This window comes from Cherax quadricarinatus, chromosome 49, assembly GCF_038502225.1.
Source record: "Cherax quadricarinatus isolate ZL_2023a chromosome 49, ASM3850222v1, whole genome shotgun sequence".
NCBI classification, from domain to species: domain Eukaryota; kingdom Metazoa; phylum Arthropoda; class Malacostraca; order Decapoda; family Parastacidae; genus Cherax; species Cherax quadricarinatus.
Window position 1 is genome coordinate 24,485,797 of NC_091340.1, and position 60,948 is coordinate 24,546,744.

The window sequence follows — 60,948 nt, forward strand, 5'->3', positions numbered from 1 at the left end:
ACAACTGTTGTAACTGAGTCACTAAGACACAGTTGTAGTCTGGTGGCCCTACAACTGTTGTAACTGAGTCACCAAGACACAGTTGTAGTCTGGTGACCCCACAACTGTTGTAACTGAGTCACCAAGACACAGTTGTAGTCTGGTGACCCTACAACTGTTGTAACTGAGTCACCAAGACACAGTTGTAGTCTGGTGGCCCTACAACTGTTGTAACTGAGTCACCAAGACACAGTTGTAGTCTGGTGGCCCTACAACTGTTGTAACTGAGTCACCAAGACACAGTTGTAGTCTGGTGGCCCTACAACTGTTGTAACTGAGTCACCAAGACACAGTTGTAGTCTGGTGGCCCTACAACTGTTGTAACTGAGTCACCAAGACACAGTTGTAGTCTGGTGACCCCACAACTGTTGTAACAGTCACCAAGACACAGTTGTAGTCTGGTGACCCTACAACTGTTGTAACTGAGTCACCAAGACACAGTTGTAGTCTGGTGACCCTACAACTGTTGTAACTGAGTCACCAAGACACAGTTGTAGTCTGGTGGCCCTACACAACTGTTGTAACTGAGTCACCAAGACACAGTTGTAGTCTGGTGGCCCTACAACTGTTGTAACTGAGTCACCAAGACACAGTTGTAGTCTGGTGGCCCTACAACTGTTGTAACTGAGTCACCAAGACACAGTTGTAGTCTGGTGACCCTACAACTGTTGTAACTGAGTCACCAAGACACAGTTGTAGTCTGGTGACCCTACAACTGTTGTAACTGAGTCACCAAGACACAGTTGTAGTCTGGTGACCCTACAACTGTTGTAACTGAGTCACCAAGACACAGTTGTAGTCTGGTGACCCTACAACTGTTGTAACTGAGTCACCAAGACACAGTTGTAGTCTGGTGGCCCTACCCTGACAACTGTTGTAACTGAGTCACCAAGACACAGTTGTAGTCTGGTGAGTCCCTACAACTGTTGTAACTGAGTCACCAAGACACAGTTGTAGTCTGGTGGCCCTACAACTGTTGTAACTGAGTCACCAAGACACAGTTGTAGTCTGGTGACCCTACAACTGTTGTAACTGAGTCACCAAGACACAGTTGTAGTCTGGTGGCCCTACAACTGTTGTAACTGAGTCACCAAGACACAGTTGTAGTCTGGTGGCCCTACAACTGTTGTAACTGAGTCACCAAGACACAGTTGTAGTCTGGTGGCCCTACAACTGTTGTAACTGAGTCACCAAGACACAGTTGTAGTCTGGTGGCCCTACAACTGTTGTAACTGAGTCACCAAGACACAGTTGTAGTCTGGTGACCCTACAACTGTTGTAACTGAGTCACCAAGACACAGTTGTAGTCTGGTGACCCTACAACTGTTGTAACTGAGTCACCAAGACACAGTTGTAGTCTGGTGACCCTACAACTGTTGTAACTGAGTCACCAAGACACAGTTGTAGTCTGGTGACCCTACAACTGTTGTAACTGAGTCACCAAGACACAGTTGTAGTCTGGTGAGTCACCAAGACACCTACAACTGTTGTAACTGAGTCACCAAGACACAGTTGTAGTCTGGTGACCCTACAACTGTTGTAACTGAGTCACCAAGACACAGTTGTAGTCTGGTGACCCTACAACTGTTGTAACTGAGTCACCAAGACACAACTGTTGTAACTGAGTCACCAAGACACAGTTGTAGTCTGGTGACCCTACAACTGTTGTAACTGAGTCACCAAGACACAGTTGTAGTCTGGTGACCCTACAACTGTTGTAACTGAGTCACCAAGACACAGTTGTAGTCTGGTGACCCTACAACTGTTGTAACTGAGTCACCAAGACACAGTTGTAGTCTGGTGACCCTACAACTGTTGTAACTGAGTCACCAAGACACAGTTGTAGTCTGGTGACCCTACAACTGTTGTAACTGAGTCACCAAGACACAGTTGTAGTCTGGTGACCCTACAACTGTTGTAACTGAGTCACCAAGACACAGTTGTAGTCTGGTGACCCTACAACTGTTGTAACTGAGTCACCAAGACACAGTTGTAGTCTGGTGACCCTACAACTGTTGTAACTGAGTCACCAAGACACAGTTGTAGTCTGGTGACCCTACAACTGTTGTAACTGAGTCACCAAGACACAGTTGTAGTCTGGTGACCCTACAACTGTTGTAACTGAGTCACCAAGACACAGTTGTAGTCTGGTGACCCTACAACTGTTGTAACTGAGTCACCAAGACACAGTTGTAGTCTGGTGACCCTACAACTGTTGTAACTGAGTCACCAAGACACAGTTGTAGTCTGGTGACCCTACAACTGTTGTAACTGAGTCACCAAGACACAGTTGTAGTCTGGTGACCCTACAACTGTTGTAACTGAGTCACCAAGACACAGTTGTAGTCTGGTGACCCTACAACTGTTGTAACTGAGTCACCAAGACACAGTTGTAGTCTGGTGACCCTACAACTGTTGTAACTGAGTCACCAAGACACAGTTGTAGTCTGGTGACCCTACAACTGTTGTAACTGAGTCACCAAGACACAGTTGTAGTCTGGTGACCCTACAACTGTTGTAACTGAGTCACCAAGACACAGTTGTAGTCTGGTGACCCTACAACTGTTGTAACTGAGTCACCAAGACACAGTTGTAGTCTGGTGACCCTACAACTGTTGTAACTGAGTCACCAAGACACAGTTGTAGTCTGGTGACCCTACAACTGTTGTAACTGAGTCACCAAGACACAGTTGTAGTCTGGTGACCCTACAACTGTTGTAACTGAGTCACCAAGACACAGTTGTAGTCTGGTGACCCTACAACTGTTGTAACTGAGTCACCAAGACACAGTTGTAGTCTGGTGACCCTACAACTGTTGTAACTGAGTCACCAAGACACAGTTGTAGTCTGGTGACCCTACAACTGTTGTAACTGAGTCACCAAGACACAGTTGTAGTCTGGTGACCCTGACAACTGTTGTAACTGAGTCACCAAGACACAGTTGTAGTCTGGTGACCCTACAACTGTTGTAACTGAGTCACCAAGACACAGTTGTAGTCTGGTGACCCTACAACTGTTGTAACTGAGTCACCAAGACACAGTTGTAGTCTGGTGACCCTACAACTGTTGTAACTGAGTCACCAAGACACAGTTGTAGTCTGGTGACCCTACAACTGTTGTAACTGAGTCACCAAGACACAGTTGTAGTCTGGTGACCCCAAGACACAACTGTTGTAACTGAGTCACCAAGACACAGTTGTAGTCTGGTGACCCTACAACTGTTGTAACTGAGTCACCAAGACACAGTTGTAGTCTGGTGACCCTACAACTGTTGTAACTGAGTCACCAAGACACAGTTGTAGTCTGGTGACCCTACAACTGTTGTAACTGAGTCACCAAGACACAGTTGTAGTCTGGTGACCCTACAACTGTTGTAACTGAGTCACCAAGACACAGTTGTAGTCTGTGAACAACTGTTGTAACTGAGTCACCAAGACACAGTTGTAGTCTGGTGACCCTACAACTGTTGTAACTGAGTCACCAAGACACAGTTGTAGTCTGGTGACCCTACAACTGTTGTAACTGAGTCACCAAGACACAGTTGTAGTCTGGTGACCCTACAACTGTTGTAACTGAGTCACCAAGACACAGTTGTAGTCTGGTGACCCTACAACTGTTGTAACTGAGTCACCAAGACACAGTTGTAGTCTGGTGACCCTACAACTGTTGTAACTGAGTCACCAAGACACAGTTGTAGTCTGGTGACCCTACAACTGTTGTAACTGAGTCACCAAGACACAGTTGTAGTCTGGTGACCCTACAACTGTTGTAACTGAGTCACCAAGACACAGTTGTAGTCTGGTGACCCTACAACTGTTGTAACTGAGTCACCAAGACACAGTTGTAGTCTGGTGACCCTACAACTGTTGTAACTGAGTCACCAAGACACAGTTGTAGTCTGGTGACCCTACAACTGTTGTAACTGAGTCACCAAGACACAGTTGTAGTCTGGTGACCCTACAACTGTTGTAACTGAGTCACCAAGACACAGTTGTAGTCTGGTGACCCTACAACTGTTGTAACTGAGTCACCAAGACACAGTTGTAGTCTGGTGACCCTACAACTGTTGTAACTGAGTCACCAAGACACAGTTGTAGTCTGGTGACCCTACAACTGTTGTAACTGAGTCACCAAGACACAGTTGTAGTCTGGTGACCCTACAACTGTTGTAACTGAGTCACCAAGACACAGTTGTAGTCTGGTGACCCTACAACTGTTGTAACTGAGTCACCAAGACACAGTTGTAGTCTGGTGACCCTACAACTGTTGTAACTGAGTCACCAAGACACAGTTGTAGTCTGGTGACCCTACAACTGTTGTAACTGAGTCACCAAGACACAGTTGTAGTCTGGTGACCCTACAACTGTTGTAACTGAGTCACCAAGACACAGTTGTAGTCTGGTGACCCTACAACTGTTGTAACTGAGTCACCAAGACACAGTTGTAGTCTGGTGACCCTACAACTGTTGTAACTGAGTCACCAAGACACAGTTGTAGTCTGGTGACCCTACAACTGTTGTAACTGAGTCACCAAGACACAGTTGTAGTCTGGTGACCCCACAACTGTTGTAACTGAGTCACCAAGACACAGTTGTAGTCTGGTGACCCTGTTGTAACTGAGTCACCAAGACACAGTTGTAGTCTGTGAACAACTGTTGTAACTGAGTCACCAAGACACAGTTGTAGTCTGGTGACCCTACAACTGTTGTAACTGAGTCACCAAGACACAGTTGTAGTCTGGTGACCCTACAACTGTTGTAACTGAGTCACCAAGACACAGTTGTAGTCTGGTGACCCTACAACTGTTGTAACTGAGTCACCAAGACACAGTTGTAGTCTGGTGACCCTACAACTGTTGTAACTGAGTCACCAAGACACAGTTGTAGTCTGGTGACCCTACAACTGTTGTAACTGAGTCACCAAGACACAGTTGTAGTCTGGTGACCCTACAACTGTTGTAACTGAGTCACCAAGACACAGTTGTAGTCTGGTGACCCTACAACTGTTGTAACTGAGTCACCAAGACACAGTTGTAGTCTGGTGACCCTACAACTGTTGTAACTGAGTCACCAAGACACAGTTGTAGTCTGGTGACCCTACAACTGTTGTAACTGAGTCACCAAGACACAGTTGTAGTCTGGTGACCCTACAACTGTTGTAACTGAGTCACCAAGACACAGTTGTAGTCTGGTGACCCTACAACTGTTGTAACTGGGTCACCAAGACACAGTTGTAGTCTGTTGACAACTGTTGTAACTGAGTCACCACTGTAGTGTAACTGTTGTAACTGAGTCACCAAGACACAGTTGTAGTCTGGTGACCCTACAACTGTTGTAACTGAGTCACCAAGACACAGTTGTAGTCTGGTGACCCTACAACTGTTGTAACTGAGTCACCAAGACACAGTTGTAGTCTGGTGACCCTACAACTGTTGTAACTGAGTCACCAAGACACAGTTGTAGTCTGGTGACCCTACAACTGTTGTAACTGAGTCACCAAGACACAGTTGTAGTCTGGTGACCCTACAACTGTTGTAACTGAGTCACCAAGACACAGTTGTAGTCTGGTGACCCTACAACTGTTGTAACTGAGTCACCAAGACACAGTTGTAGTCTGGTGACCCTACAACTGTTGTAACTGAGTCACCAAGACACAGTTGTAGTCTGGTGACCCTACAACTGTTGTAACTGAGTCACCAAGACACAGTTGTAGTCTGGTGACCCTACAACTGTTGTAACTGAGTCACCAAGACACAGTTGTAGTCTGGTGACCCTACAACTGTTGTAACTGAGTCACCAAGACACAGTTGTAGTCTGGTGACCCTACAACTGTTGTAACTGAGTCACCAAGACACAGTTGTAGTCTGGTGACCCTACAACTGTTGTAACTGAGTCACCAAGACACAGTTGTAGTCTGGTGACCCTACAACTGTTGTAACTGAGTCACCAAGACACAGTTGTAGTCTGGTGACCCTACAACTGTTGTAACTGAGTCACCAAGACACAGTTGTAGTCTGGTGACCCTACAACTGTTGTAACTGAGTCACCAAGACACAGTTGTAGTCTGGTGACCCTACAACTGTTGTAACTGAGTCACCAAGACACAGTTGTAGTCTGGTGACCCTGTTGTACAACTGTTGTACCTGAGTCACCAAGACACAGTTGTAGTCTGGTGACCCTACAACTGTTGTAACTGAGTCACCAAGACACAGTTGTAGTCTGGTGACCCTACAACTGTTGTAACTGAGTCACCAAGACACAGTTGTAGTCTGGTGACCCTACAACTGTTGTAACTGAGTCACCAAGACACAGTTGTAGTCTGGTGACCCTACAACTGTTGTAACTGAGTCACCAAGACACAGTTGTAGTCTGGTGACCCTACAACTGTTGTAACTGAGTCACCAAGACACAGTTGTAGTCTGGTGACCCTACAACTGTTGTAACTGAGTCACCAAGACACAGTTGTAGTCTGGTGACCCTACAACTGTTGTAACTGAGTCACCAAGACACAGTTGTAGTCTGGTGACCCTACAACTGTTGTAACTGAGTCACCAAGACACAGTTGTAGTCTGGTGACCCTACAACTGTTGTAACTGAGTCACCAAGACACAGTTGGAGTCTGGTGACCCTACAACTGTTGTACAACTGTAGTGTAACTGAGTCACCAAGACACAGTTGTAGTCTGGTGACCCTACAACTGTTGTAACTGAGTCACCAAGACACAGTTGTAGTCTGGTGACCCTACAACTGTTGTAACTGAGTCACCAAGACACAGTTGTAGTCTGGTGACCCTACAACTGTTGTAACTGAGTCACCAAGACACAGTTGTAGTCTGGTGACCCTACAACTGTTGTAACTGAGTCACCAAGACACAGTTGTAGTCTGGTGACCCTACAACTGTTGTAACTGAGTCACCAAGACACAGTTGTAGTCTGGTGACCCTACAACTGTTGTAACTGAGTCACCAAGACACAGTTGTAGTCTGGTGACCCTACAACTGTTGTAACTGAGTCACCAAGACACAGTTGTAGTCTGGTGACCCTACAACTGTTGTAACTGAGTCACCAAGACACAGTTGTAGTCTGGTGACCCTACAACTGTTGTAACTGAGTCACCAAGACACAGTTGTAGTCTGGTGGCCCTACAACTGTTGTAACTGAGTCACCAAGACACAGTTGTAGTCTGGTGACCCTACAACTGTTGTAACTGAGTCACCAAGACACAGTTGTAGTCTGGTGACCCTACAACTGTTGTAACTGAGTCACCAAGACACAGTTGTAGTCTGGTGACCCTACAACTGTTGTAACTGAGTCACCAAGACACAGTTGTAGTCTGGTGACCCTACAACTGTTGTAACTGAGTCACCAAGACACAGTTGTAGTCTGGTGACCCTACAACTGTTGTAACTGAGTCACCAAGACACAGTTGTAGTCTGGTGACCCTACAACTGTTGTAACTGAGTCACCAAGACACAGTTGTAGTCTGGTGGCCCTACAACTGTTGTAACTGAGTCACCAAGACACAGTTGTAGTCTGGTGACCCTACAACTGTTGTAACTGAGTCACCAAGACACAGTTGTAGTCTGGTGACCCTACAACTGTTGTAACTGAGTCACCAAGACACAGTTGTAGTCTGGTGACCCTACAACTGTTGTAACTGAGTCACCAAGACACAGTTGTAGTCTGGTGACCCTACAACTGTTGTAACTGAGTCACCAAGACACAGTTGTAGTCTGGTGACCCTACAACTGTTGTAACTGAGTCACCAAGACACAGTTGTAGTCTGGTGACCCTACAACTGTTGTAACTGAGTCACCAAGACACAGTTGTAGTCTGGTGACCCTACAACTGTTGTAACTGAGTCACCAAGACACAGTTGTAGTCTGGTGACCCTACAACTGTTGTAACTGAGTCACCAAGACACAGTTGTAGTCTGGTGACCCTACAACTGTTGTAACTGAGTCACCAAGACACAGTTGTAGTCTGGTGACCCTACAACTGTTGTAACTGAGTCACCAAGACACAGTTGTAGTCTGGTGACCCTACAACTGTTGTAACTGAGTCACCAAGACACAGTTGTAGTCTGGTGACCCTACAACTGTTGTAACTGAGTCACCAAGACACAGTTGTAGTCTGGTGACCCTACAACTGTTGTAACTGAGTCACCAAGACACAGTTGTAGTCTGGTGACCCTACAACTGTTGTAACTGAGTCACCAAGACACAGTTGTAGTCTGGTGACCCTACAACTGTTGTAACTGAGTCACCAAGACACAGTTGTAGTCTGGTGACCCTACAACTGTTGTAACTGAGTCACCAAGACACAGTTGTAGTCTGGTGACCCTACAACTGTTGTAACTGAGTCACCAAGACACAGTTGTAGTCTGGTGACCCTACAACTGTTGTAACTGAGTCACCAAGACACAGTTGTAGTCTGGTGACCCTACAACTGTTGTAACTGAGTCACCAAGACACAGTTGTAGTCTGGTGACCCTACAACTGTTGTAACTGAGTCACCAAGACACAGTTGTAGTCTGGTGACCCTACAACTGTTGTAACTGAGTCACCAAGACACAGTTGTAGTCTGGTGACCCTACAACTGTTGTAACTGAGTCACCAAGACACAGTTGTAGTCTGGTGACCCTACAACTGTTGTAACTGAGTCACCAAGACACAGTTGTAGTCTGGTGGCCCTACAACTGTTGTAACTGAGTCACCAAGACACAGTTGTAGTCTGGTGACCCTACAACTGTTGTAACTGAGTCACCAAGACACAGTTGTAGTCTGGTGACCCTACAACTGTTGTAACTGAGTCACCAAGACACAGTTGTAGTCTGGTGACCCTACAACTGTTGTAACTGAGTCACCAAGACACAGTTGTAGTCTGGTGACCCTACAACTGTTGTAACTGAGTCACCAAGACACAGTTGTAGTCTGGTGACCCTACAACTGTTGTAACTGAGTCACCAAGACACAGTTGTAGTCTGGTGACCCTACAACTGTTGTAACTGAGTCACCAAGATAACCAATTTAGGAAGCAGCAAAAGGCAGCAAAGAGTAAATATTAAATGTAGTTTCTTTCACTAAAAATTAGTGGAGTTATAGTAACAAGATTCAGTCACATCAGCTTTGGACCTCTTACATTATGTGCAAAAATCAGCTCAAAAAGGACTGTACCCTGTTGATTCCTGCACAGTTTCTAGCATTGCTAGTAGCAGCAGAGGAAGTGATTCATCCCAGTCTGTAGGAAAATGTGTGTAGTACGTACTCATCATAGTTTTTAAGGTATGGTGAAACCTCTCTAGAGCATCTTGGGACTGAGGATGATAGGTTGTGAACAGTTTTTGTTTAATTCCTAATCGGACACCAGGGCACTAATTTCACAACCTCTATGTGAAATTAGTGTCCTGGTGTCCCTGAAGGTGGCTGCTTCAATGGAACTCTCCTGCTCCTTAAGGGAGCTTGGACTAAGACTATAAAAAGGTGTCATATAGGAATCTATATCCCTCTGATTTGCTTTATCTATATAAGCACAGTTGTTTTCCCCAAAGGTCGTGCTGTGATTTACTTAACACTAGCAGCACCTTTACTTAGCTTGAGGCAAGTGACCTTGACGCGGCCAGGCATACGAGAGTAGTAACAGGTTATGGGCTCGGGAATCTTGTCTTGTGTAACTTTCTGGTTTTGAGGCGGGAGTCGTGTCTCAACTCCAGCTTCCAGCTGTGCACGAAATCCAGAGGTCCGTCATCGACGATCTCTGTCCATAACAACCTGGTAGAAAGAAAAGATAGTAGACCGCTCGGACAAGGAGCAATTAGCCTCGAAGCTGTCTGCAAACCTAGCCTCCTCTAAATCAGTTTCAATGAATGGTCATCTAAAAAACAAAACCTTATCTCTGGCCCAACTGACTCGAGATTATCTATCATAGTCACCTGTACTAGACAACACAAGTGTCTTGTACCACTTGGCACAAGACAACTTGTATGGGGTATGGGTATGGGTATTGGGTGACTACCACCCACAGGATGGGTATGGGGTGACTACCACCCACAGGATGGGTATGGGGTGACTACCACCCACAGGATGGGTATGGGGTGACTACCACCCACAGGATGGGTATGGGGTGTATAATAAACATATTAAACCAAAAACTTATCAAATTCCCCGTTAGCGAAGGCACACTGCTCCCTGGTGTGCTCAAGACTGACTCTACCCGGAGACAGTTCCGGGGGTCAACGCTCCCGCTGCCCGGTCTGTGACCAGGCCTCATGGTGGACGAAGGTGACTGACAATGAGGCAAACTTGATTCACCACCTGTTTCCACCACTTGTGGAAACAGGTGGTAAATCGGACTTTGTACCTTCCCTTTTCCTCGTTACCAGTAAGACATTGAAGCGGGGATCGGCAAGTGAATAATAATTCTCGTATCAATAAGAGGTATTTTGGATTGCTATATAATAATCATATCTTTATATACTACAAGTACATGTACACGGTATACAGACCATAACTGACATCAATGACATTTTGCCCTGGTCACGAGCCGCCGTGGCTGAGTCAGACCGTACCTTGTTGCAGATACACTCGTGAAGCTGTGCAGCAATAAGAGTGCACTGATACTCTGTGCCAATAGAACGAGCAATACGCCAGCAGCGTTATAAAGCTAGTCTGGGCAAGTTTTGTCCCGTATACTCAGTCACCAAACGCTCTACACGCGTCTGTGACCTACCCCGCCACCACTAACAAAACACTAACCTTTGCAATACTCTCAACCCAGTACATATAAGTAGCACGTAACAGCTTGGCAGGCTTGCAAAGTAACAACGTAGGCAGGCTCGTAGAGGCTATACAGAAACAATGGCTTCAGGACAGTCGCCTTATATATAACCGAGTCAGCACGATAACCAATGTACATTCGAGCAAAAGTCACCAAAAATTATTATAATTATGTACAATATTCTCAAAGAATATGTACGCCAATGGAAATAAGTCAAGGATCCAAGTGGAAATAAATCACTTTGACTTTTTTGGTTATCCAGGTGGGTAATTTACACATGTTACTATGTTGGATAATTTGTGTAGCTGTATTTGTGTGTACCTGTACCTGAATAAACTTACACTGTAAGACAATTTGCAAGAAAAAAAAAACCACGGTGAGAACTATGAACGACCAGTTTTTAAAGTCTGGTCATACATGGTTCTTACGATAAAAAACAGTAAAATTGTTTCTTGACGGGGGTCTTTGTCAGATGATGACCCGCAGCTGGAGCTTTTGGTCATTTGACAGATGCCTTCCGCTGGCTTACCTCTCCACCCATTTTAAACTTATGGTTATGATTATAACAAATATATGTGTGTGTGTCTTAATATATTGTTACAATCCCCTTGCCACTTCAGCACCCTCACGCAGGAAGAAGTACAGGCCAAGGCAGACCTGGTGGTGGGCTGTGATGGCGCCTTCTCCACCATGAGGAAACAGATGCTGAAGAGACCTCGCTTCAACTACTCTCAGCAGTACATTCCTCACGGCTACATGGAACTTTGTATACCAGCTACGCCACAAGGGGAGGTGACACATCCACCGCTTTAATCATCCTTACTTCATTTTGGATATATGAATCTAGTTTTTCAAGAAATTTGACAAGTCTTTCATATATCTTGTATTTTAATTCTGCGCATTACACTTTTTTTTACATTAATTCAAATTTGGTATCAAATTTATAATCTTCAGGTTGTCTAGTATTTCACCTATCATTATTAATGATCTCTGAAGCTGCTGGCTGGAATATAGCTGCTGACCGGAGTCTTGCAACTGAGAGGAATCTGGCTGCTGGCTGGATTCTAACTGCTGCCTGAATAACTTAAATAGTCTCGGTTCCTTCGCTTAGTATTCATAGTATTATTACATCAGGTCCTGATTACTGTGTCAAGTTCTATTAGGATTACCCTTACGTCTTACTAATTGTTTAACTAGTTATTAGTTCTCTTGTTTTGTCCGCTCTTCTAAATTTGGTACTGACCTTTGTTTATCTCTAAAAGCTATATTCTTTTTGAGAGCTCACTGAATTCTTTCCTCTCATTTTCTTTAGGTTGTAACCCTTTTTAATGAATAAAGTTGGTAACATCAGGAGTGGGCTGGTACTTTATTCTGTATAATTGAAATGTACTGCTCGGAGATTAGGCCTGGCATATAGAGAAAAAACTGTTCCCTTCAAATGCTGAAGCTCTTTCACACTGCCCCTGTTGCTACCAGGGAGCGTATGACAGCTTCACTGCTACCAGGGAGCGTATGACAGCTTCACTGCTACCAGGGAGCGTATGACAGCTTCACTGCTACCAGGGAGCGTATGACAGCTTCACTGCTACCAGGGATCGTATGACAGCGTCACTGCTACCAGGGAGCGTATGACAGCGTCACTGCTACCAGGGAGCGTATGACAGCGTCACTGCTACCAGGGAGCGTATGACAGAGCTTCACTGCTACCAGGGAGCGTATGACAGCTTCACTGCTACCAGGGAGCGTATGACAGCGTCACTGCTACCAGGGAGCGTATGACAGCTTCACTGCTACCAGGGAGCGTATGACAGAGCTTCACTGCTACCAGGGAGCGTATGACAGCTTCACTGCTACCAGGGAGCGTATGACAGAGCTTCACTGCTACCAGGGAGCGTATGACAGCTTCACTGCTACCAGGGAGCGTATGACAGAGCTTCACTGCTACCAGGGAGCGTATGACAGAGCTTCACTGCTACAAGGGAGCGTATGACAGCTTCACTGCTACCAGGGAGCGTATGACAGAGCTTCACTGCTACCAGGGAGCGTATGACAGAGCTTCACTGCTACCAGGGAGCGTATGACAGAGCTTCACTGCTACCAGGGAGCGTATGACAGCTTCACTGCTACCAGGGAGCGTATGACAGAGCTTCACTGCTATCAGGGAGCGTATGACAGAGCTTCACTGCTACCAGGGAGCGTATGACAGCTTCACTGCTACCAGGGAGCGTATGACAGAGCTTCACTGCTACCAGGGAGCGTATGACAGAGCTTCACTGCTACCAGGGAGCGTATGACAGCTTCACTGCTACCAGGGAGCGTATGACAGCGTCACTGCTACCAGGGAACGTATGACAGAGCTTCACTGCTACCAGGGAGCGTATGACAGCTTCACTGCTACCAGGGAGCGTATGACAGAGCTTCACTGCTACCAGGGAGCGTATGACAGCTTCACTGCTACCAGGGAGCGTATGACAGCGTCACTGCTACCAGGGAACGTATGACAGAGCTTCACTGCTACCAGGGAGCGTATGACAGCTTCACTGCTACCAGGGAGCGTATGACAGAGCTTCACTGCTACCAGGGAGTGTATGACAGCTTCACTGCTACCAGGGAGCGTATGACAGCTTCACTGCTACCAGGGAGCGTATGACAGCTTCACTGCTACCAGGGAGCGTATGACAGAGCTTCACTGCTACCAGGGAGCGTATGACAGCTTCACTGCTACCAGGGAGCGTATGACAGAGCTTCACTGCTACAAGGGAGCGTATGACAGCTTCACTGCTACCAGGGAGCGTATGACAGCTTCACTGCTACCAGGGAGCGTATGACAGCTTCACTGCTACCAGGGAGCGTATGACAGAGCTTCACTGCTACAAGGGAGCGTATGACAGCTTCACTGCTACCAGGGAGCGTATGACAGCGTCACTGCTACCAGGGAACGTATGACAGAGCTTCACTGCTACCAGGGAGCGTATGACAGCTTCACTGCTACCAGGGAGCGTATGACAGAGCTTCACTGCTACCAGGGAGCGTATGACAGCTTCACTGCTACCAGGGAGCGTATGACAGAGCTTCACTGCTACCAGGGAGCGTATGACAGCTTCACTGCTACCAGGGAGCGTATGACAGAGCTTCACTGCTACCAGGGAGCGTATGACAGCTTCACTGCTACCAGAGAGCGTATGACAGAGCTTCACTGCTACCAGGGAGCGTATAACAGAGCTTCACTGCTACCAGGGAGCGTATGACAGCTTCACTGCTACCAGGGAGCGTATGGCAGAGCTTCACTGCTACCAGGGAGCGTATGACAGAGCTTCACTGCTACCAGGGAGCGTATGGCAGAGCTTCACTGCTACCAGGGAGCGTATGGCAGAGCTTCACTGCTACCAGGAAGCGTATGACAGAGCTTCACTGCTACCAGGAAGCGTATGACAGAGCTTCACTGCTACCAGGGAGCGTATGACAGAGCTTCACTGCTACCAGGAAGCGTATGACAGAGCTTCACTGCTACCAGGGAGCGTATGGCAGAGCTTCACTGCTACCAGGGAGCGTATGGCAGAGCTTCACTGCTACCAGGGAGCGTATGGCAGAGCTTCACTGCTACCAGGAAGCGTATGGCAGAGCTTCAATGCTACCAGGGAGCGTATGACAGAGCTTCACTGCTACCAGGGAGCGTATTACATAGCTTCACGGCTACCAGGAAGCGTATGACAGAGCTTCACTGATACCAGGGAGCGTATGACAGAGCTTCACTGCTACCAGGGAGCGTATGGCAGAGCTTCACGGCTACCAGGAAGCGTATGGCAGAGCTTCACGGCTACCAGGAAGCATATGGCAGAGCTTCACGGCTACTAGGAAGCATATGGCAGAGCTTCACGGCTACCAGGAATCGTATGGCAGAGCTTCACGGCTACCAGGAAGCGTATGGCAGAGCTTCACTGCTACCAGGAAGCGTATGGCAAAGCTTCACGGCTACCAGGAAGCGTATGGCAGAGCTTCACGGCTACCAGGAAGCGTATGGCAGAGCTTCACTGCTACCAGGAAGCGTATGGCAGAGCTTCACGGCTACCAGGAAGCGTATGGCAGAGCTTCACGGCTACCAGGAAGCGTATGGCAGAGCTTCACGGCTACCAGGAAGCGTATGGCAGAGCTTCACGGCTACCAGGAAGCATATGGCAGAGCTTCGTCAGACTGGGAAAAATTTGTTGTATCAATCGCATCTGCTAGAAAAATGACAGGATGGATAATGAGAACCTTCAAAACTATGGAGGCCAAGCCCATGATGACACTCTTCAGGTCACTTGTTCTATCTAGGCTGGAATATTGCTGCACACTAACAGCACCTTTCAAGGCAGGTGAAATTGCTGACCTAGAAAATGTACAGAGAACCTTCACGGCTCGCATAACGGAGATAAAACACCTCAATTACTGGGAGTGCTTGAGGTTCCTAAACCTGTATTCCCTGGAACGCAGGCGAGAGAGATACATGATTATATACACCTGGAAAATCCTAGAGGGACTAGTACCGAACTTGCACACGAAAATCACTCACTACGAAAGCAAAAGACTTGGCAGACGATGCAACATCCCCCCAATGAAAAGCAGGGGTGTCACTAGCACGTTAAGAGACCATACAATAAGTGTCAGGGGCCCGAGACTGTTCAACTGCCTCCCAGCACACATAAAGGGGATTACCAACAGACCCCTGGCAGTCTTCAAGCTGGCACTGGACAAGCACCTAAAGTCGGTTCCTGACCAGCCGGGCTGTGGCTCGTACGTTGGTTTGCGTGCAGCCAGCAGTAACAGCCTGGTTGATCAGGCTCTGATCCACCAGGAAGCCTGGTCACAGACCGGGCCGCGGGGGCGTTGACCCCCGGAACTCTCTCCAGGTAAACTCCAGGTCCAGGTAAACTTTAAGCTTGATGAAGCACTAACTTAGCAAGGAAGGTGACTAAGTTTAAGCTTGATGAAGCACTAACTTAGCAAGGAAGATGACTAAGTTTAAGCTTGATGAAGCACTAACTTAGCAAGGAAGGTGACTAAGTTTAAGCTTGATGAAGCACTAACTTAACAAGGAAGATGACTAAGTTTAAGCTTGATGAAGCACTAACTTAGCAAGGAAGGTGACTAAGTTTAAGCTTGATGAAGCACTAACTTAACAAGGAAGATGACTAAGTTTAAGCTTGATGAAGCACTAACTTAGCAAGGAAGATGACTAAGTTTAAGCTTGATGAAGCACTAACTTAGCAAGGAAGGTGACTAAGTTTAAGCTTGATGAAGCACTAACTTAACAAGGAAGGTGACTAAGTTTAAGCTTGATAAAGCACTAACTTAACAAGGAAGATGACTAAGTTTAAGCTTGATAAAGCACTAACTTAACAAGGAAGGTGACTAAGTTTAAGCTTGATAAAGCACTAACTTAACAAGGAAGATGACTAAGTTTAAGCTTGATAAAGCACTAACTTAACAAGGAAGGTGACTAAGTTTAAGCTTGATAAAGCACTAACTAAAGACAATCTCACAGTAAAAGGCTGGTATGACTTATATCATACTTAGATTGCTATGTCGAGGACCTTTGCTGGAATTATATATAAACTATATAACTGGGGAGCTACTCTATGTAGGGACTACTTCTGATAATCTGTATCTTCGTGCTTATATCGCCAATTAGCAAAAGTCAAAAACTTACCTGTTCACTGTACATATGTGAGCCCCTTGTAAGACTCAGCTTCCACAGACCATTTCTCCAGAGTCAGAATATTTGCTAGCACGAGTCTGCTCTAGCCTGTACTCTCTTCTACACCTCTTTCATCTTAATGTTCAACTTCTCCCAGTCTGTATCTGAATAATTAAATCACTTAGTAATAAATACCCTGGGACCTTCAGCAGTAATTTACCCTGCGTTATAAGTTTAGAAATTTCCTTGTGGCAGGTTATAAATGTTGACGATGATCCCGGGACCTTCCATAGTCTTGACTCAGCGTTATAATGTAAGAAATTACATAGAGTCAAGACTGGAAATTTTCTGTGTTTGCAGTTTGCCATGCCATGCAACTATCTGCACATTTGGCCGCGAGGGACGTACATGATGATTGCCCTTCCAAACCAAGACAGGTCATGGACGGTCACACTCTTCATGCCCTTTGAAATCTTCGACAAACTCACGTCCCCGGAAATCTTGCTGGAGTTTTTCAAGGTAAGTTCAAGGTAAATACAAGGTTAGTTCAAGGTTAGTTCAAGCAGCCGGAGTCGTCTTGCCTGATCATTCCCTTCAAGAGGGGTTCCTCATGTCTGGTTCTTGATTTAATGATTTGGAGCTACCTTTCTCTTGGATCAGACCTGGTTACCTCCCTGTCCATAACGTGTGTCTTGTGGTTTTAGTGCTCCCCCATGAAAATAATAATTATTGGCTGACCATTATAGATTGTCTTTTTAGCGTTTACCTATGATGATGATGATGATGATAATAATAATAATAATAATAATAATAATAATAATAATAATAATAATAATAATAATATAGTCTTTTTAGCGTTTACCTATGATGATGATAATAATAATAATAATAATAATAATAATAATAATAATAATAATAATAATAATAATATAGTCTTTTTAGCGTTTACCCCTGATAATAATAATAATAATAATAATAATAATAATAATAATAATAATAATAATAATAATAATAATAATATAGATTGTCTTGTGTATCAAAGTTTGTAATGAATTATCTTGTTATTAATCTGAGATGTTATGATATATAAACCCATTTCTGGGATGGACATGGGTTGATGATGTTCAGGATGTGTACTCAGTAAGCTGATGAGAGACTGACTCCAGACCAGGAGTATAAGTATAATGTCAATTTGGCTGGAGTAAACCTCTTACCCTAACTTGCTGAAGTTGGAGAGTGAAACGTTGCCACAGTAAACTGTCACATAAGTTGCTTCTGTGTCTATTTATCTAACAAAATATTGTTTTCAGGTAAATATCAGTATGAGTGTCACCCATAAATCACTATCTATCTGAAGTTGAATGAACAATTCCTAGACTTTTTAGCATATTAGTTATCCACATAGCGTTATCTTTCAACATTTTTTTTCCTCATTTCCGTTTGTAACTTGAGAATGCCTCATCCTATCAGCTTCAGATTTTCAATATCGAATCATTGTCTAGGGATAAGGACTGATGACGTGTGGAGGTGCCATGTGATCAGTGTTATGAAGGTCACTTCAAATTTCCTGCATTGGATTGGATAATCTAAAAGGTTAACCGTGTTCTAAGTAGCATCAGGTATTCTACCTGAGCGCAAGTGAAGTGTGTGAGCGAGGCGCTGAGTTACTCTTGTGAGCGAGGCGCTGAGTTACTCTTGTGAGCGAGGCGCTGAGTTACTCTTGTGAGCGAGGCGCTGAGTTACTCTTGTGAGCGAGGCGCTGAGTTACTCTTGTGAGCGAGGCGCTGAGTTACTCTTGTGAGCGAGGCGCTGAGTTACTCTTGTGAGCGAGGCGCTGAGTTACTCTTGTGAGCGAGGCGCTGAGTTACTCTTGTGAGCGAGGCGCTGAGTTACTCTTGTGAGCGAGGCGCTGAGTTACTCTTGTGAGCGAGGCGCTGAGTTACTCTTGTGAGCGAGGCGCTGAGTTACTCTTGTGAGCGAGGCGCTGAGTTACTCTTGTGAGCGAGGCGCTGAGTTACTCTTGTGAGCGAGGCGCTGAGTTACTCTTGTGAGCGAGGCGCTGAGTTACTCTTGTGAGCGAGGCGCTGAGTTACTCTTGTGAGCGAGGCGCTGAGTTACTCTTGTGAGCGAGGCGCTGAGTTACTCTTGTGAGCGAGGCGCTGAGTTACTCTTGTGAGCGAGGCGCTGAGTTACTCTTGTGAGCGAGGCGCTGAGTTACTCTTGTGAGCGAGGCGCTGAGTTACTCTTGTGAGCGAGGCGCTGAGTTACTCTTGTGAGCGAGGCGCTGAGTTACTCTTGTGAGCGAGGCGCTGAGTTACTCTTGTGAGCGAGGCGCTGAGTTACTCTTGTGAGCGAGGCGCTGAGTTACTCTTGTGAGCGAGGCGCTGAGTTACTCTTGTGAGCGAGGCGCTGAGTTACTCTTGTGAGCGAGGCGCTGAGTTACTCTTGTGAGCGAGGCGCTGAGTTACTCTTGTGAGCGAGGCGCTGAGTTACTCTTGTGAGCGAGGCGCTGAGTTACTCTTGTGAGCGAGGCGCTGAGTTACTCTAGTGAGCGAGGCGCTGAGTTACTCTTGTGAGCGAGGCGCTGAGTTACTCTTGTATCAGTATGTACTGTACTAAACACTTTTAAATATCTCTCTTCTGAGTATGAGCCAGTAGGCCTGCTGCAGTGTTCCTCCTTTCTTATGTTCTTATGAATGAAGAATAAAAAGGCATAATACCATGACTGAAACAGTGCATAAATAACCCGCACAAAGGACCCAAACGTCGTCAAAGTTCCTCTCTCCTATGTGCGGGTTATTTGTGGACTCTTCTGAATGGTTTTAATTTTTAATGGCTGATGTATCTTACAGATAACATAGTGGCTAATAAGCTGAGTTTACGAAAGTCGTAAATCTGCCACTATACTAACATATATACTAAAATATATTGATTTTGAGGCATTTAAGATGTGGCGTCCCGCTGTAGTATGCCTAAATGTATCTCCGTGATCTATTGACTTCCACCCACTGTACGTAATGGCACAGGCATCAGACTTTCTGACGTTAAAAGTGACGAAAAACTGCGTCCCTTTATTTAAGGGACAGCAGGATGTTCCGGTTTACAATGCAAGTGTCTCACTGAAAGTGTCCCACTGAAAGTGTCCCACTGAAAGTGTCCCACTAAAAGTGTCCCACTGAAAGTGTCTCACTGAAAGTGTCCCACTGAAAGTGTCTCACTGAAAGTGTCCCACTAAAAGTGTCCCACTGAAAGTGTCTCACTGAAAGTGTCCCACTGAAAGTGTCTCACTGAAAGTGTCCCACTGAAAGTGTCCCACTGAAAGTGTCCCACTGAAAGTGTCCCACTGAAAGTGTCTCATTGAAAGTGTCCCACTGAAATTGGCCGATCCCTGGTACGGGTGAAAATATTAGGACGTGTTTCCTTAAGACACCTGCTGTCCATGTTCACCTATAATTAAAGCAGGTACCTGGGTGTTAGTCGACTGGTGTGGGTCGCATCCTGGGGACAAAATTGACCTAATTTGCCAATTATTCTCTGCATAACAAGCGGCTTTCTATATAGTAGCATGTAAGTGATGTCAGCTATGGTCTGTACACCTTGTACATGTAGAAATAAAGATTATTATTATTATTATTATTATTATTATTATTATTATTATTATTATTATTATTATTATTATTATTGTTGTTGTTATTATTTCTATGATTTTTTTCTAATGTTTCTGGTTTTTTTTTTGCAGGAAAATTACCCTGATGCCATTGCATTGATTGGAAAAGAAAAACTTATTCGTGATTTCTTTGGTAACAAAGCTCTTCCCTTAATTTCCGTCAAGGTGAGTGTTGCATCAGTGAATTTCTTGTAAACATTGATATGATACATCAGTGTAAAAGTTTTTAAACTGCTACTGTGTAAACATAGAAAGTTGTGAAACAAAATAAACACAAAAGTAGCGTGATGTGATTCTTTATTGACCATGTTTTGTCCACACAGTGGGCTTTATCACCATGTTTTGTCCACACAGTGGGCTTTATCACTATGTTTTGTCCACACAGTGGGCTTTATCACCATGTTTTGTCCACACAGTGGGCTTTATCACCTTGTTTTGTCCACACAGTGGGCTTTATCACCTTGTTTTGTCCACACAGTGGGCTTTATCACCTTGTTTTGTCCACACAGTGGGCTTTATCACCATGTTTTGTCCACACAGTGGGCTTTATCACCTTGTTTTGTCCACACAGTGGGCTTTATCACCTTGTTTTGTCCACACAGTGGGCTTTATCACCTTGTTTTGTCCACACAGTGGGCTTTATCACCATGTTTTGTCCATACAGTGGGCTTTATCACCTTGTTTTGTCCACACAGTGGGCTTTATCACCATGTTTTGTCCACACAGTGGGCTTTATCACCTTGTTTTGTCCACACAGTGGGCTTTATCACCTGTTTTGTCCACACAGTGGGCTTTATCACCTTGTTTTGTCCACACAGTGGGCTTTATCACCTTGTTTTGTCCACACAGTGGGCTTTATCACCATGTTTTGTCCACACAGTGGGCTTTATCACCTTGTTTTGTCCACACAGTGGGCTTTATCACCATGTTTTGTCCACACAGTGGGCTTTATCACCTTGTTTTGTCCACACAGTGGGCTTTATCACCATGTTTTGTCCACACAGTGGGCTTTATCACCATGTTTTGTCCACACAGTGGACTTTATCACCATGTTTTGTCCACACAGTGGGCTTTATCACCATGTTTTGTCCACACAGTGGGCTTTATCACCATGTTTTGTCCACACAGTGGGCTTTATCACCTTGGTCCACACAGTGGGCTTTATCACCATGTTTTGTCCACACAGTGGGCTTTATCACCTTGTTTTGTCCACACAGTGGGCTTTATCACCATGTTTTGTCCACACAGTGGGCTTTATCACCATGTTTTGTCCACACAGTGACCATGTTTTGTCCACACAGTGGACTTTATCACCATGTTTTGTCCACACAGTGGGCTTTATCACCATGTTTTGCCCACACAGTGGGCTTTATCACCATGTTTTGCCCACACAGTGGGCTTTATCACCATGTTTTGTCCACACAGTGGGCTTTATCACCATGTTTTGTCCACACAGTGGGCTTTATCACCATGTTTTGCCCACACAGTGGGCTTTATCACGTCACAAATGGATCTACCTGGGTAAATGTCCATGTACGTTTACTACTAGGGTCCTGGCCCAGGTCTTCTCAGTGTGGTGACCCTGCAGTGGCTCCTGAAGGACAGTGTGGTGACCCTGCAGTGGCTCCTGAAGGAGTGTCAGAGTTGGTGATGTACTGTTTACAGCCCTATGGCGGGGGCAGCCCTATGACAAAGGCACGGTAAGCCTTTCAACTCCAATTGAGCCATTCCTGGCGCTTAGGTCATAGCCCGAGTGCCAGAACGACTCAAGTACATAGTCCTACTGTCTTCAAGTTATGTCCTGGAATTTGTATTGATAAAGCCACTGGATGGCGAAACGTCTACAATAAAGATACCCAGATGTTGCACATGTGTCTTAATTTCATCTTGTCGGTATTGTATACCATTCTTGTACGACTCACGAGTTTCTCTGGAGTTGTGTTGAACGCCTAACATCTGACAAAACCACTAGCCCTGGGTAAATTATTGTTGTTGGTTATAGTGTGCCAGTACATGGCCTAGCACGGACACCCGTGTCTTGCAGGTCCATCTAGAATACAACCTACCCAACATTCTCCACCTGACTCCCCACACTACATATTTATGTACTCTTAACCCAGGTAGATCTGTTTGTGACTGATAAAGTCCACTGTGTGGACGAAATATTGCCAATAAAGGACCACATTATACTGCATTTGTGTTATTTGTGTCGGTATTTTATACTTTTATCTCCCTGTGTCATGTAGGGGGGGTCTTGGAACATGTGGATACTTAGGAAGTGTGGGAGTAAAGGGAGTAATCGGGAAGGAGTAGGCAGGAGAGGTGAGTCGAGTGATTTCACTACTTGAAATGAATAAATGAATAAGAGAATAAATAATGGGGACAGTGAATATTACTATTCCACTCAAACACAGTTTATTATTAAGTCCTTGTATAATAATATATTTGGGAAGAGGAGAACGTTATTGTGGTTTAGATAAATGGGGACGGTACACATAAGCAGTGAGACAGGGAATACAACCAACTGACGAAACAGAATATAACTTACAATATAGTTCAGAGGACAGTTCACCACAGGAACTAAGTCACACACTAGCCACAGGTCCCAAGACCTACACAGCAGGAGTACTGCTCCAAGCCAGTACTCTGCCCAAGACTTACATAGCACGAGTACTGCTCCAAGCCAGTACTCTGCCCAAGACTTACATAGCACGAGTACTGCTCCAAGCCAGTACTCTGCCCAAGACTTACATAGCAGGAGTACTGCTCCAAGCCAGTACTCTGCCCAAGACTTACATAGCACGAGTACTGCTCCAAGCCAGTACTCTGCCCAAGACTTACATAGCACGAGTACTGCTCCAAGCCAGTACTCTGCCCAAGACTTACATAGCACGAGTACTGCTTCAAGCCAGTACTCTGCCCAGTGTCTCCAACAGAGTCTCCTCCCGAGGCTCTCCAGCTAGTATTGCTTGGTGTTCTTAGTGTTGACATATGTTCCTCTTAAAGGTTAGGTCAGGTTTGTCAGGAAACAGAAGTGTTTCGTGACGCGGGTCTTAGTCATATGATGACCGGCCAATGGAGGTTTTGGTCATCTGACCGAGGCCTTCCACTGGCTTACTCCTCCATCCTTTTAAAAATTCTGGTTACGATTATAACCATTTCCTTCATTGTTCCCTTATAACAAGGACGGCCAAGAGGTCGACTACTATACTAGATCACTCAACAAATTTTAGTACATCTCACATTGTTCAGTTTGTCTCAACAATGATTTTACGTTTAAAGTAATTGAAAATATCTTTTTGGCAATATATTTATAAAATAACTTTATTTCATTCTTGGATTCATTCATTCTCTCTCTCTCTCTCTCTCTCTCTTTACACATTGTTTTACAAGACTAGGTTAAGTTTCCTAACGTGATTACAAGCTAAGAACTGTTAACTATATCAGCTCTCTCCTCTGTCTCTGTCTGTCTGTCTGTCTCTCTCTCTCTCTCTCTCTCTCTCTCTCTCTCTCTCTCTCTCTCTCTCTCTCTCTCTCTCTCTCTCTCTCACGCACACACACACGCACACACACACGCAATGTCATGGAGAAGATCATCAGGAGGAGAGTGGTGGGGCACCTGGAAAGAAACAAGTGTATAATTGACAACCAGCACGGTTTCAGGGAAGGAAAATCCTGTGTCACAAACCTACTAGAGTTTTATGACAAGGTGACAGAAGTAAGACAAGAGAGAGAGGGGTGGATCGACTGCATTTTTCTGGACTGCAAGAAGGCCTTCGACACAGTTCCTCACAAGAGGTTACTGCAAAAGCTAGAGGATCAGGCACACATAACAGGAAAGGCACTACAATGGATCAGAGAATACCTGACAGGGAGGCAACAACGAGTCATGGTACGTGACGAGGTGTCAGAGTGGGCGCCTGTGACAAGCGGGGTTCCACAGGGTTCAGTCCTAGGACCTGTGCTGTTCTTGGTATACGTGGACTACATAACGGAAGGGATAGACTCAGAAGTGTCCTTGTCTGCAGATGATGTTAATGAGAAGAATCAAATCGGATGAGGATCAGGCAGGACTACAAAGAGACCTGGACAGGCTACAAGCCTGGTCCAGCAACTGGCTCCTTGAATTTAACCCTGCCAAATGCAAAGTCATGAAGATTGGGGAAGGGCAAAGAAGACCGCAGACACAATATAGTTTAGATGGCCAAAGACTGCAAACCTCACTCAAGGAAAAAGATCTGGGGGTGAGTATAACACCGAGCATATCTCCTGAGGCGCACATCAATCAGATAACTGCTGCAGCATACGGGCGCCTGGCAAACCTACGGATAGCGTTCCGATACCTCAGTAAGGATTCGTTCAAGAGTCTGTATACCATTTACGTCAGGCCCATACTAGAGTATGCAGCACCAGTTTGGAATCCACACCTAGTCAAGCACGTCAAGAAATTAGAGAAAGTGCAAAAGTTTGCAACAAGACTAGTCCCAGAGCTACGGGGATTGTCCTACGAAGAAAGGTTGAGGGAAATCGGCCTGACGACACTGGAGGACAGGAGGGTCAGGGGAGACATGATAACGACATATAAAATACTGCGCGGAATAGACAAGGTGGACAAAGACGGGATGTTCCAGAGATGGGACACAGACACAAGAGGTCACAATTGGAAGTTGAAGACTCAGATGAATCAAAGGGATGTTAGGAAGTATTTCTTCAGTCATAGAGTAGTCAGACCGTGGAATAGCCTAGAAAGTGACGTAGTGGAGGCGGGAACCATACACAGTTTTAAGGCGAGGTATGATAAAGCTCCTGGGGCAGGGAGAGAGAGGACCTAGTAGCAATCAGCGAAGAGGCGGGGCCAGGAGCTATGACTCGATCCCTGCAACCACATATAGGTGAGTACAAGAAGCAGTCCCACGTCACTAAGGTCTCCCCACCTCCACCTTCAACGTACAACCTACCATCTCGCTCCACACAAGACACATCTACAGTTCGGATACATAGTGTAACATGTATATTTTAACATTATATTGTAATACGTATACTGAGTATAGTTTTATCTTTCACCACAAAATATTTCAACAAAATTTGTCTTCAGTATTTACAAGAAAACTAAGAAAAAGAATTTCCACTGGACATGATTAAAAATTAGAAAAATAATATATTTTAAGGTCATGATAAAAGTCCCACTACACGATAGTATCTTCTCTACTACACGATAGTATCTTCTCTACTACACGATAGTATCTTCTCTACTACACGATAGTATCTTCTCTACTACACGATAGTATCTTCCTACTACATGATAGTATCTTCCTACTACACGATAGTATCTTCTCTACTACACGATAGTATCTTCTCTACTACACGATAGTATCTTCCCTACTACACGATAGTATCTTCTCTACTACACGATAGTATCTTCCTACTACACGATAGTATCTTCTCTACTACACGATAGTATCTTCCATACTACACGATAGTATCTTCTCTACTACACGATAGTATCTTCTCTACTACACGATAGTATCTTCCATACTACACGATAGTATCTTCTCTACTACACGATAGTATCTTCCATACTACACGATAGTATCTTCTCTACTACACGATAGTATCTTCTCTACTACACGATAGTATCTTCCATACTACACGATAGTATCTTCTCTACTACACGATAGTATCTTCCTACTACACGATAGTATCTTCCTACTACACGATAGTATCTTCTCTACTACACGATAGTATCTTCTCTACTACACGATAGTATCTTCTCTACTACACGATAGTATCTTCCTACTACATGATAGTATCTTCCTACTACACGATAGTATCTTCTCTACTACACGATAGTATCTTCTCTACTACACGATAGTATCTTCTCTACTACACGATAGTATCTTCTCTACTACACGATAGTATCTTCTCTACTACACGATAGTATCTTCTCTACTACACGATAGTATCTTCTCTACTACACGATAGTATCTTCCTACTACACGATAGTATCTTCTCTACTACACGATAGTATCTTCTCTACTACACGATAGTACCTTCCTACTACACGATAGTATCTTCTCTACTACACGATAGTATCTTCTCTACTACACGATAGTATCTTCTCTACTACATGATAGTATCTTCTCTACTACACGATAGTATCTTCTCTACTACACGATAGTATCTTCCTACTACACGATAGTATCTTCTCTACTACACGATAGTATCTTCTCTACTACACGATAGTATCTTCTCTACTACACGATAGTATCTTCTCTACTACACGATAGTATCTTCTCTACTACACGATAGTATCTTCCTACTACACGATAGTATCTTCTCTACTACACGATAGTATCTTCTCTACTACACGATAGTATGTTCTCTACTACACGATAGTATCTTCTCTACTACACGATAGTATCTTCCCTACTACACGATAGTATCTTCTCTACTACACGATAGTATCTTCCCTACTACACGATAGTATCTTCCATACTACACGATAGTATCTTCCTACTACACGATAGTATCTTCCTACTACACGATAGTACCTTCCTACTACACGATAGTATCTTCCATACTACACGATAGTATCTTCCTACTACACGATAGTATCTTCCTACTACACGATAGTATCTTCCCTACTACACGATATTATCTTCCTACTACACGATAGTATCTTCCTACTACACGAAAGTATCTTCTCTACTACACGATAGTATCTTCCCTACTACACGATAGTATCTTCCCTACTACACGATAGTATCTTCCTACTACACGATAGTATCTTCCTACTACACGATAGTATCTTCTCTACTACACGATAGTATCTTCCCTACTACACGATAGTATCTTCCCTACTACACGATAGTATCTTCCTACTACACGATAGTATCTTCCTACTACACGATAGTATCTTCCTACTACACGATAGTATCTTCTCTACTACACGATAGTATCTTCCCTACTACACGATAGTATCTTCCCTACTACACGATAGTATCTTCTCTACTACACGATAGTATCTTCCTACTACACGATAGTATCTTCCTATTACACGATAGTATCTTCTCTACTACACGATAGTATCTTCCCTACTACACGATAGTATCTTCTCTACTACACGATAGTATCTTCCCTACTACACGATAGTATCTTCCCTACTACACGATAGTATCTTCCTACTACACGATAGTATCTTCCTACTACACGATAGTATCTTCCTACTACACGATAGTATCTTCCCTACTACACGATAGTATCTTCCCTACTACACGATAGTATCTTCCTATTACACGATAGTATCTTCCTACTACACGATAGTATCTTCCTACTACACGATAGTATCTTCTCTACTACACGATAGTATCTTCCCTACTACACGATAGTATCTTAGCTACTACACGATAGTATCTTCTCTACTACACGATAGTATCTTCCTACTACACGATAGTATCTTCCTACTACACGATAGTATCTTCTCTACTACACGATAGTATCTTCCCTACTACACGATAGTATCTTCTCTACTACACGATAGTATCTTCCCTACTACACGATAGTATCTTCCCTACTACACGATAGTATCTTCCTACTACACGATAGTATCTTCCTACTACACGATAGTATCTTCCTACTACACGATAGTATCTTCCCTACTACACGATAGTATCTTCTCTACTACACGATAGTATCTTCCTACTACACGATAGTATCTTCTCTACTACACGATAGTATCTTCCATACTACACGATAGTATCTTCCTACTACACGATAGTATCTTCCTACTACACGATAGTATCTTCTCTACTACACGATAGTATCTTCCCTACTACACGATAGTATCTTCTCTACTACACGATAGTATCTTCCTACTACACGATAGTATCTTATCTACTACACGATAGTATCTTCCCTACTACACGATAGTATCTTCCTACTACGCGATAGTATCTTCCTACTACACGATAGTATCTTCTCTACTACACGATAGTATCTTCTCTACTACACGATAGTATCTTCTCTACTACATGATAGTATCTTCCTACTACACGATAGTATCTTCCTACTACATGATAGTATCTTCCTACTACACGATAGTATCTTCTCTACTACATGATAGTATCTTCTCTACTACATGATAGTATCTTCTCTACTACATGATAGTATCTTCTCTACTACACGATAGTATCTTCCTACTACACGATAGTATCTTCCTACTACACGATAGTATCTTCCTACTACACGATAGTATCTTCCTACTACACGATAGTATCTTCCATACTACACGATATTATCTTCCTACTACTACACGATAGTATCTTCCTACTACACGATAGTATCTTCCTACTACACGATAGTCCTACTACTACACGATAGTCCCACTACTACTACACGATAGTATCTTCCTACTACACGATAGTATCTTCCTACTACACGATAGTATCTTCCTACTACTACACTACTACACGATAGTATCTTCTCTACTACACGATAGTATCTTCCCTACTACTACACTACACGATAGTATCTTCTCTACTACACGATAGTATCTTCCTACTACACGATAGTATCTTCCTACTACACGATAGTATCTTCTCTACTACACGATAGTATCTTCTCTACTACACGATAGTATCTTCCCTACTACACGATAGTATCTTCCCTACTACTACACGATAGTATCTTCTCTACTACACGATAGTATCTTCCTACTACACGATAGTATCTTCTCTACTACACGATAGTATCTTCCTACTACACGATAGTATCTTCCTACTACACGATAGTATCTTCCTACTACACGATAGTATCTTCCTACTACACGATAGTATCTTCTCTACTACACGATAGTATCTTCCTACTACACGATAGTATCTTCCTACTACACGATAGTATCTTCCTACTACACGATAGTATCTTCCTACTACACGATAGTATCTTCCCTACTACACGATAGTATCTTCCTACTACACGATAGTATCTTCCCTACTACACGATAGTATCTTCCCTACTACACGATAGTATCTTCCTTCTACACGATAGTATCTTCCTACTACACGATAGTATCTTCCTACTACACGATAGTATCTTCCCTACTACACGATAGTATCTTCCCTACTACACGATAGTATCTTCCTACTACACGATAGTATCTTCCTACTACACGATAGTATCTTCCTACTACACGATAGTATCTTCCTACTACATGATAGTATCTTCCTACTACTACACTACACGATAGTATCTTCCCTACTACACGATAGTATCTTCTCTACTACACGATAGTATCTTCCTACTACACGATAGTATCTTCCTACTACACGATAGTATCTTCCTACTACACGATAGTATCTTCCTACTACACGATAGTATCTTCCTACTACACGATAGTATCTTCCTACTACACGATAGTATCTTCTCTACTACACGATAGTATCTTCCTACTACACGATAGTATCCTACTACTACACGATAGTATCTTCCTACTACACGATAGTATCTTCTCTACTACACGATAGTATCTTCTCTACTACACGATAGTATCTTCTCTACTACACAATAGTATCTTCCCTACTACACGATAGTATCTTCCTACTACACGATAGTATCTTCCTACTACACGATAGTATCTTCTCTACTACACGATAGTATCTTCTCTACTACACGATAGTATCTTCTCTACTACACGATAGTATCTTCCCTACTACACGATAGTATCTTCCTACTACACGATAGTATCTTCCTACTACACGATAGTATCTTCCTACTACACGATAGTATCTTCCTACTACACGATAGTCCTACTACTACACGATAGTATCTTCTCTACTACACGATAGTATCGTCCCTACTACACGATAGTATCTTCCTACTACACGATAGTATCTTCCTACTACACGATAGTATCTTCCCTACTACATGATAGTATCTTCTCTACTACACGATAGTATCTTCCTACTACACGATAGTATCTTCCTACTACACGATAGTATCTTCCTACTACACGATAGTATCTTCCTACTACACGATAGTATCTTCCTACTACACGATAGTATCTTCCTACTACACGATAGTATCTTCCCTACTACATGATAGTATCTTCTCTACTACACGATAGTATCTTCCTACTACACGATAGTATCTTCTCTACTACATGATAGTATCTTCTCTACTACATGATAGTATCTTCCTACTACACGATAGTATCTTCTCTACTACATGATAGTATCTTCCTACTACACGATAGTATCTTCCCTACTACATGATAGTATCTTCCCTACTACATGATAGTATCTTCTCTACTACACGATAGTATCTTCCTACTACACGATAGTATCTTCTCTACTACATGATAGTATCTTCTCTACTACACGATAGTATCTTCCTACTACACGATAGTATCTTCCTACTACATGATAGTATCTTCACTACTACACGATAGTATCTTCCTACTACATGATAGTATCTTCCTACTACACGATAGTATCTTCCTACTACACGATAGTATCTTCTCTACTACACGATAGTATCTTCCCTACTACACGATAGTATCTTCCCTACTACACGATAGTATCTTCCTACTACACGATAGTATCTTCTACTACTACACGATAGTATCTTCTCTACTACACGATAGTATCTTCTCTACTACACGATAGTATCTTCCCTACTACACGATAGTATCTTCCTACTACACGATAGTATCTTCCTACTACACGATAGTATCTTCTCTACTACACGATAGTATCTTCTCTACTACACGATAGTATCTTCTCTACTACACGATAGTATCTTCCCTACTACACGATAGTATCTTCCTACTACACGATAGTATCTTCCTACTACACGATAGTATCTTCTCTACTACACGATAGTATCTTCTCTACTACACGATAGTATCTTCTCTACTACACGATAGTATCTTCCCTACTACACGATAGTATCTTCCTACTACACGATAGTATCTTCCTACTACACGATAGTATCTTCCTACTACACGATAGTATCTTCTCTACTACACGATAGTATCTTCTCTACTACACGATAGTATCTTCCCTACTACACGATACTACATGATAGTATCTTCTCTACTACATGATAGTATCTTCTCTACTACACGATAGTATCTTCCTACTACACGATAGTATCTTCCTACTACATGATAGTATCTTCTCTACTACACGATAGTATCTTCCTACTACATGATAGTATCTTCCTACTACATGATAGTATCTTCCTACTACACGATAGTATCTTCTCTACTACATGATAGTATCTTCCCTACTACATGATAGTATCTTCTCTACTACACGATAGTATCTTCCTACTACATGATAGTATCTTCTCTACTACACGATAGTATCTTCCTACTACACGATAGTATCTTCTCTACTACACGATAGTATCTTCTCTACTACATGATAGTATCTTCTCTACTACATGATAGTATCTTCTCTACTACACGATAGTATCTTCTCTACTACACGATAGTATCTTCTCTACTACATGATAGTATCTTCCTACTACACGATAGTATCTTCCTACTACACGATAGTATCTTCTCTACTACACGATAGTATCTTCTCTACTACATGATAGTATCTTCTCTACTACACGATAGTATCTTCTCTACTACACGATAGTATCTTCCTACTACATGATAGTATCTTCTCTACTACACGATAGTATCTTCCTACTACACGATAGTATCTTCCCTACTACACGATAGTATCTTCCCTACTACACGATAGTATCTTCCTACTACACGATAGTATCTTCCCTACTACACGATAGTATCTTCCTACTACACGATAGTATCTTCCTACTACACGATAGTATCTTCCCTACTACATGATAGTATCTTCCTACTACACGATAGTATCTTCCTACTACACGATAGTATCTTCCCTACTACATGATAGTATCTTCTCTACTACACGATAGTATCTTCCTACTACACGATAGTATCTTCCTACTACACGATAGTATCTTCCTACTACACGATAGTATCTTCCTACTACACGATAGTATCTTCTCTACTACACGATAGTATCTTCCTACTACACGATAGTATCTTCTCTACTACACGATAGTATCTTCTCTACTACACGATAGTATCTTCCTACTACACGATAGTATCTTCTCTACTACACGATAGTATCTTCCCTACTACACGATAGTATCTTCCTACTACACGATAGTATCTTCCTACTACACGATAGTATCTTCTCTACTACACGATAGTATCTTCTCTACTACACGATAGTATCTTCTCTACTACACAATAGTATCTTCCCTACACGATAGTATCTTCCTACTACACGATAGTATCTTCCTACTACACGATAGTATCTTCTCTACTACACGATAGTATCTTCTCTACTACACGATAGTATCTTCTCTACTACACGATAGTATCTTCCCTACTACACGATAGTATCTTCCTACTACACGATAGTATCTTCCTACTACACGATAGTATCTTCCTACTACACGATAGTATCTTCTCTACTACACGATAGTATCTTCTCTACTACACGATAGTATCTTCCCTACTACACGATAGTATCTTCCTACTACACGATAGTATCTTCCTACTACACGATAGTATCTTCCTACTACATGATAGTATCTTCTCTACTACACGATAGTATCTTCCTACTACACGATAGTATCTTCCTACTACATGATAGTATCTTCCTACTACACGATAGTATCTTCCTACTACATGATAGTATCTTCTCTACTACACGATAGTATCTTCCTACTACACGATAGTATCTTCCTACTACACGATAGTATCTTCCTACTACACGATAGTATCTTCTCTACTACATGATAGTATCTTCTCTACTACACGATAGTATCTTCCTACTACACGATAGTATCTTCCCTACTACACGATAGTATCTTCCTACTACACGATAGTATCTTCCTACTACACGATAGTATCTTCCTACTACACGATAGTATCTTCTCTACTACACGATAGTATCTTCCCTACTACACGATAGTATCTTCCCTACTACACGATAGTATCTTCCTACTACACGATAGTATCTTCCTACTACACGATAGTATCTTCCTACTACACGATAGTATCTTCTCTACTACACGATAGTATCTTCTCTACTACACGATAGTATCTTCCCTACTACACGATAGTATCTTCCTACTACACGATAGTATCTTCCTACTACACGATAGTATCTTCTCTACTACACGATAGTATCTTCTCTACTACACGATAGTATCTTCCTACTACACGATAGTATCTTCTCTACTACACGATAGTATCTTCTCTACTACACGATAGTATCTTCCCTACTACACGATAGTATCTTCCTACTACACGATAGTATCTTCCACGATACTACACGATAGTATCTTCCTACTACACGATAGTATCTTCCTACTACACGATAGTATCTTCCTACTACACGATAGTATCTTCTCTACTACACGATAGTATCTTCTCTACTACACGATAGTATCTTCCTACTACACGATAGTATCTTCCTACTACTACTACTTCTCTACGATAGTATCTTCTCTACTACACGATAGTATCTTCCCTACTACACGATAGTATCTTCCTACTACACGATAGTATCTTCCTACTACACGATAGTATCTTCTCTACTACACGATAGTATCTTCCTACTACACGATAGTATCTTCCTACTACACGATAGTATCTTCTCTACTACACGATAGTATCTTCCTACTACACGATAGTATCTTCTCTACTACACGATAGTATCTTCCTACTACACGATAGTATCTTCTCTACTACATGATAGTATCTTCCTACTACATGATAGTATCTTCCTACTACATGATAGTATCTTCCCTACTACACGATAGTATCTTCCCTACTACATGATAGTATCTTCCTACTACACGATAGTATCTTCTCTACTACATGATAGTATCTTCCCTACTACACGATAGTATCTTCCTACTACATGATAGTATCTTCTCTACTACACGATAGTATCTTCTCTACTACATGATAGTATCTTCTCTACTACACGATAGTATCTTCCTACTACACGATAGTATCTTCCTACTACACGATAGTATCTTCCTACTACACGATAGTATCTTCCTACTACACGATAGTATCTTCCTACTACACGATAGTATCTTCCCTACTACACGGTAGTATCTTCCTACTACACGATAGTATCTTCCTACTACACGATAGTATCTTCCTACTACTAGTATCTTCCTACTACACGATAGTATCTTCCTACTACACGATAGTATCTTCCTACTACACGATAGTATCTTCCTACTACACGATAGTATCTTCTCTACTACACGATAGTATCTTCCTACTACACGATAGTATCTTCCTACTACACGATAGTATCTTCCTACTACACGATAGTATCTTCTCTACTACACGATAGTATCTTCCTACTACACGATAGTATCTTCCTACTACACGATAGTATCTTCCTACTACACGATAGTATCTTCTCTACTACACGATAGTATCTTCTCTACTACACGATAGTATCTTCCTACTACACGATATAGTATCTTCTCTACTACACGATAGTATCTTCTCTACTACACGATAGTATCTTCTCTACTACACAATAGTATCTTCCCTACTACACGATAGTATCTTCCTACTACACGATAGTATCTTCCTACTACACGATAGTATCTTCTCTACTACACGATAGTATCTTCTCTACTACACGATAGTATCTTCTCTACTACACGATAGTATCTTCCTACTACACGATAGTATCTTCCTACTACACGATAGTATCTTCCTACTACACGATAGTATCTTCTCTACTACACGATAGTATCTTCTCTACTACACGATAGTATCTTCCCTACTACACGATAGTATCTTCCTACTACACGATAGTATCTTCCTACTACACGATAGTATCTTCTCTACTACACGATAGTATCTTCTCTACTACACGATAGTATCTTCCTACTACACGATAGTATCTTCCTACTACATGATAGTATCTTCCTACTACACGATAGTATCTTCCTACTACATGATAGTATCTTCCTACTACACGATAGTATCTTCTCTACTACATGATAGTATCTTCCTACTACACGATAGTATCTTCTCTACTACATGATAGTATCTTCCCTACTACACGATAGTATCTTCTCTACTACACGATAGTATCTTCCTACTACACGATAGTATCTTCCTACTACACGATAGTATCTTCTCTACTACACGATAGTATCTTCTCTACTACACGATAGTATCTTCCTACTACACGATAGTATCTTCTCTACTACACGATAGTATCTTCCTACTACACGATAGTATCTTCTCTACTACACGATAGTATCTTCCCTACTACACGATAGTATCTTCCTACTACACGATAGTATCTTCTCTACTACACGATAGTATCTTCCTACTACACGATAGTATCTTCTCTACTACATGATAGTATCTTCTCTACTACACGATAGTATCTTCTCTACTACACGATAGTATCTTCTCTACTACACGATAGTATCTTCCCTACTACACGATAGTATCTTCCTACTACACGATAGTATCTTCCTACTACACGATAGTATCTTCTCTACTACACGATAGTATCTTCTCTACTACACGATAGTATCTTCCTACTACACGATATTATCTTCTCTACTACACGATAGTATCTTCTCTACTACACGATAGTATCTTCCCTACTACACGATAGTATCTTCCTACTACACGATAGTATCTTCCAACTACACGATAGTATCTTCTCTACTACACGATAGTATCTTCTCTACTACACGATAGTATCTTCCTACTACACGATAGTATCTTCTCTACTACACGATAGTATCTTCTCTACTACACGATAGTATCTTCCTACTACACGATAGTATCTTCTCTACTACACGATAGTATCTTCCATACTACACAATAGTATCTTCCCTACTACACGATAGTATCTTCTCTACTACACGATAGTATCTTCCCTACTACACGATAGTATCTTCCCTACTACACGATAGTATCTTCCTACTACACGATAGTATCTTCCTACTACACGATAGTATCTTCCTACTACACGATAGTATTTCCTACTACACGATAGTATCTTCCTACTACACGATAGTATCTTCCTACTACACGATAGTATCTTCCTACTACACGATAGTATCTTCTCTACTACACGATAGTATCTTCCCTACTACACGATAGTATCTTCCTACTACACGATAGTATCTTCTCTACTACACGATAGTATCTTCCCTACTACACGATAGTATCTTCTCTACTACACGATAGTATCTTCCTACTACACGATAGTATCTTCTCTACTACACGATAGTATCTTCTCTACTACACGATAGTATCTTCTCTACTACACAATAGTATCTTCCCTACTACACGATAGTATCTTCTCTACTACACGATAGTATCTTCCTACTACACAATAGTATCTTCCTACTACACGATAGTATCTTCCTACTACACGATAGTATCTTCTCTACTACACGATAGTATCTTCTCTACTACATGATAGTATCTTCCCTACTACACGATAGTATCTTCTCTACTACACGATAGTATCTTCCCTACTACACGATAGTATCTTCTCTACTACACGATAGTATCTTCTCTACTACACGATAGTATCTTCCCTACTACATGATAGTATCTTCTCTACTACACGATAGTATCTTCCCTACTACACGATAGTATCTTCCCTACTACATGATAGTATCTTCTCTACTACACGATAGTATCTTCTCTACTACATGATAGTATCTTCCTACTACACGATAGTATCTTCTCTACTACACGATAGTATCTTTCCCACTACACGATAGTATCTTCTCTACTACACGATAGTATCTTCTCTACTACACGATAGTATCTTCTCTACTGCACGATAGTATCTTCTCTACTACACGATAGTATCTTTCCCACTACACGATAGTATCTTCTCTACTACACGATAGTATCTTCTCTACTACACGATAGTATCTTCTCTACTACACGATAGTATCTTCCCTACTACACGATAGTATCTTCCCTACTACACGATAGTATCTTCCCTACTACACGATAGTATCTTTCCTACTACACGATAGTATCTTCTCTACTACACGATAGTATCTTCTCTACTACACGATAGTATCTTCCCTACTACACGATAGTATCTTTCCTACTACACGATAGTATCTTCTCTACTACACGATAGTATCTTCTCTACTACACGATAGTATCTTTCCTACTACACGATAGTATCTTCTCTACTACACGATAGTATCTTTCCTACTACTCGATAGTATCTTCCCTACTACACGATAGTATCTTCCTACTACACAATAGTATCTTCCTACTACACGATAGTATCTTCTCTACTACACGATAGTATCTTCTCTACTACACGATAGTATCTTTCCTACTACACGATAGCATCTTTCCTACTACACGATAGTATCTTCTCTACTACACGATAGTATCTTTCCTACTTCTCGATAGTATCTTCCCTACTACACGATAGTATCTTCCTACTACACGATAGTATCTTCCTACTACACGATAGTATCTTCTCTACTACACGATAGTATCTTCTCTACTACACGATAGTATCTTCCCTACTACACGATAGTATCTTCCTACTACACGATAGTATCTTCCTACTACACGATAGTATCTTCCTACTACACGATAGTATCTTCCTACTACACGATAGTATCTTCCTACTACACGATAGTATCTTCCTACTACACGATAGTATCTTCCTACTACACGATAGTATCTTCCTACTACACGATAGTATCTTCTCTACTACACGATAGTATCTTCCCTACTACACGATAGTATCTTCCTACTACACGATAGTATCTTCTCTACTACACGATAGTATCTTCCCTACTACACGATAGTATCTTCCTACTACACGATAGTATCTTCCTACTACACGATAGTATCTTCTCTACTACACGATAGTATCTTCCCTACTACACGATAGTATCTTCTCTACTACACGATAGTATCTTCCCTACTACACGATAGTATCTTCTCTACTACACGATAGTATCTTCCTACTACACGATAGTATCTTCTCTACTACACGATAGTATCTTCCCTACTACACGATAGTATCTTCTCTACTACACGATAGTATCTTCCCTACTACACGATAGTATCTTCTCTACTACACGATAGTATCTTCCCTACTACACGATAGTATCTTCCCTACTACACGATAGTATCTTCTCTACTACACGATAGTATCTTCTCTACTACACGATAGTATCTTCTCTACTACACGATAGTATCTTCTCTACTACACGATAGTATCTTTCCCACTACACGATAGTATCTTCTCTACTACACGATAGTATCTTCTCTACTACACGATAGTATCTTCTCTACTACACGATAGTATCTTCCCTACTATACGATAGTATCTTCCCTACTACACGATAGTATCTTCCCTACTACACGATAGTATCTTTCCTACTACACGATAGTATCTTCTCTACTACACGATAGTATCTTCTCTACTACACGATAGTATCTTCCCTACTACACGATAGTATCTTTCCTACTACACGATAGTATCTTCTCTACTACACGATAGTATCTTGTCTACTACACGATAGTATCTTTCCTACTACACGATAGTATCTTCTCTACTACACGATAGTATCTTTCCTACTACTCGATAGTATCTTCCCTACTACACGATAGTATCTTCCTACTACACGATAGTATCTTCCTACTACACGATAGTATCTTCTCTACTACACGATAGTATCTTCTCTACTACACGATAGTATCTTTCCTACTACACGATAGTATCTTTCCTACTACACGATAGTATCTTCTCTACTACACGATAGTATCTTTCCTACTACTCGATAGTATCTTCCCTACTACACGATAGTATCTTCCTACTACACGATAGTATCTTCCTACTACACGATAGTATCTTCTCTACTACACGATAGTATCTTCTCTACTACACGATAGTATCTTCCCTACTACACGATAGTATCTTCCTTCTACACGATAGTATCTTCCTACTACACGATAGTATCTTCCCTACTACACGATAGTATCTTTCCTACTACACGATAGTATCTTCTCTACTACACGATAGTATCTTCCTACTACACGATAGTATCTTCCTACTACACGATAGTATCTTCTCTACTGCACGATAGTATCTTCTCTACTACACGATAGTATCTTCCCTACTACACGATAGTATCTTCTCTACTACACGATAGTATCTTCCTACTACACGATAGTATCTTCCCTACTACACGATAGTATCTTCTCTACTACACGATAGTATCTTCCTACTACACGATAGTATCTTCTCTACTACACGATAGTATCTTCTCTACTACACGATAGTATCTTCCCTACTACACGATAGTATCTTCTCTACTACACGATAGTATCTTCTCTACTACACGATAGTATCTTCTCTACTACACGATAGTATCTTTCCTACTACACGATGGTATCTTCTCTACTACACGATAGTATCTTCTCTACTACACGATAGTATCTTTCCTACTACACGATAGTATCTTCTCTACTACACGATAGTATCTTCTCTACTACACGATAGTATCTTCCCTACTACACGATAGTATCTTCTCTACTACACGATAGTATCTTCTCTACTACACGATAGTATCTTCCCTACTACACGATAGTATCTTTAATACTACACGATAGTATCTTTCCCACTATACGATAGTATCTTCCCTACTACACGATAGTATCTTTCCTACTACACGATAGTATCTTCTCTACTACACGATAGTATCTTCTCTACTACACGATAGTATCTTTCCTACTACACGATAGTATCTTCCCTACTACACGATAGTATCTTCCCTACTACACGATAGTATCTTTCCCACTACACGATAGTATCTTTCCTACTACACGATAGTATCTTTCCCACTACACGATAGTATCTTCCCTACTACACGATAGTATCTTTCCTACTACACGATAGTATCTTTCCTACTACACGATAGTATCTTTCCTACTACACGATAGTATCTTTCCCACTACACGATAGTATCTTCCCTACTACACGATAGTATCTTTCCCACTACACGATAGTATCTTCCCTACTACACGATAGTATCTTTCCTACTACACGATATTATCTTTCCCACTACACGATAGTATCTTTCCTACTACACGATAGTATCTTTCCTACTACACGATAGTATCTTTCCCACTACACGATAGTATCTTCCTTACTACACGATAGTATCTTCCCTACTACACGATAGTATCTTTCCCACTACACGATAGTATCTTCCTTACTACACGATAGTATCTTCCCTACTACACGATAGTATCTTTCCTACTACACGATATTATCTTTCCCACTACACGATAGTATCTTTCCTACTACACGATAGTATCTTTCCTACTACACGATAGTATCTTTCCCACTACACGATAGTATCTTCCTTACTACACGATAGTATCTTCCCTACTACACGATAGTATCTTTCCTACTACACGATATTATCTTTCCCACTACACGATAGTATCTTTCCTACTACACGATAGTATCTTTCCTACTACACGATAGTATCTTTCCCACTACACGATAGTATCTTCCTTACTACACGATAGTATCTTTCCCACTACACGATAGCATCTTTTTAGGAAGGTCTTGTGATGCACTGATCTCAGTGTTCCATACATTGAATTTTGCCTCTTATCGCTGGTATGTATATATTTTTTTCAGTGTTCGCCTTACCATGTGGGATCTACTTCGCTGCTGCTGGGTGATGCTGCCCACGCTATGGTACCCTTCTATGGCCAGGGCATGAACTGCGTAAGTTGTAGTGGTGGTGGTTGTACTGGTGGTGGTGTTAGTGGTGGTGGTTGTAGTGGTTGTGATTGTAATAGTGGTGGTTGTAGTGGTGATGGTTGTAATAGTGGTGGTTGTAGTGGTGATGGTTGTAGTGGTGATCGTTGTAGTGGTGGTGGTTGTAGTGGTTGTGATTGTAATAGTGGTGGTTGTAGTGGTGATGGTTGTAATAGTGGTGGTTGTAGTGGTGATGGTTGTAATAGTGGTGGTTGTAGTGGTGATGGTTGTAGTGGTGGTGGTTGTAGTGGTGGTGGTTGTAATAGTGTTGGTTGTAGTGGTGATGGTAGTAGTGGTGGTGGTTGTAATAGTGGTGGTTGTAGTGGTGATGGTTGTAGTGGTTGTGGTTGTAATGGTGGTGGTTGTAGTGGTGATGGTTGTTGTGGTGATGGTTGTAGTGGTGGTGGTTGTAATAGTGGTGGTTGTAGTGGTGATGGTTGTAATAGTGGTGGTTGTAGTGGTGATGGTTGTAATAGTGGTGGTTGTAGTGGTGATGGTTGTAGTGGTGGTGGTTGTAGTGGTGGTGGTTGTAATAGTGTTGGTTGTAGTGGTGATGGTAGTAGTGGTGGTGGTTGTAATAGTGGTGGTTGTAGTGGTGATGGTTGTAATAGTGGTGGTTGTAGTGGTGATGGTTGTAGTGGTGGTGGTTATAATAGTGGTGGTTGTAGTGGTGATGGTTGTAATAGTGGTGGTTGTAGTGGTGATGGTTGTAGTGGTGATGGTTGTAGTGGTGGTGGTTGTAATAATGGTGGTTGTAGTGATGATGGTTGTAGTGGTGGTGGTTGTAATACTGATGGTTGTAGTGGTGATGGTTGTAGTGGTGATGGTTGTAGTGGTGATGGTTGTAATAGTGGTGGTTGTAGTGGTGATGGTTGTAGTGGTGGTGGTTGTAGTGGTGATGGTTGTAGTGGTGGTGGTTGTAACAGTGGTGGTTGTAGTGGTGATGGTTGTAGTGGTGATGGTTGTAATGGTGGTTGTAGTGGTGATGGTTGTAGTGGTGGCGGTTGTAGTGGTGGTGGTTGTAACAGTGGTATTTGTAGTGGTGATGGTTGTAGTGGTGATGGTTGTAATAGTGATGGTTGTAGTGATGATGGTTGTAGTGGTGGTGGTTGTAATAGTGGTGGTTGTAATAGTGGTGGTTGTAATAGTGGTGGTTGTAATGGTGGTGGTTGTAATAATGGTGGTTGTAGTGGTGATGGTTGTAGTGGTGATGGTTGTAGTGGTGATGGTTGTAGTGGTGGTGGTTGTAATAGTGGTGGTTGTAATAGTGGTGGTTGTAATAGTGGTGGTTGTAGTGGTGATGGTTGTAGTGGTGGTTGTATGGTGGTTGTAGTGGTTGTAGTGGTGGTGGTTGTAATAGTGATGGTTGTAGTGGTGATGGTTGTAGTGATGGTTGTAGTGGTGGTGGTTGTAATAGTGGTGGTTGTAATAGTGGTGGTTGTAATAGTGGTGGTTGTAGTGGTGATGGTTGTAGTGGTGATGGTTGTAGTGGTGGTGGTTGTAGTGGTGGTGGTTGTAATAGCGGTGGTTGTAATAGTGGTGGTTCTAATAGTGGTGTTTGTAATAGTGGTGGTTGTAGTGATGATGGTTGTAGTGGTGGTGGTTGTAATAGTGGTGGTTGTAGTGGTGGTGGTTGTAATAGTGATGGTTGTAGTGGTGATGGTTGTAGTGATGGTTTGTAGTGGTGATGGTTGTAGTGGTGATGGTTGTAGTGGTGGTGGTTGTAACAGTGGTGGTTGTAGTGGTGATGGTTGTAGTGGTGGTGGTTGTAACAGTGGTGGTTGTAGTGGTGATGGTTGTAGTGGTGGTGGTTGTAACAGTGGTGGTTGTAGTGGTGATGGTTGTAGTGGTGATGGTTGTAGTGGTGATGGTTGTAGTGGTGATGGTTGTAGTGGTGATGGTTGTAATAGTGGTGGTTGTAGTGGTGATGGTTGTAGTGGTGATGGTTGTAGTGGTGATGGTTGTAGTGGTGATGGTTGTAGTGGTGGTGGTTGTAATAGTGGTGGTTGTAGTGGTGATGGTTGTAGTGGTGATGGTTGTAGTGGTGGTGGTTGTAACAGTGGTGGTTGTAGTGGTGATGGTTGTAATAGTGGTGGTTGTAGTGGTGATGGTTGTAGTGGTGATGGTTGTAGTGGTGATGGTTGTAGTGGTGATGGTTGTAGTGGTGGTGGTTGTAACAGTGGTGGTTGTAGTGGTGATGGTTGTAGTGGTGATGGTTGTAATATTGATGGTTGTAGTGATGATGGTTGTAGTGGTGGTGGTTGTAATAGTGGTGGTTGTAATAGTGGTGGTTGTAATAGTGGTGGTTGAAATAGTGGTGGTTGTAATACTGATGGTTGTAGTGGTGATGGTTGTAGTGGTGATGGTTGTAGTGGTGATGGTTGTATTGGTGGTGGTTGTAATAGTGGTGGTTGTAATAGTGGTGGTTGTAATAGTGGTGGTTGTAGTGGTGATGGTTGTAGTGGTGATGGTTGTAGTGGTGGTGGTTGTAATAGTGATGGTTGTAGTGATGGTTGTAGTGGTTGTGGTTGTAATAGTGGTGGTTGTAATAGTGGTGGTTGTAATAGTGGTGGTTGTAGTGGTGATGGTTGTAGTGGTGATGGTTGTAGTGGTGGTGGTTGTAATAGTGATGGTTGTAGTGGTGATGGTTGTAGTGATGGTTGTAGTGGTGGTGGTTGTAATAGTGGTGGTTGTAATAGTGGTGGTTGTAATAGTGGTGGTTGTAGTGGTGATGGTTGTAGTGGTGATGGTTGTAGTGGTGGTGGTTGTAGTGGTGGTGGTTGTAATAGCGGTGGTTGTAATAGTGGTGGTTGTAATAGTGGTGGTTGTAATAGTGGTGGTTGTAATAGTGGTGGTTGTAGTGATGATGGTTGTAATAAAGTTGGTAGAATTACCGACAATATGTAAAGTAAAAGGACACAAGTGCAACTAATGTGACATTTATTGTGGCAACGTTTCGCTCTCCAGGAGCTTTATCAAGCCATTACAAACAATACATGGACACAGAGGGTATATAAAGGCACAGAGTGAGGTGAATACTAGTGAGGTACCATTTCGATGTTCACTACTGGTAGTAGTAGTAGTAGTGGTAGTGACAAAAGTAATACAATATGGTTGAGCAATTAATTCGTACATGAGTAAAAGGATATAAAAGCTATTACTTGGGTAACATAAAAATAGGTTGGACAAATATAAACTGGAATGAGGCAGCTTGTTTCAGTGTTCACTCTCTGTGCTTTGTGTAGTATAACAGGAGAGACTATGTGATGGCAGGGTTTACTGTTTTCAGGAGGATTCTTGCTAAGACTTCGGAGATGGTGAAGCTGCCGTTGTTTTGTTTAATTGTATTCGAAACAGCGATCAGTGCTGATTCGAGGCACTTGCGTCTGCGGAAATTAGTTTCTTTGATCACTAATTGGGCGTCTCTGAATTTCATGAGATGATTGGTGGAATTTCGGTGTTGTACACAGGCGTTGTTCAGGTTATCGTTCCTACATGCGTAAATGTGTTCATTGAGGCGGGTGTCGAGGTTTCTGGCTGTTTCACCTACGTAAATCTTGTCACAGCCTCCACAGGGTATAGTGTAAACTCCTGCATTGACTGGTTCGTGGTGCTTGGATTTTGTCCTGGTTATATCCTTTATTGAAGTGCTAGAAGCGATGGCGACTCTGGTGTTAGCTTGTGAAAGTGCTTTTGAGACGTTCAGTGCAACCTGACTGTTGGGAAGAATTATAACTTTGCTTGGAGTGGTGTTGATGCGTGGAGAATTTATGATCTGAAGAGCTCTTTTCTTGCAGTCTTTGATGAAAAAAGAAGGAAAATGTAACTCTGTGAATGTTTGGTGAATGTATGTACATTCCTCGTCAAGAAACTCAGGACTACAAATTCGGTATGCTCTTAGGAAAAACCCGATGATGATGCCTCTTTTGGTCTTGGTATCTTGACTGGATACCAAGATACCAAGACCAAAAGAGGCATCATCATCGGGTTTTTCCTAAGAGCATACCGAATTTGTAGTCCTGAGTTTCTTGACGAGGAATGTACATACATTCACCATACTGCCCTTGATACTGGCCATGTAGTCACAAACTGTAAGGCTGGAGGTGATGTCCTGGTAGTCAGTAAATGTAGGGCTGATAGTGCTGTCCTGGGAGACAGTAATGGTGAAGCTGGAGGTGCTGTCCTGGGAGACAGTAATGGTGAAGCTGGAGGTGCTGTCCTGGGAGACAGTAATGGTGAAGCTGGAGATACTGTCCTGGGAGACAGTAATGGGGAAGCTGGAGGTGCTGTCCTGGGAGACAGAAATGGTGAAGCTGGAGATACTGTCCTGGTAGACAGTAATGGTGAAGCTGGAGATTTTGTCCAGGTAGTCGGGAATTATACGCAGGAAGGAATACATATAAATGACCTCATAGAGGACAGGAGCCATAGTAGGGAAACAAGTGTAGTCAAAGATAAGATAAAACCAATATTGCAAACCAGAAATACCGCAGGAAATAGCAAACAAGAGGACTCCAATAGCAATAGTGAGGATAAATTACCAAAAACAACTGGTGGGAGCTCCATTGTTGGTGCTAGGGAGGATAGGAATAAGACAGGGAAACATGCACCAACAGGGAATACAGTCACAGAAACCCAAGGCAAACGGAAACCAAGCCTGTGCACATACTATGCACTTGGTATCTGCTGGCATGGGAAATCTGGAAAAACAGATGGGACATGCAACTATGACCACCCTAGAAAATGTCATGCCCATATGACAACAGGAAAATGCAAACTCCCTTCCTGTAAGCTTTTTCACCCTGAAATGTGTACCTCTTCAGTACAGGAAAGACTGTGCTATAACTTAAATTGCCAGGCATACCATCTAAAGGGGACAAAAAGATACAAAACATCCAGGCCATGGGAAAACCTGGGTAGCCACAGCCACTCAAGAGGGAGAGGTTTTTTAGTGCCAGGAAGGAAAAAAAACTGGCAGGAAATGGCAGAAATCGTACACCAAATCCAGTCATTCCTGGAGTGGAACCACAGTCGATGGCCTCCACTCCAAACCAACAGATACAGATACTAATGCCGGAAAAAAAATCCCCCCCAGTACCAACAATACCACCAGTCCGATAACATTCTTCTTTGCAAATATACAGGGTCTAAAGCCAGCAATAAACAACAAAATACCTTTCATCCGTGGACTGCTTGCAGAGGCAAAGGCAATGTTCGCGGCTTTCACTGAGACCCACATAAAGGATCACTTGGACAACGAAATATGGATCCCAGGTTACAACCTATACAGATGTGACAGAGTGAACAGGCAAAAGGGGGGGGTTGGCCTGTACATTGCAGAGTCACTTGTTTGCACAGAACTGCTTAATGCCTCAAATGACGTAGTGGAAGTTTTAGCAGTAAAGGTCGAGAACCAAAACCTAGTCATTGTGGTAGTCTACAAGCCTCCGGATGCAACATCCCAGCAATTCCAGGAACAGCTGTTAAAAATTGACCACTGTCTGGAAAATCTTCCAGCTCCTGCACCCAACATCTTGCTCCTGGGGGATTTCAACTTAAGGCACCTAAAATGGAGGAATATAGCAAATAATATTGTTGCAGTAATAACACCAGGAGGCAGCTCTGATGAAAACTCACACTCACACGAGCTTTTAAATCTCTGCACAAAATTCAATTTAAACCACCAAATAATAGAGCCTACTAGACTGGAGAATACACTAGACCTCATCTTCACTAACAATGATGATCTGATAAGAAATGTCACCATATCAAAAACAATATACTCAGATCACAACATAATTGAGGTTCAGACATGTATGCGTGGAGCCTCAGACCGACAAAATGAGACTAGTCACGAGGGAGCATTCACCAAATTCAACTTCAATAACAAAAACATAAAGTGGGACCAAGTAAACCAAGTCCTAACCGATATAAGCTGGGAAGATATACTAAGCAACACAGACCCAAACTTATGCCTAGAACAGATTAACTCGGTGGCACTCGATGTATGCACAAGGCTTATTCCTCTAAGAAAAAGGAGGAGTAGATGTAAAATAGAAAGAGACAGGCGCTCCCTTTACAGGCGACGGAAAAGAATAACAGAGCGGCTAAAAGAGGTCAATATATCAGAAATGCGCAGGGAGACACTGGTCAGAGAAATAGCAAGCATCGAACTTAAGCTAAAAGAATCCTTTAGGAGTCAGGAATCGCGGGAAGAACTAAAAGCCATAAATGAAATCGAAAGAAACCCAAAGTATTTCTTCTCCTATGCCAAATCAAAATCGAGAACAACGTCCAGTATTGGGCCCCTACTTAAACAAGATGGGTCCTACACAGATGACAGCAAGGAAATGAGTGAGCTACTCAAGTCCCAATATGACTCAGTTTTTAGCAAGCCGCTAACCAGACTGAGAGTCGAAGATCAAAATGAATTTTTTATGAGAGAGCCACAAAATTTGATTAACACAAGCCTATCCGATGTTATCCTGACGCCAAATGACTTCGAACAGGCGATAAATGACATGCCCATGCACTCTGCCCCAGGGCCAGACTCATGGAACTCTGTGTTCATCAAGAACTGCAAGAAGCCCCTATCACGAGCCTTTTCCATCCTATGGAGAGGGAGCATGGACACGGGGGTCGTCCCTCAGTTACTAAAAACAACAGACATAGCCCCACTCCACAAAGGGGGCAGTAAAGCAACAGCAAAGAACTACAGACCAATAGCACTAACATCCCATATCATAAAAATCTTTGAAAGGGTCCTAAGAAGCAAGATCACCACCCATCTAGAAACCCATCAGTTACACAACCCAGGGCAACATGGGTTTAGAACAGGTCGCTCCTGTCTGTCTCAACTACTGGATCACTACGACAAGGTCCTAAATGCACTAGAAGACAAAAAGAATGCAGATGTAATATATACAGACTTTGCAAAAGCCTTCGACAAGTGTGACCATGGCGTAATAGCGCACAAAATGCGCGCTAAAGGAATAACAGGAAAAGTTGGTCGATGGATCTATAATTTCCTCACTAACAGAACACAGAGAGTAGTCGTCAACAGAGTAAAGTCCGAGGCAGCTACGGTGAAAAGCTCTGTTCCACAAGGCACAGTACTAGCTCCCATCTTGTTCCTCATCCTCATATCCGACATAGACAAGGATGTCAGCCACAGCACCGTGTCTTCCTTTGCAGATGACACCCGAATCTGCATGACAGTGTCTTCCATTGCAGACACTGCAAGGCTCCAGGCGGACATCAACCAAATCTTTCAGTGGGCTGCAGAAAACAATATGAAGTTCAACGATGAGAAATTTCAATTACTCAGATATGGTAAACATGAGGAAATTAAATCTTCATCAGAGTACAAAACAAATTCTGGCCACAAAATAGAGCGAAACACCAACGTCAAAGACCTGGGAGTGATTATGTCGGAGGATCTCACCTTCAAGGACCATAACATTGTATCAATCGCATCTGCTAGAAAAATGACAGGATGGATAATGAGAACCTTCAAAACTAGGGAGGCCAAGCCCATGATGACACTCTTCAGGTCACTTGTTCTATCTAGGCTGGAATATTGCTGCACTCTAACAGCACCTTTCAAGGCAGGTGAAATTGCCGACCTAGAAAATGTACAGAGAACTTTCACGGCGCGCATAACGGAGATAAAACACCTCAATTACTGGGAGCGCTTGAGGTTTCTAAACCTGTATTCCCTGGAACGCAGGAGGGAGAGATACATGATTATATACACCTGGAAAATCCTAGAGGGACTAGTACCGAACTTGCACACGAAAATCACTCACTACGAAAGCAAAAGACTTGGCAGACGATGCACCATCCCCCCAATGAAAAGCAGGGGTGTCACTAGCACGTTAAGAGACCATACAATAAGTGTCAGGGGACCGAGACTGTTCAACTGCCTCCCAGCACACATAAGGGGGATTACCAACAGACCCCTGGCAGTCTTCAAGCTGGCACTGGACAAGCACCTAAAGGCAGTTCCTGATCAGCCGGGCTGTGGCTCGTACGTTGGTTTGCGTGCAGCCAGCAGCAACAGCCTGGTTGATCAGGCGCTGATCCACCAGGAGGCCTGGTCACAGACCGGGCCGCGGGGGCGTTGACCCCCGAAACTCTCTCCAGGTAAACTCCAGGTACATTCACAGAGTTACATTTTCCTTCTTTTTTCATCAAAGACTGCAAGAAAAGAGCTCTTCAGATCATAAATTCTCCACGCATCAACACCACTCCAAGCAAAGTTATAATTCTTCCCAACAGTCAGGTTGCACTGAACGTCTCAAAAGCACTTTCACAAGCTAACACCAGAGTCGCCATCGCTTCTAGCACTTCAATAAAGGATATAACCAGGACAAAATCCAAGCACCACGAACCAGTCAATGCAGGAGTTTACACTATACCCTGTGGAGGCTGTGACAAGATTTACGTAGGTGAAACAGCCAGAAACCTCGACACCCGCCTCAATGAACACATTTACGCATGTAGGAACGATAACCTGAACAACGCCTGTGTACAACACCGAAATTCCACCAATCATCTCATGAAATTCAGAGACGCCCAATTAGTGATCAAAGAAACTAATTTCCGCAGACGCAAGTGCCTCGAATCAGCACTGATCGCTGTTTCGAATACAATTAAACAAAACAACGGCAGCTTCACCATCTCCGAAGTCTTAGCAAGAATCCTCCTGAAAACAGTAAACCCTGCCATCACATAGTCTCTCCTGTTATACTACACAAAGCACAGAGAGTGAACACTGAAACAACCTGCCTCATTCCAGTTTATATTTGTCCAACCTATTTTTATGTTACCCAAGTAATAGCTTTTATATCCTTTTACTCATGTACGAATTAATTGCTCTACCATATTGTATTACTTTTGTCACTACCACCACTACTACTACTACTACTACCAGTAGTGAACATCGAAATGGTACCTCACTAGTATTCACCTCACTCTGTGCCTTTATATACCCTCTGTGTCCATGTATTGTTTGTAATGGCTTGATAAAGCTCCTGGAGAGCGAAACGTTGCCACAATAAATGTCACATTAGTTGCACTTGTGTCCTTTTACTTTACATGATGGTTGTAGTGGTGGTGGTTGTAATAGTGGTGGTTGTAGTGGTGATGGTTGTAATAGTGATGGTTGTAGTGGTGATGGTTGTAGTGGTGGTGGTTGTAATAGTGATGGTTGTAGTAGTGGTGATTGTAGTGGTGGTGGTTGTAACAGTGGTGGTTGTAGTGATGATGGTTGTAGTGGTGATGGTTGTAACAGTGGTGGTTGTAGTGGTGATGGTTGTAGTGGTGGTGGTTGTAACAGTGGTGGTTGTAGTGGTGATGGTTGTAGTGGTGGTGGTTGTAAGAGTGGCGATGGTTGTAGTGGTGATGGTTGTAGTGGTGATGGTTGTAACAGTGGTGGTTATAGTGGTGATGGTTGTAGTGGTGGTGGTTGTAATAGTGGTGGTTGTAGTGGTGATGGTTGTAGTGGTGGTGGTTGTAATAGTGGTGGTTGTAATAGTGGTGGTTGTAGTGGTGGTGGTTGTAACAGTGGTGGTTGTAGTGGTGATGGTTGTAGTGGTGGTGGTTGTAGTGGTGATGTTGTAGTGGTGGTGGTTGTAAGTGGTGGTTGTAGTGGTGATGGTTGTAGTGGTGGTGGTTGTAACAGTGGTGGTTGTAGTGGTCTTCAGTAAATGCTGCATCTCATGGTTACCTGTAGTCAGGTAACCATGGGATGAAGGTGAACGACAGGGAAGAAGGAATGTGGCAGATGTTGCAAATGTATGGAATAGGAGGTAGGTTACTGAGAGCAGTTAAGAGTATGTAGGAGAGAGAGAGAGAGAGAGAGAGAGAGAGAGAGAGAGAGAGAGAGAGAGAGAGAGAGAGAGAGAGAGAGAGATTTTCCACTAAAATTAGGCCTTAGACAGGGATGAGTAATGCCACCATGGTTGTTCAAAATATTTATAGACAGGGTTAAAAGAGAAGTGAATACTCGGGTGTTGGCAAGAGCTGTGGGATTAAAAGATTTTAACACAAAGTGGGAGTTGTCACAGTTGCTTTTTGCTGATGACACTGTGCTTTTGGGAGATTCTGAAGGGAAGTTGCAGAGGTTGGTGGACGAGTTTGGTAGGGTATGTAAAAGAAGGAAATTAATAGTGAACATAGGAAAGAGCAAGTGATGAGGATAAAAAAAAATAGGTAGTGAAAGATAGCAGTGAAAGATTAGCCTCGGTGCTAGTCTTTCACTACTAATCCAAGACTGAGGGACGGATTACCTCATCTTCTGTATAAAATTCTACTGTCATCACATTATGTCCATGAATGTGTATTGATAAAACCACTGGATGGTGAAGCGTCTACAATAAAGACTCCCAGATGTTGTACATGTGTCTAATTCTTCAACTGAGATCAATTGTGGTGGTTGTAGTTGAACTGTTCTTGTATAACCACTGACCACATGTGGTTGCCTGTATTCAGGTTTGTTGATGTGGTTGTAGTGGTCTTGATGTATCTACTAACCTCTCGTGGACTCTTGAGGTTAAGTAAGTTGTGATGGTTATAATGTACATGCCGGCGGCTCATGGTGATAATAAGTCAGGTTAATTTAGGTAAATGGATACACATGCAACTGGTGGCTAAAGCTCTTGCTTCACACGGCGAGGGTCTGAGTTCGATTCCCACCGAGGGTAGAAATATTGGGCGTGTTTCTTTACACCGGTTGTCTATGTTCCCCATCAGTAAAATGGGTACCTGGGTGTTAGTGGACTGGTGTGGGTCGCATCCTGGGACAAAACTGATCCAATTTTCTGGAAATGCTCAGCATAACAAGCAGCTTTCTAGATAGTAGTATGTCATTGATGTCATCTGTGGTCTGTATACCTTGTACATGTACTTATAGTAAATTAAGATAATATTATTATTAATATTATGGTAACGTTTCACTTTCCAGAAGCTCCTGAAGAGCGAAACGTTAAAAGGTCACATTAGCTACATCTGTGTCCATTTATCTAACATTTTGTTGAGGCGGTAGATTTATCATGCGTGTTGGCCTCTTGGATTTAGTCCTGTAGACTTAAAAATCAATAAACCTTCCTCGTGGAGATAAATGTTTATTTTCTCACCCACATGGTGAAAAAAAATAAACACAAATACTGTATAATACAGTACATGAGTATATATTACTGCTAACCAGGATTTAGGAGTTCTAGTTAGCAGTAACCTAAAACCAGGACAACAGTGCATTAGTGTTCGCAATAAAGCTAACAGAATTCTTGGCTTCATATCAAGAAGCATAAATAATAGAAGTCCTCAGGTTGTTCTTCAACTCTATATATCCTTGGTTAGGCCTCATTTAGATTATGTTGCTCAGTTTTGGTCACCGTATTACAGAATGAATATAAATACTCTGGAAAACGTACAGAGGAGGATGACAAAGATGATCCCATGTATCAGAAATCTTCACTATGAGGATAGACTGAGACCCTGAATCTGCACTTTCTCGTAAGGCGTAGAATTAGGGATAATATGATCGAGGTGTATAAATGGAAAACAGGAATAAATAAAGGGGATGTAAATAGCGTACTGAAAATTTCCAGGCAAGACAGGACTCGCAGCAATGGTTTCAAGTTGGAAAAATTCAGATTCAGGAAGGATATAGGAAAGCACTGGTTTGGTAATAGAGTTGTAGATGAGTGGAACAAACTCCCGAGTACAGTTATTCAGGCTAAAACGTTGTGTAGTTTTAAAAATAGGTTAGATAAATACATGAGTGGGTGTGAGTTGGACCTGACTAGCTTATGCTGCTGGGTCTGGTGCAGTGCTCCATCCTTGAGTGGAGGTGACCAGACTGGGTGGGTCATTGGGCTTATCCGGGGGGGGGACATGGACCTGCTCCGCATGGGTCAGTAGGCCTGTTGCAGTGTTCCTTCTTTTATATGTTCTTATATAGTGTGGAGAGTGAGGTGACTCTGCACACTATATACGCTCGTATATTCTCTCTCACCAGGTAGATCTATTTGTGACTTTATAAACTCCACTTTATAAAGGATCGCATTATGCTGCATTTGTGTTTATTTTCCAAACTTTTCTCAATGTGATGTAATAAAAACAAGATAGTAACTAGTGTATACTGGCCTCACTGTCTTTCAGGGAATGGAAGACTGTATTGTGCTAGACGAGTTGATGGATCAGTTTGACGACGATTTGGCCCTTGTATTGCCAGCTTTCTCCAAACATAGGAACCCTGACGCTGAGGCCATTGTTGACCTTGCTATGTACAACTACTTAGAGGTGAGCTTACAATCTGATCATAAGAACATAAGACTACGGTGCTTGTTCAGCTCCAAGACTGAGGGACTGATTAACTCATTCTTTGTATATAATTCTACAGTCTTCACATCATATCCTTGTATTAAATTGATAAAGCCACTGGTTGGCGAAATGTCTACAAATTAGCTGAGGTAAGATAAATTATATTAACTCATAGCCCATAAATTTAGAGTATCCAAGACAGTCAGTAATATTATCACTCCTCTTAAAGATGCGGTCGCTAGTCAACTCTAAACTTTTCCTGCTGCGGAAGAAATTGGATGATATATTGAGTCGCCTTCTTCCCAGGACGTGGGTGCCTCTGTACACCATGGTTACCTTCTCCCGGGAGAGATACCATGTCTGTATTGCCAATAGGAAGTGGCAAGATAAGGTGAGATCTCCTTATATATTATGTTTCTAAAATCTCTGGATGATAGGATGCTCATGGCCGTAGCATCTCTGTAGTTTAGTTTAATATGTTTATTATGCACCCCATACCCATCCTGTGGGCGGTAGTCAAAAGATTACAGAGGTACATAATTGGTCCAGGGACTGGACTCTGTAGCAAGCATATTCTCAAACTTCAATATTTATAGAGTTCAGGCTATAACTTCCACTATAACTTCCACTATAACTTCCACTATAACTTGCACTATAACTTCCACTATAACTTGCACTATAAGATGAGAGCACTTGCCTCTTGTTGTCATATAACAGACACTTTTTCTTTCGTTCTTGTCAGGTATATTCAACTATATGTATTATTATACAAGTATAGTGTAATATATTTTAACTGAAGTTAACTTTCTGAAATTATTTCCTGAAAGTCAGTATTTAAATTTTGCCAGTTTCTCTGCGAAACAGAAAGTCAATTAGGACGAACAAACCAAAATGAAGATAAACTTTATCAGCGTTGAAGGTTTAATTGTTTAAATAAGTAATTAAGTAAGATTTATTTCTGATCAGAAGAAACTGTCTTCATTTATTTCACCAGATCTACCTGGGGTTGATTACCTTTGTGACTTATTACGACTGTGACCAGATCTACCTGGGGTTGATTACCTTTGAAACTTGTTATGACTGTGACCAGATCTACCTGGGGTTGATTACCTTTGTGACTTGTTATGACTGTGACCAGATCTACCTGGGGTTGATTACCTTTGTAACTTGTTATGACTGTGACTTATTACAGTGATCTACCTGGGGTTTATTACCTTTGTAACTAGTTATGACCTGTGACTGTGACAGATCTACCTGGGGTTGATTACCTTTGTGACTTATTACGACTGTGACCAGATCTACCTGGGGTTGATTACCTTTGTAACTAGTTATGACTGTGACCAGATCTACCTGGGGTTTATTACCTTTGTAACTAGTTATGACTGTGACCAGATCTACCTGGGGTTGATTACCTTTGTAACTTGTTATGACTGTGACCAGATCTACCTGGGGTTGATTACCTTTGTAACTTGTTATGACTGTGACCAGATCTACCTGGGGTTGATTACCTTTGTAACTAGTTATGACTGTGACCAGATCTACCTGGGGGTTATTACCTTTGTAACTAGTTATGACTGTGACCAGATCTACCTGGGGTTGATTACCTTTGTAACTTGTTACGACTGTGACCAGATCTACCTGGGGTTGATTACCTTTGTGACTTGTTATGACTGTGACCAGATCTACCTGGGGTTGATTACCTTTGTGACTTATTACGACTGTGACCAGATCTACCTGGGGTTGATTACCTTTGTAACTTGTTATGACTGTGACCAGATCTACCTGGGGTTGATTACCTTTGTGACTTATTATGACTGTGACCAGATCTACCTGGGGTTGATTACCTTTGTGACTTGTTATGATTGTGACCAGATCTACCTGGGGTTGATTACCTTTGTAACTTGTTATGACTGTGACCAGATCTACCTGGGGTTGATTACCTTTGTGACTAGTTATGACTGTGACCAGATCTACCTGGGGTTGATTACCTTTGTAACTAGTTATGACTGTGACCAGATCTACCTGGGGTTGATTACCTTTGTAACTAGTTATGACTGTGACCAGATCTACCTGGGGTTGATTACCTTTGTGACTAGTTATGACTGTGACCAGATCTACCTGGGGTTGATTACCTTTGTGACTTGTTATGACTGTGACCAGATCTACCTGGGGTTTATTACCTTTGTGACTAGTTATGACTGTGACCAGATCTACCTGGGGTTGATTACCTTTGTGACTTGTTATGACTGTGACCAGATCTACCTGGGGTTGATTACCTTTGTGACTTATTACGACTGTGACCAGATCTACCTGGGGTTGATTACCTTTGTAACTTGTTATGACTGTGACCAGATCTACCTGGGGTTGATTACCTTTGTGACTTATTATGACTGTGACCAGATCTACCTGGGGTTGATTACCTTTGTGACTTGTTATGATTGTGACCAGATCTACCTGGGGTTGATTACCTTTGTAACTTGTTATGACTGTGACCAGATCTACCTGGGGTTGATTACCTTTGTGACTAGTTATGACTGTGACCAGATCTACCTGGGGTTGATTACCTTTGTAACTAGTTATGACTGTGACCAGATCTACCTGGGGTTGATTACCTTTGTAACTAGTTATGACTGTGACCAGATCTACCTGGGGTTGATTACCTTTGTGACTAGTTATGACTGTGACCAGATCTACCTGGGGTTGATTACCTTTGTGACTTGTTATGACTGTGACCAGATCTACCTGGGGTTTATTACCTTTGTGACTAGTTATGACTGTGACCAGATCTACCTGGGGTTGATTACCTTTGTGACTTGTTATGACTGTGACCAGATCTACCTGGGGTTGATTACCTTTGTGACTTGTTACGACTGTGACCAGATCTACCTGGGGTTGATTACCTTTGTGACTTGTTATGACTGTGACCAGATCTACCTGGGGTTGATTACCTTTGTGACTTGTTATGACTGTGACCAGATCTACCTGGGGTTGATTACCTTTGTGACTTGTTATGACTGTGACCAGATCTACCTGGGGTTGATTACCTTTGTGACTTATTATGACTGTGACCAGATCTACCTGGGGTTGATTACCTTTGTAACTTGTTATGACTGTGACCAGATCTACCTGGGGTTGATTACCTTTGTGACTTGTTACGACTGTAACCAGATCTACCTGGGGTTGATTACCTTTGTGACTTGTTATGACTGTGACCAGATCTACCTGGGGTTGATTACCTTTGTGACTTGTTATGACTGTGACCAGATCTACCTGGGATTGATTACCTTTGTAACTAGTTATGACTGTGACCAGATCTACCTGGGGTTGATTACCTTTGTGACTTGTTACGACTGTGACCAGATCTACCTGGGGTTGATTACCTTTGTAACTTGTTATGACTGTGACCAGATCTACCTGGGGTTGATTACCTTTGTACCTTGTTATGACTGTGACCAGATCTACCTGGGGTTTATTACCTTTGTAACTTGTTACGACTGTGACCAGATCTACCTGGGGTTGATTACCTTTGTAACTTGTTATGACTGTGACCAGATCTACCTGGGGTTGATTACCTTTGTAACTTATTATGACTGTGACCAGATCTACCTGGGGTTGATTACCTTTGTGACTTGTTATGACTGTGACCAGATCTACCTGGGGTTGATTACCTTTGTGACTAGTTATGACTGTGACCAGATCTACCTGGGGTTGATTACCTTTGTGACTTATTATGACTGTGACCAGATCTACCTGGGGTTGATTACCTTTGTGACTTATTATGACTGTGACCAGATCTACCTGGGGTTGATTACCTTTGTAACTAGTTATGACTGTGACCAGATCTACCTGGGGTTGATTACCTTTGTGACTTATTATGACTGTGACCAGATCTACCTGGGGTTTATTACCTTTGTAACTTGTTATGACTGTGACCAGATCTACCTGGGGTTGATTACCTTTGTAACTTGTTATGACTGTGACCAGATCTACCTGGGGTTTATTACCTTTGTGACTTGTTATGACTGTGACCAGATCTACCAGGGGTTTATTACCTTTGTGACTTGTTATGACTGTGACCAGATCTACCTGGGGTTGATTACCTTTGTAACTTGTTATGACTGTGACCAGATCTACCTGGGGTTGATTACCTTTGTGACTTGTTATGACTGTGACCAGATCTACCTGGGGTTGATTACCTTTGTAACTAGTTATGACTGTGACCAGATCTACCTGGGGTTGATTACCTTTGTGACTTGTTATGACTGTGACCAGATCTACCTGGGGTTGATTACCTTTGTAACTTGTTATGACTGTGACCAGATCTACCAGGGGTTTATTACCTTTGTGACTTGTTATGACTGTGACCAGATCTACCTGGGGTTGATTACCTTTGTAACTTGTCATGACTGTGACCAGATCTACCTGGGGTTGATTACCTTTGTGACTTGTTATGACTGTGACCAGATCTACCTGGGGTTGATTACCTTTGTGACTTGTTATGACTGTGACCAGATCTACCAGGGGTTTATTACCTTTGTGACTTGTTATGACTGTGACCAGATCTACCTGGGGTTGATTACCTTTGTAACTAGTTATGACTGTGACCAGATCTACCTGGGGTTGATTACCTTTGTGACTTATTATGACTGTGACCAGATCTACCTGGGGTTGATTACCTTTGTGACTTATTATGACTGTGACCAGATCTACCTGGGGTTGATTACCTTTGTAACTAGTTATGACTGTGACCAGATCTACCTGGGGTTGATTACCTTTGTGACTTATTATGACTGTGACCAGATCTACCTGGGGTTTATTACCTTTGTAACTAGTTATGACTGTGACCAGATCTACCTGGGGTTGATTACCTTTGTGACTTATTATGACTGTGACCAGATCTACCTGGGGTTGATTACCTTTGTGACTTATTATGACTGTGACCAGATCTACCTGGGGTTGATTACCTTTGTAACTAGTTATGACTGTGACCAGATCTACCTGGGGTTGATTACCTTTGTGACTTATTATGACTGTGACCAGATCTACCTGGGGTTTATTACCTTTGTAACTAGTTATGACTGTGACCAGATCTACCAGGGGTTTATTACCTTTGTGACTTGTTATGGCTGTGACCAGATCTACCTGGGGTTGATTACCTTTGTAACTTGTTATGGCTGTGACCAGATCTACCTGGGGTTGATTACCTTTGTGACTTGTTATGACTGTGACCAGATCTACCTGGGGTTGATTACCTTTGTAACTAGTTATGACTGTGACCAGATCTACCTGGGGTTTATTACCTTTGTAACTTGCTCAGCTATCAAAACTTTGGGGTCCAGTCCCTGGACCCATTATGTACCTCTGTAATCTTTTGACTACCACAGGATGGGTATGGTGTGACTACCACCCACAGGATGGGTATGAGGTGACTACCACCCACACCATGGGTATGAGGTGACTACCACCCACACCATGGGTATGAGGTGACTACCACCCACACCATGGGTATGAGGTGACTACCACCCACACCATGGGTATGAGGTGACTACCACCCACACCATGGGTATGAGGTGACTACCACCCACACCATGGGTATGAGGTGACTACCACCCACACCATGGGTATGAGGTGACTACCACCCACACCATGGGTATGAGGTGACTACCACCCACACCATGGGTATGAGGTGACTACCACCCACACCATGGGTATGAGGTGACTACCACCCACACCATGGGTATGAGGTGACTACCACCCACACCATGGGTATGAGGTGACTACCACCCACACCATGGGTATGAGGTGACTACCACCCACACCATGGGTATGAGGTGACTACCACCCACACCATGGGTATGAGGTGACTACCACCCACACCATGGGTATGAGGTGACTACCACCCACACCATGGGTATGAGGTGACTACCACCCACACCATGGGTATGAGGTGACTACCACCCACACCATGGGTATGGTGTGACTACCACCCACACCATGGGTATGGTGTGACTACCACCCACACCATGGGTATGGGTATGGGCTGCATAATGAAGATATTAAACTAATTTGATTAATAAAATTGATATATTATAAAGCACACAACCAAAAAACCAGGCAAACCTTCCATTGTGGAAAACACATCAACACTAAAAGTTTACAGCCGACCGGAAGAGTCATTCTTCAGTTAGTGAATTATTATTATTATTATAATCAAGGGGGAAGCGCTAAACCCGGAGGATTATACAGCGCCTGGGGGGGGGGGATGTGGAAGGCATTCAGGCTTAATTCGGGGAACTGGAGCACAGATCCAATTCCCTAAATCAAGAGCCCCTCACCAACATCAAGGAACCTTCCTTGAGGGGTTCAGTTAGTGAAGAAAATCCATCCTACAGCGACTGTGGAATGTGACGCATTCGGATTCGATCCAAGCTAGGGAAGGATAGGTCCAGTTCCTTGGATCAAGAGCCCCTCACCAACGTCAAGGCAAAATAATGGAGTATTGTAAAATAATACTCTTAATATTGAGATTAAAAGTGACATATTTCACCTACACTCTCCATTAAGAACACCAGTCTTCTGCTAAGTACGATAAACCACTGTTAAAAGTTTGAAGCCGATCAGAGGAGGTGTTCTCCAGTTATTAAAGGAAACAAAAATCTGGCAATGTCCTTTGTGAATATTAAAATGGTATACAATGGTGATAGGTTGGTAAGATACATGTTTAACTGTTAAGTTTCTTTATTCCGTAACGTTCCGCCTACACGGTAGGCTTCTTCAGCCAAGTACAGAAAAGTTGGCAGAAGCAGTAGAGATGTGAAGATGATGTAATAAGTCCATCCTTGAAAACGTAGTTGGTCAGACATAATTTAACCAACTACGTTTTCAACATTTCTACTGCTTCTGCCAACTTTTCTGTACTTGACTGAAGAAAGCTACTGTGTAGATGAATAATAACGTTACGGATTACTCTATCATAATTTCCATTTGTTACAGATACTGAGCAACTTGGTCAAAGTTGTTGGTGTGGCTGGTATTGCTGGAGGCGTACTGCTAACCAAGACTGAAACTTTTCACTACATGTCCTGTGCTCTCTTAACACACTTAACAAGACTCACCACCAAAACCTTTGCCATTGCCACACGCTGACTCTCCATTACAACCATCGTCCACAAGACAACAAGATTGATGTTCAAACTACTTGTGTCATCATTGTAATCCAAGAATATTTACTCCTTTGTTTCTGCTGGATAATACGTCACAGAAAACACTTGTCCTGTTTTCTGGTGAACCTTACCTAAACTAACCATTATTTGATCTTATTGACTTATTTTAAGTGAAATATACATGTTGCATTGTAATTTTGTGCTGTTTTTTATCCTATGAAATCTCAACAAAAATTTATTATAAATGGCTCTCTATTCAAATTGAAATGTTAATTTCTGTATAAAGATTATAATGGGTGATTTACATATTACAAAGGAACAATATCAAAGATGACCACTAGCATGCCGTGGCATTTCAAGCAGACTAATAATAATTCTTATTCTATATTACAAATTACAAACTATTAAATGAATTTACA

The 60,948-nt window shown here is 42.5% G+C and overlaps 1 protein-coding gene across 1 annotated transcript; it reads left to right on the forward strand.

Annotated features, from left to right (window-relative positions):
• Positions 1–11,371: 11,371 nt before the first annotated feature.
• LOC128697032 (Kynurenine 3-monooxygenase cn) lies at positions 11,372–60,725 on the forward strand. The gene is made up of 7 exons (XM_053788545.2): positions 11,372–11,605; positions 16,851–17,009; positions 20,230–20,322; positions 40,917–41,006; positions 53,205–53,345; positions 53,596–53,757; positions 60,360–60,725. The coding sequence occupies exons 1-7, from the start codon at positions 11,387–11,389 to the stop codon at positions 60,510–60,512; spliced, it is 1,017 nt and encodes a 338-aa protein (XP_053644520.2). The 5' UTR covers positions 11,372–11,386; the 3' UTR covers positions 60,513–60,725.
• The last annotated feature ends 223 nt before the right edge of the window (positions 60,726–60,948 follow it).

Excerpts from the sequence above, each read along its gene's own strand:
- LOC128697032 (XM_053788545.2), top strand. The coding sequence starts at position 11,387 with ATGTGTGTGTGTCTTAATATATTGTTACAATCCCCTTGCCACTTCAGC. Across the intron at positions 11,606-16,850 it reads CAGCTACGCCACAAGGGGAG|TTTGCCATGCCATGCAACTA; the intron begins GTGACACATCCA and ends CTGTGTTTGCAG. Across the intron at positions 17,010-20,229 it reads TCTTGCTGGAGTTTTTCAAG|GAAAATTACCCTGATGCCAT; the intron begins GTAAGTTCAAGG and ends TTTTTTTTGCAG.